The sequence below is a fragment of the Tasmannia lanceolata genome, unplaced genomic scaffold, assembly GCF_043159265.1.
Source record: "Tasmannia lanceolata isolate RefF3 unplaced genomic scaffold, GAP_Taslan_0.1 ptg000018l, whole genome shotgun sequence".
Lineage (NCBI taxonomy): Eukaryota > Viridiplantae > Streptophyta > Magnoliopsida > Canellales > Winteraceae > Tasmannia > Tasmannia lanceolata.
Window position 1 is genome coordinate 27388931 of NW_027518695.1, and position 72089 is coordinate 27461019.

The following is a 72089-nucleotide window of genomic DNA, read 5'->3' on the forward strand; positions in this document are numbered from 1 at the left end:
ATTAGAGTGTTTTTCTTTTTATGAGACATGCTCTGTCTCAATAGAAGAGTTTTTTTTTTTTTAGGAGACCACATTGGTCTCATTAGAGGGTTAACCCATAGGAGACTACCTCAAGTTTCATAAGTTGCACTCCTACTTTAGAAAACTAACTAAGTCTTTTAGACCCCTATTCCTATTTATCATTGCAAGGACAATGTTAAGGTTACTTGGAGCCCACCTCTTTGTCTAGTAGACTTGCCTAGTCTATCTCTTCTTCTTGTAGTAGTTATGTTTTGATTTATTTGCACCCCCTCTTGTAGAGTTGCTGGACATATTTTGGTTTATTTGTCCCCCCTCTTATAGAGTTGTTAGACATATTTGGTCTTATTAGTACCCCCATTTAGACATTATTTCCTTATCTCTTTTAGAGACTAGCTCAGTCTTGTTAAAGTTTACCTATTTGAAATTTTTAGCTTTCATAGTGGGACGTTTGTTTGTTTGCTTGGGATCTTATCCATTTTCATTTACCTTAGGATACTAGTTTACTCGTTTTGGGATCATTTGACCTTCACTTTTAGTGAGTTTACTTGTTTAGGGTTTGGCCCTTGTGTGTTGTTTTGTTTGAGGGAAAATATTTTGAAAACTAAAAAACACTTGAAACATTTGGAAAATTAAAAAAAAACATTAGAAACTTTAAAATCCAAAAACATTATAAATTTGAAACATCAAAAACATTAAAACAATTTAAAATTCAAAAACATTAACAATTTGAAATTCAAAAACATCAGAAATTGAAAATTTTAAAAATATTTGAAAACTTAAAGTTTAGGAGAGTAGTTAGGAAAGTTTGTTTCTGATCTACGTTGGCTTTATCCTCTCCCACGAGGTACGTAGGCAGCTTGGGATTCTCATCCCAAGTTCAGTCAAACCTTTCAAAATAAATATTTCAAACTTTGTAAATAAATCATTTAAACTTTTCAAAAAAATAAAAATATTTCAAAGCTTTCTCGATAAACATTGTTTTCAAAAAGCTCTTCCTCTAGAGTTAGGAGTTTGTCTTAGATCGAGTGTTTTGGTTGTTGTGTGTTTGTGTTAGAGTTATGAATTTGTCCTAGCTAGGAACGCCTCCGTCCGGTCAGTTGGCGATCTACATCGCCGACTGATGACTAGAATAGGATGCGTTAGTCTGCCCATTGTTTTCCTTAGGACATACAACTTAGTTACACATAAAATATAGGAACTATTTGCATTAGCTTAGGGTTAAAAACCTTGCATTTAATTATGGCATATAGGGAGTCTTAAAATTCATAATTCACTTAAATTTAAATAATCGCTCATGAAGCTTTAAAAATCAGTCTGGTCTTTTAGGTTGAGTCTAGTGGTTTAGATGTCTTAGGCATCATAGTTTAGAATAGGTGCGAAGAACTACGTTGCCTTGATTCTCGTGGAGGCGGGGTCACGTAGGCGGCTTTGGATGAATACCAGACCATCCAAAGAATCGAGCGAAAACGTTTAGAGTTTTAGGGTTTGTTAGTATTTTAGGATTTGAGTCTGTTATTCATCATTGTTTCATTGCATAAGATCATGCTAGTGTGGTTACCTCTTTCTTTTGATTATCTTTATTTCTTGCACAACTTCACATGTTTAGATATAGTGTATTTACTCTTTTTACTGCTTTCCTTATTACGCCTCACATGTTTAGATATAGTGTGCTTACTCTTTTTACTGCTTATCACATGCTTAGCTGTAGCATTTATTTACTTGCTTATCTCCTTTATCTGTTTAGTTATAGTTGTTTACTGCTTTTCTTGCTTATTATCTCTCATCATATCTGCAGACCTTATACCTTTAGCTATAGCATGCATGTGTTTGTCCACCAGAACTTAGACACCCATTAGGCATGTCACTCATAACCTAGCAATGCTTATGTGACACTTATCTTTTATTATTTTGTGTGTGCTTGTTATTTCTATCCCCGGGTCATGCATGTTTAGGTAGACGTTCTCTTGGGGATATTTGTTCCCATTTTACATGATTTTTGCCCAAAACTCTTCAAAGTTAATAAATGAATGGCATAAGAGACTAAGTGCTCGTACTTGGGCGGATTGAGATGCTCTTCAGACCTTCCTCATCCGTAATCAGGCACGGACCCATATATATTTGGTTATCCATTGCACAGAGGATTTGCTTTTATGGGTTCCAGTGCTGACTTCCCTAGATGGCGATTATGAGTTATTTTAGGTATGTTTTGGTTTGGGAATTTATCCTTGGATCAAGAGGTATCTCATACATTTATCACCACTCGTGCTACGCTATAAGAGTGGCACCATTTTCGAGAGTTCCTTAGTAGAGCTCTCCATCATGTGGAGATCCAAAGGACCGACGGGGGACCGTTTCCTCTCGTCGCTTCCTCAGGATCGGGGTCCACAGACTGGACTAATGATTAAAGCTTATTGAAGATGATTGGTTAGATTGAAGTTGATTGTGAATTTTAGGACTCCATCTAGGATGCTATTCCTATATACTCCTAAACTAAATACAGGTACAATCTTGGACTAATGGAGGTGGGCCCTATTCTTAAGTGTGACTAGGCTTATCATAAAGAAGAAGATAGACTATCTAGTGAAACCTATTCTAGGGTTCAGTTGACGTTGGGTACAACTGATCCGACTGATCCACTCCTAACTTCTAGGACTCTCCTATGATTAATAGACGTCTTGGACAGATTTCTACTGCAAAAAGTTTTTGTTTTAAAAGGTTTGACTGAACTTGAGAGAACCCAAGTTGCCTACGTACCCTTTGGAAAGGGATTAAGCCAACGTAGTTCGAAACAGCATTTTCAAAAAATATTTTTAGTGTTTTTAAAGTTTTTTATTATTTTTATATTTTTTATTGCTTTTTTATCCCTTTTGATTAAAAAAAAGGGTTTTGGCTCAGGAGGTCGCCGTCCGTCAACGCCTGAACCTAAAAAGATGCGTTCCCAAAATCGATGAGATCTCGAAATGCAAAGAGAATCCCGAGGAACATGTGGAAAATGGAACCCGACGAAAGGAAAACCTCCTAGGCCCTATAAGCAAGAAATGACCCTGAGGAAGATGGAATCCCTAACCTTGTGAAGATCCTAAGACATAAGAAGGGTCGGGAGAAGAAGGAATGACCCTAAAAGGAAGAAAACTCCTAACCCTGTGGAGCCCTAGGATGGAAAAGAGGGTCAAAACTCTATTGATATTTGCAATGCCAATCAGACCATCAAAACTCCATTAATATTTGCAATGCTGCATTTTCAGGAGGGACCCAAATTCAAATTGTCTCTTCCTACTTTGATGGGCTCTTCAGAGATCGTTTGGGAACTACAGTAGACTTTAAATGCTAGCTAAATGATGAAAAATAGTATGAATTTATATCATTATTATGCATGGCGGTGGTGATATCAGTAACTCATGAAAAATGAAATAGATGGTGCGCTGGGTACTAATAGAGAGCCATCAATATGACAAATCAAAGAAATGATAGGCTAACCAGACTAGTGCAATGCATGACTATTATCATTTAATTCATAAACTTGTTGAGAGAACCTATCTAATTCATAGACCTGTTGAGGCATGAGTTGCTAAAGACAAAATCCAGGACATGAAAGGAGATAACATGGGTCATCCAAGATAACTAAATAATAGTTTCAATTTTGGATCAAGAACTGAGTAGCTAAGAAAATATGAATATCACAAATGGATGAACTCATTTAGAGCAAATTCTTACAGCACAAGGTTTAGGAAAATGTGAACTAGGCCTACGAGTAAAATGTAAGGAATGGCAAAAAATCATATCACAAACAAGCAACACCACACGATTCTCCCAAAATTTTCTGAGTTAAATAATCGAATCCTGCCCCAAAACCGTCCATCACACAACTGAATTATGAAAATCATGAAGAAGTATTCGTGCATTCATCAGCTAAGCCATAGAAAAATTTATAAGTAACAACAACATGTGACTCTAAAAGAAAAACCCATCACACCCGATCGGATATAAAATAATAATAATAAAACCTATGAAACAACCATTTACTTGAGTAAAAAAAAAACACATGGATTTGAGTTTGGATCAACTTACAGTAAGGAGATATTACTATCCTCTTCTTGGATCCGAGCTGCGGATTTGATGATGAGAGGCGGAAGGCAACGAGCGGCGCAGAGGCGGCAATGGTGGGAGATCCTCCTTCCTTTCTTCTGCTTCAAGACAACTCTCAGAGAACCCAAAACTCAGCACCCTTATCTTCTTCTAGCTTTTTCTCCAAACCCTCTCTCTGCTTCTGCTCTACTCACTCTTTTAAGAATCTTTGGAACCCTAATCAAGCAAGCTTTTCTTCCCTAATCTTTTCTTCCAATCTTAGCATTTCTTCTTTCCAGCTTTGTATAAGAGAATTCTTTCTACCTCTGTATTTTAGCAACGGGATGGACGGTGGATGTGGCTGCGAATCTCTATTCTCCCACCTATTCAAGATCGTGGGTGATTGAGTTATTCACGGGATATGAGAGCTGAAATTTGGGTCTGTTGAAAAGGGGTTAAGGATATGGGTTTTGCTGGACCTAAATTGAAGATGGTGGCTGATGTAGTGGTGGAATCAAATGGATGCTCTAGGTAATGGAAGGAGATGAAGAGGGTTTTGATGTGAGCTTGGACTGTAGTGTGGAGAAGATGAGGTTGAGCAGAGAAGATGAGATGGTGGTAGAAGATGGATCTATGGCTGATTGGAGGTTGAAAAGGGTGGTGGTTGAGATGCCATGTAGGTGAAAAAGGGTAGCAAAAGAGATGATGGTGGTCGGATCTTGAGGAGGTGGAGATCGGCACCGGCGAGAACGTCTAGGAGGGAGACCCAGATCCGCTCCCTTCTGTCTCCCCCCCTGCCTCTATTTCTCTGCTAATGAAAAGCAAAGAACCCCCATTTCCAATGCCCTAATTTGTGGGTTTTTATGAGGAGAAATGATATGCTTGACCCCCTTTTTGTTTCTTGGACCGCCCCTATGGTGTACTTATAGCTACTCTTTTAATCTACAAAGTGGTGGTCTGGGAAAAAGAAAGGGTGAACAGAAAAAGGGGAATGATATATTTGCTCCTCTTTCTCTCCCTGGACAGCCCCATTTGTGTATTTTTCCTTTGTTTTTTGGTTTATAAGGGGGTGATTCGGGTAAGGAAGAAAGGGGGGAAAACATCTTTTTGATTTCATTTTTCTAGGGAAATGATATTGACACCACTGTGGTTTGATAGTGGCACCATCACTTTGTCTTTTTCTTCATGCTTTGTGAACAATTGATGATGTCGGCGCGTCCATGTTTTGATTATGGCACAAACTCAGCTCGTCTTTTGTCCGATTTTAACTTGAAAAGCATTTGATTGCGGTTTAAACACTAAAAGACAAGGTAAATCAGTGAAAGTATCGAAGTAGGGTCGCACCAATATCATTAGAACTCGAGGATTCGGATAACCGGGTGCTAATATCACCTCTCAGTGTATTCTTCTTGTAACTTTTTTGATATTCTGTAAAAGTGAAGGAACATACTGGGGCAACTAAACGAGGGCCTCAATAGGGGTTTGGGACCGTTCAGGCTTCGAGAGATTTTGAAAATTATTTACAAATGAGGATTTTTCAGGTTATTTCACACTCGGGGCTCAATTCTTCAGGAATTTTGAGATTTTATTCGACTTCAAGAATTTTATTCGATTTTGTAGTTTCAGGGTCGGATCAAAATGGGGTGTCTACAAAACCACACTGTTTGATCTACTCCTCGAATGGTTTCGATCGTTCTGAACGCCGTGAACCTCGCAAGTTGACCCGATGGATTCTTTTTGTTTGCTTGGACTCTTGTAGATGTGAATAACTCTTATTCACCTCTTTAAGGTCTGATCTAATCAGTACCTTTGTTGTAGAGAATAGAGAAATTGATTGGAAGCCTTTCTCTTTGAACTTTTTCAATAGGAAGAGAGATTGAGAGAGAGATATGGGAAACAATTTTCCAAAGGGGGGAAGAGGGGACGAATTTTGGAGTATTACTTCTTCAAAATTTCATTCAGCCCTCTCTCCTTTATAGAAACTAGAGTTTTTGTTTGAAAAATCCTTGTTTCTCTCTCCCGATTTCTATCCAATTGATAAACGAACTTGAATTGAGACTCCTCAAGCCATTGGGACTCTCCCAAACGTCCAAAGCTATGTGGGGACACCTAAGATATGTGGGAGAACGTGTATGAAGTCTCTCTCCAGCCCTTGTTACATTATCTTAGAAGAATTGGTGTTAGGAAACAAATTGCTTGCTTTGTAGATCCTACAATTTAGCAATTCTTATCCAACAAGGAGTTTGAGTGCAACTCAAACTCCTAGAGCAATTGAAACTCTTTTTTCTAGCTCTCCAACTGATTAGTGTGGTGGGCCACACAAACCTTATCCAAATGTGTAGTCCGATCCCAATTCCCAATTCCATTCCAATTCTACAACTTTTGCAAAACCGGTTTGGGAATAATTATCCTCATTTGGATTACACATTATTATGCCTATTATTAATCAAATTAATAATACATAATAATGTATAATAATTAAATAATTAATTAACAAATTAATTAATTAATAACTCACATCCAATGGGAGTTATTTCGGCTCCAATTTGTCTTCGAAAAATTCTCTTATTATCTCTTGTTACTTACTTAACAATGACATGTATATATACATTTATCATATATATAGGGGGCGCGGTATCTGAGCTCAAGCTCAGATAATCTATCTGAGCTAGCCACTATAAATACAGCATCTACCATGTTATTTGACTCATCCAACCCATTAATTCCATAGCATCTGACATAGATAGGGAGTTCCAAAGAAACCATCTCCATACAATAATCCTAACTGTTCGATTTGTACATGCACAAAATAGACCCATTTTCTAGCCATCCATTTTAAACCTCCACAAATCAACACTTACCATGATCCTATAGATGTGATTTCTTAGGGACACCCTATCTATGTTAGGTCCTATAAAACCAATATCTAACATAAACCAAACAACATAGGCACCCACCCTATTTAGAGTCTCTAGCTCAGAAACCATTTACCTATATATATACTTAATTAATATCCACATTAATCTAATGGATCATATCCGTCCGTACAATTATATAAAATGCAGAACCCTGATCCATTTGGATGTTATCGGGTCATTTGAGTAATGAGTTAGATCATCGCCGGGATCCGACGGTCGATCCTGTAGAACCCTATAATGGGCCCCATTGCGATCTCGCTCTGTAGTTAAACTACACTCGCATTAGGTCAGTGACCTCCATCGATACGTAACCCCGAAGATGACCGTCCGATCATCTTACCCCTAATCACATCATGTATGTGCAAGTCCTTTCTTCGTAACTACATCTACTGAGTTGAGTCATACGGGAGGTGGACACCATTTACCCCCTTGGCCCACTTTTGGTATACCATTTTGGTCAAGCGGAGTTTGGCCCTCCAAATGCATTTGAAAAATCTTTTGAAAAATTTTTAATGTTTCATAAAACTTTCCGATAAACATTTTATCAAATCTGTCTGGCCAGGCTATTTAATAAGCCTACCACTCTAACAAAATTGTAGATGTCAATCTCTAAATTTTACGATGAAGAATCCCTTGTTGAGTATCATTATTGGTCTCGAGGGTTTGCTTTAGGATATAGCTTTATCCGAATGTGACTCTAAAATAGAATCACTATAAGATAGACTAAGATCCTAGAACGGGCCGACAGACCAATAAGATCCCTCTGGTCTAAGGACATGTGAAGGGTCCTGACTGGAAGAACAACTTTATACTTTCTCTTGTCCACAAGTTGTTCTTTGTTTGATCCGGTTTGGTTACGCGATCTAATCGTCGCACTCACTCTTCTTGCTTAGGGTCCACTACCCAGATGACCGAGATAAGTCACCTTACGACACGTGCATGTAGGCAAGACTGGTGCTAGTTGTCTACAGAAAGATATGTCCAGTCTCTTTCCCAACTATGAACTATTAAGGCTTACATAGAACCGAGATGCCATATCTCCTTGCTCCCTTGGATTTGTGAATCATTTTAGCATGTCATTTCTACTATGCTACCTAAGGATGAACATGTGTCAATAAACAAGCACATCACACACATCCATTAATATAATGACCCATTCATGTCATGAATTAAACCTTTATTGATTAATAAATGTCATTCTACTGGCTTTTCAGAATATATACTCAAACAAAATGTGTGTTCAAGAATTTTTTTTCCTTTTCAAGATTTTTTTTAATTTGTTTAGCTAAAAATAACTTGTGCTTTTGTTCCTAACCGGAAACAATTTCTTTATGTTTCATGAAAATGACCAAAATACCCCTATAATGAAAATGACAAAAGTTCCTCTCATGCATATTATTTTGGTTGCTTTTGAGATGTTTTGGTGTCAATTTTGTTCCTTAGAATGTTCATTAATATGTGTTTTAGATAAACTATTAGCATGAATGGCACTGTTGTGGACCTTCCAAATGTGGGGCACAAACATAATGGACCCTCAATTAATGCATGTTGAAAGACCGCAAAAATAATTTGGGACTTACATGAAGCCTTCGAAACACCTATTGTGGGATCCACACATGGTACACCCCACAGCTAATGTGGGGCCCAAAAATAATGGACTCTCAATTAAAGTAGGTTCTATAAGTGACTGGCCATATATGTAATATGAGCCCCAAATAAGGCTTTACAAACACTTATTGTGGGGCCATGTATGGTACACCTCACACCTAATGAGGGACCCCAAAATAATAAACCCTCAACCAAAGTGCTCCCACATGTGTTGCATATTTAAATAAAACCTAAATTAAGTAGCTGCATTTAGAGTAAAACATCACAAATGAACAAGGTAGAGCTTATACTGATGGACACAGTTTTGTATTTTATCGGCAATCATGACTGCCGCTAAAAGATAACTATATGCATTGGCTGTGTTAATCGAATCGGGAGGAGTAAGAACTAGGATGATTCGAGGGGTGTGTAGCGGGTACTTCGGAAGGCCAATGGTGGTTTGTAGTGATAGCAACCTGATGGAGACATCAAAATAAAATCTTTAGGTGGCTGGGAAATAAGCCAATGTGGAGATTGTTGGGAAAGTTGCCTTATTTCCCACCCATATGGATTGCTTGGGTGGGAAGGCAAAAGGAAAATAGGAAAATCTATTTTTAGGTTTTGAGAAAACCTAGTTACAAAAGAAGGCTATTCGTTTTTTCTTTTACGTATGGTTGTAAGAGGCTTGGGCGAGAGGATCTTTGCATGTCTGCCGCAAGAGGTGTGTCAGCTACATCCTGAGAGAGAGAGAGAGAGAGAGAGAGAGAGAGAGAGAGAGAGAGAGAGAGAGAGAGGGAAGTAGAAAGTGAGTCTCTTCTTTGGGTTTCTTCTTGGATTCCTCTTGGGGTTTCTTCTCGGGTTTTCTCTTGGGGTTTTTCTCGGGTTGTTTCTTATTTACGGTCTTGGGTTGAGGAGCAAGGAAATGGTTGCAGGTTTGTGGGTTTTGGGTTTAATCCATTGTAATCCTCGTATATTGTTTTTCTCATGGTGGAAGATCGTGTTTCTTGCCCTTGGATGTAGGCTTGGCCGAACCACGTAAAATTTTGGTGTTCATCTTGTGGCTTGTGCTTATTTATCTTTTTGTTTATTTATTCACGATCGGATCCTGACGGATTTTCTCAACATAAATGACTAGAAACGCAAATTTTAAGAGAGTTAATGAAGAAATATAAATGAAAACACTAGAAATAAAAGGACAAGGCATTGTGATCGCCAGGAAAAAAAATTCCTTGTTATAGTGCAGGAAGGAACCACACACGGCTACATCTATTCCAATAGTAGAAGATTAAAAAAAAAAGCGGTGGCCCAGTGCAATAGGCTCCCTCCATTGCGGGGTGTAGCGAGGGCTAGATCTACGGAGCCTTACCCCTGCTTTCCAGAGAGGCTGTTTCCGTGACTCAAACCCGTGACTACCTATCAAATAGTAGGAGATAACATTATAGTAATTCTGCATTTATTAAAAAGATTTCAAAGAGACTAAATGGAATTTTTACCAAAGATTTTTTGGTAAAATTTAGGCTGTGAAACAACCAACTACTCCAAAAGCTTAAGTTGTTAGAGTTGGTGTTATTTAATCATTTATACTTGAACACTCGCCTTCACGTGTGAGCCCTATTTTTTTGGAGCCCTATTTTTTTGGGTTGGCCGTACCGCCGCACACATGGCACATGTGGCCCCTCTTTTGGGTTGTACGCACATGTGGATTTTTAATCTCTAGGAGTTATTGGGTTTTGAACAAGGACTTGCTGTGAGGTAATGGCTTTGATACCATGTGAAACAACCAATAGGCAAACTCCCGAGTAGTTAGTGGTGATTAATCTCAAGGAGTTCTTTAATCATTGATTGTTTCACATATAGGCAAAGTCCTGATCAGATAGTGGCGATTTTCTAACCAAATGTCGATAGAGATTCGCTTGATCTCATATGAAGGGAACTAAAGAAAATGCACATCTGAATGCAAATGCGTGAATTCTTTTATATATAAATTAACCCACCACCTTAGGACTTTAGATACACCATCAATTTGATTAAAGACTCTAATATGAGCTTCATAACTAATCTTGAGAATGGAAATGAAGAAAAGAATAAGGGAGGTGAATATCCTTCTTTTATTGTTCTTTTATTGTTGATCTTCACCATTGTTGCTTGAAGAAGAGTCTTTAGTTTTCTTTTATCCTTAGATGGTGTGGAGGAAGAGATGAATTAAGCTAATGTAAACCAGGGAGGGTGTGGCTCTTTGGCGTAAAGTCATGGGTATGCTCCCCAGTGACGAGCGTTCGAATCCCCCCTTGTTCAACTGATGCGCGTGGTCTACCGGGTGCCTGCGTGCATCCCTAAGGACTAGTCCCGCCCCATGAAGTGGGGTGGGGATACCCTATGGCATCAAAAAAAAAATTAAGCTAATGTTTGGCTACCATGAATTTTTTTTCCTAGAATATTTGCTTACCCAATGTTGAGGAAGATGGGAGGGGGATAGACACGAGAGGGACTGAGTGAGAAGAGGTTAACACATGCCTGAAAACAAGAAAACAAAAAACTCCACCCAGAATATGATTGATGCTTTCCTTGTTTTCTAGCCACTTCTCACCCTCTACTCATCCATTCCTCTAACTCTCTCCTTCCACCTGTCCTACCCCTTCCTTACCACGTGAGAAATTAATCAATAATCAAAAAAATTTCATGTTTAGTAAGCATGGTCTCAAGGATAACTATTTGATCCGGGTGGATCTTGGAAAGAATACTAGCATCAATTAGCTTAAGAGGACTTAACGCGTGTTCGACAATAAAGAGGCATTGCCATCTTTCTTTGTAAGGAAAACACTCCTAAAACGGAACTACGTGCCGAAACTATAGACCAAGATGAAAAAGACATAATTTGGTCATTTTCATCTGGTTTTTTGCATCTTATGGAGATTCGTGCCCTCTGGCTTTCCCTCCTGCGCTTGTCACAATAAAGTGTCCAAAGTTATTTTACAAAGGGAAATGTTATCAGCACTACTGTATTTTGATGATCCCACTCCTCGCTTTATTAAATGTAAGGTATGGCCCGTACCATAGGATGATCCAAACCGTCCATTAGATGGGTCACAACCTAAATAGGTTGTGCCCCAAAAATCATTTCCATAGGTTGATCCTAACCCGTAGAGGGACTGAATATTAGAAGGTTGATCCTAACCCTCTATAGATCGGAGGATTAGGATCAACCTATGGAAATAATCTTTTGGGGCACACCCTATCCAGCCTGTGGGCCATCTAATGGACGGTTTGGATCATCCTATGGTGCAGGCCATTTCCCCGGTTTTGCCAACGAGTTATGGAGCAATGGAGACATCATTTTACACCTTTTTTTAAGCATGCTTTGATACTTCTACATATGTTTTGAGACTTTTTTGTTAAAGTATAAAAGATAAAGTAACGCCTTTCTCTAACAGCTTAAGCTTTTGGAGGAGTTGGTTACTTAACATGGTATCAGAGCCAAAGGTCTCGAGTTCAAACCTCCCGGATAGCAAAAATCCACATGCGATGGTTAGCCCAAAGTGGGACCACATGTGCCACGTGTTTGCCAAGTGGGCCACACGTGCAGGGGAGTGTTAAAGTATAAAAGATAAAATAACACCTTAAGCTTTTGGAGAAGTTGGTTAGTTAACATTTTTAAACAAAAAATTAAGGTGCAAAATGATGTTTCCAATGCTTCTCAAGTGCCCTACTCGTTAGCAAAACCCTTCCCCTTAATTTGAGTAGAAATAGGTCTCCTCGTTGGAACGTAAGATTGTTGTCTTGTTTATTAATATCCCCTTAATTTACAGGAGAGGCACATGATCAGATGACTTCTTTCTTTGTTTTTCATCTTCGGTAAAGTAAAAAAAAAAAAAAAAAACTCGAGGGGTTAAAATAAAAAATGGTGAGGGCTATTGAATTGAATCGTAGTTGCTTTGCAAACCACAACTCAAAACTGCTGCAAATTAATCCCCCCAAGTTGTGGTCCACTATTTGAAGTGTGATTTCATAGTCATAGATCATGACATTCTGGAGGGCAGTTTTGATTAGTAGACCTAAGCCGAGAGAGAGAGAGAGAGAGAGTTGCTTATTCATTTAAGCGGAGAGCTACGTACGTTTTTTGTCTTTTGATTGCCATGAAGAAAACGTGGGCCATTTGGTTATTGCCAATTGACAGTAGTTTTCTGCACCGCGTGACTTGGATTCAGTCTGTTCCAATCAATTTTGGATCAAGTGGTAACGGAGCATACGCCATCGAAACTCGATTTTGGATCACTATTTTGAATCTTTTTAGATATATGTTCTACTAGTATTTGGGGTAGATTTTTTCTAATGAGCGAGGTTAATGTGAAAAGTGGTGATGGTGAGGGAAGAGTTTTACACCCTTTGATAAGGAGTTGTTTACGTGTTAAGGTAGGTTTGTGATGATTTTGACAACTTTTCTACTAGGTAATCTATTATATGCATGAAGATAATCAATGATATGGCGGTCAAAGTGAAAAATGGTGATGTTAAGAGGAGACTTTTATCCCACCTTATCAAAATCTGGTGAGAGCTAGGGTTTCCAATTTTGCAAGTATAAGGGAGAGATAATGATGAGAGGGAACTTTAACTTTACGTCTCTCACTAATAAGGAAAGAGACAGATGACAGGAGAGATGGGAAGGATTTAAGAGATACATTGGTGGGATTGTGGCTGGCATTATCAATTAAAGGACGTGGATTTTGATTGTTTTGGAAGTCATATGGAAGAATTTGGGATAATGGAGCAGATAATTGCAGATTTAAGACGTGGATTTTGATTGAGATAATGGATGGAGCAGATACAGGAGAATTAGGACCAGGGCTGTTTGGTTTCACCAAATATTGAGAAAATCAAAGTACATATTTTCCTTTTGGGTGATGATAAATTCGCACCCACTGTCGGATAATTCACACCCCTTGTAACGTGATTTTGACGTCCAAAAACATTAAAAGTCTGCCACAATTCATGTTAAAGGGGTGCGAATTTATCATCACCCTTCCTTTTCCAAGCATTCTTTGGTTGTCATTTACTATTCACGTATCATTCCTTGTCGGCTGTGAATTTTCGAAATGTAAGTCTTTTTTAAGTGTTTGACTTTCCTCTCCAACGAAGAAGAAAATGTAAGTAAAGAAATAAGAATTCATATGCCATTTCTTCTACGCCTATGTGACCCATATCCAATCCAAAGTGAATTGGGAGAAAAATAATTTTGTAACATTGGCCTTTTGGAGGCACTTGCTTATGTGGACATTATAGATAAACCTCAACCTTCAGTAATATTGTCAAAATTGCACTCTCTATAATAACAGAGTAAATCTTTTAAAAAAGACGCAAAAGAAAAAAGGAAAATCAAAAGAAGCATACGATTCAGATTATAAACAAAATTATAACATTGCTTAGGGATCTAGAAGATAGTGGCAAAACGACATCTAATTGCATCCTCGTGGAAATATTATCTCTTAAACGTATCGACATTAGAATTAAAGATTCCATCCCGAAAAGTTTTTTCTTGGTTTACTGGAAAAAACCTACTGGCAATTTTTAGAAGTTGAACGTTGATGGCACATCTAGAGGAAATCTTGGTATTGTTGGAGGAAGGGGTATTATTAGTAACAATAATAGTAGGGTAATGTTCGCTCTCTCTAATTTTATTTTATTTTTTTTGAAATAGCGATTTGTATTAAATGAAAATGGAGCACCCGAGAAGGGGCAACCCACAGAACAAAAACAAGAAATAAGAAACATGAAAAAAGAAGACAAGAGACAACAAAAATTACAAAATTATACTACGGGGGAAGATGATCGAACTAGAGAATACTCTGCCCTCCAATTCCTTGCTTGGCTAACACATCCGCCTTTTCGTTTGCCGACCTCCAAACGTGTTTAAAGACAATAGCCGAACCTGCAACAAAATCCTCAATTTCATCAAATAACGCCAAAAATCTTCAAGGAGGAGCTACTCCACCCTTCAACCACCGAATGACATTCAATGAATCCCCCTCAAACAATAATATGGTCCAAGACTTCCCTACTCAACTTCTTGATCCCAAAATAAGCCGCTTTGACTTCCGCCTCCAAAGAATCACACACACCAATAGGGCCAAAAAAAGGCCCAAAGTATCTTACCAAACTCATCACGACAAAGTCCCCCCACCCCCGCTGGACCCGGGTTACCAAAACAAGCACCATCAAAGTTGATTTTCAACATTACTAGTATCGGAGGCTCCCATCTTTGGACTGTGTTAATTTTCCTCTCACTACTAGAGCACACTTCCCTCCAACCTTCCCAAAGATCAAAGGCCGATACAAAACGAAAGGATGGAAGACATCTAAGCCACGATATGACCAATGCTATAATCCGCATGTACAAATAATAAGGTGCTTTGGCCAAACACTCAAACACCCTAGAGTTTCTTTCCTTCCAAACCACCCACCACGTAGCTAGCAAACACACATTCCACAATAATTTTCCTTTCTCTTTCCACAGCACAAACCCCCATATACTCAAAAAATTCTGAATAGTTCTTGAGAAGACTCAAGTGATTCCAAACCTCAGAAAGATACATCTCTATATGATTCTCGTGAAAGAACAGTACAGGAACAAATGATCCACAGATTCCCCATCATTAAGACAAAGAGGGCAGTGATCAATTAGCAACATCCTACGGTTTCTCAAGAAGTTAATAGGTTGTATCTTTTGACGACAAACGGCCTAACCGAAGATACTAACCCGAAGTGGGCAATGAAAATTCCATACCTTTGCTGAAAATGCAGGAACAGAAGGAGGTATCAAACCATTATAGAAAGATTTGACAGAAAAAATGCCGGATGATTCCACTGAAATTAGAGAAAAAATGCTCTCTCTAATTTCTATGATGTAGACACTAACATATTGGAATGGATTTTATGGGACAATCTAATACAAGCACATCTTAATATTATTTTCAGATGTTTGGGAAAAAATTTCTTTACAAGAAAAATTATTCAAATGCTTAGGAAATTTTTCAGATGCATGATTTGGAAAACAATATAATTGTGGTTACTGCAGAGGGATATTTTATCAGAAGTTTAAGATCCCACTAAGTAAAAATTGAATAGGATTTGTTAAAAAATGAATGCTAAACTCAAGGGCGCCCTCCATTGGCTGAATCATAGTTGCCTGAAACTCCTTGGCCGGGTGTGAAACCCGTTTCTCCTAAAACGTGTTTCTCGTGGATGGGAAACTCGTTTCCCCTAAAATGTGGGAAACATGTTTTGGAAACGTTTCTGAAATATGATAAAAAAATTAGAGAAATGTTTCCGAAATACATAGGAACACATGAGAAACTTATGTAAATCATATGTCAAATGTACGATAAACATATGCAACACTCGTAGAAAACACACGTGAAAAGTGTAAGAAACATATGCGGAACTTACGAAAATCATTTTAGAAAAAACACATCAAAAATTGTGGAATATATATTAAAAAAGAAAACAATAGCATATATTGTGAAAAAAATAAAAAAAATAAAAATTCAAATAGAAGTTTGAAATTAACAAAATTTAAATCTACAAAACCACATATTTTGTGTTTTCATTGTGTTTCATATGTGTTTTTTCTATCATTTCTGAAACGCTTCTAATGTGTTTCCTAAGACGTTTCTCGTACGATTTTCTATTGGTTTCTCATTTCTCGTTTCCCCTAATATTTTTTTCAAGCGTTTCATATTTTCAATTCACATTTTGTTTCCCAAATTCGTTTCCCACCCTGGTAACTATGGGCTGAATGTCACCAAAGTACATTAATAATGACGTCCAGCCAACAAGGGCGCCCTTTCCCTTGTTTTTTGCAAGGGCGGCCCTGAGTTTAGCATTCCTCTGTTTAAATTATCTTTATTTCATTTCCTAACTTTTTTGAAAAAGATCTTGCATTCAAACAGGGCTCAAGGCTCCATTTCTTTTGTAGCAAATTAAGCAAAAAGCAAATTTTACGCTCATTAAATTTGTTTTACACCTCTTTTACATCAAAAGAAACAAAATAAAAGGACATGTGACCTTCCACGGCCGACTGATAAATCGAGGGGGCATATTTAAAAATGGAAAACACTTCCAAAACGGGGTTTCGTCTAGAAAATAGAGACGAAAGTAGAATTGGCCAATCATTTGAACACTTCCACCCTCATTTTCACAACATGGGGTTTGGTCTTTATTTTCAAAACGAAATCTCGTTTTGTTTTTAAGAAGTGGTCTAGGAAGTCCTCCTAAAATCATGGGGAGATGATAAATTCGCACCCCTGTAGGATAATTCGCCCCCTGTAAAGGAGGATATGCGGCACTTGGCAGACTTTAAGCTGTTTGACGTCAAAATGACGTCAATATGGGTGCGAATTATCCTACAGCAGGTGCGAATTATCCCACACGTATCTACCGTGCATTAACGAGCCGCCGCACTCGGACATGAAGCGAACAACGTCACATTGCCACGTAAAGATATTTCGCGCTTACGTGGCAAACGCGGGAAGATTTTCCGCGCCGAACCTTCGTTAATTTCAAACCTAAGCATATTGATAAATACACCCCTTTTCTCAATAAAGTTTCTCAATCAGCAAAGGATTCTGTTATTTGACTACCGTCCTTTTCGGGCCTCCCTTCCTTCACCAAACAAAATAAATAAAACTCTCTCTCTCTCTCTATAAATAATACAAGCCCTAGATCTTTCCTTCACAACTTTCGAGAAAGAAAAAGCTCTCTTCAAAGGTCTGAGATTTCTCTTTCTTACTCTCTTGCTTTCTCTTAATTCTACAAAGATTTTGAAATCTTGAGTGCTTTTTCCAATTTAGTGGAAATTTTTGTTTTCATCTTGAGATCTTTCGAGCTCTCTCGAATCAGATGGATTTCTAGTTTTCTACTACAATGAGTTAGTTTTTCTGAGCTCTCGCATCAGATTTTGCAATTTTTCTTGAAAATCTTTTCGAGTTTTTTCTTTTCTTTGAAAACAGAAAACGGTGAGCATCGATGAGATACGTTTGGATCTTTGGCCTGCTTCTTGCTAACGTGCGCCTTTTTCCATGTCTGGAATGAGATTTCTATTCAGAAAATTAGAGTTTTCCGAGCTCTCGCATCAGATTTTGTGGTTTTTCTTGAAAAATCTTTCCGAGTGTTTTTCTTTTTCTCAGAAAAGTGAGGATCGATGCGATACGTTTGGATCTTTGGCCCGCCACTTGCTAACGTGTGCCTTTGGAAGGAGATTTTTATTAGATTTTTTTTTTCTCTGTGTTACCTTTTAAGAAAATGACAAAATCGAAAATAAAAGCAAAATAAACTGCTGGTTTTTTTAGTTTCTCTTGAATTTTATCCTTTTCAAGAAATTATTATTGGTCATAGATTATAAATAAAATTTGCTAGTCTGACATGCAACAGACCAGCCGCGAAAAGCCTTTTGCGATGGACCATAGCAAATCATAAGAAATAAGAAATATCTATATTTATTGTAAACAAGAATCTCCTTTCTTTTTTTCTTTTCTTTTTTAATGGACTCAAGAATCCAAGATCGGAATCTCCTTTCGGTTCTAGGGTTTTCCCAAAAAAATAAAAAATAAAACAATTCATTTTCTTTTATTGAGGAATTCTAGACTGAAGGGAGCCCTTGCAAAAAAAGAGGTGAAAGGGCTCCCCCATTGGCTGCACATCACCATCATGATGGTGATGTGCAGCCAATGGGGGAGCCCTTTCACCTCTTTTTTTGCAAGGGCTCCCTTCAGTTTAGACTTCCTCTATAATATGAAGCCTTGATTTTCTCTACACGTTTTTGATGACTTCAATGATCATCTCAATTTCAAACAGAGAAGAAGAATTCGGGATTTTACTCTTTATTCAAATTAGACTTTTATCTTATCCTTAAAAATCAAATTCTCGCCAAATTATTAAAATATCTGAATTTTTATTATTTTAGGTATATAGTACTATAGTAGTAGTACAACCTAGGGTTTTGCTAGGCAATTTCATGGAAAGCCATTTTGCGGTTGACTTTTGCAGGAGAGGAGAACAATAATTGAATGATACAAAACCTTTTAAAAAATGGCTTTCCTCGAAATTGCTTAGCAAATCCTTCTTTCTACAACTTTTTTTAGGGAAATGATTTTTTCGCCCCATTATAGGATAATGCGCCTCCTTGTAACGTGAATTGTGGGCAGGCTTTAAAGCTTTCTGACGTTATACAGTGGAGCGCATTATCCTACAGCGGGGGTGAAAAAATCAGCTCCACCATTTTAGATGTGAGAGGATTGGCATTTTTTTGTTCTCGCATTTTTCATTTCGTATCATGAGAAATTGAAGTAGAAGAGTACAATAAGATTTGGCTGTCCAGCACCTCTTTCTTACCTAGCAAGTTCCCACCGCCGTTTGCTTACTCTCTCTCTCTCTCTCTCTCTCTCTACACATAGGGTTTTTCTAAGGTTTTCTCATGAAATTATCGCAGGATGGAGTGCCATTATCAGCCTTATTTCGATCCAGAATACGAATCCCTCATTGAACGCATATACCCACCTCGGTAACTCTCTCTCTCTCTTTCTCTCTCTCTCTCTCTAGAAGTTTAATTGGATTTTTGCATATGATTTTTTTTTTTTTTGAATTTTGTTTCTTATGATGGGTTTTTGCAGGGTTTGCATTGACAACGACACACGTGAAGACTGCACTCTTGTGAAGGTGAACTTTCCTTATTACCTTTCCTATGTAGAGTCCTTTGTTTCCTTCTCTTTATTTTTCAAAGTGTTTGATTAGGGTAAAAGGAGATTTGATTTTATAAGTCAAAATAGCTGGCAAGTGCTTCTTTTTTCAACACCTTAAACCCATCTCATTCGGAAGAAGGCTTCCGTAAGCGGCTAAAAATTCTGGAAAAAAAAAAAGAAAGTTTAAATTAAAATTATAAATTATAAATTGGATGAAACTGCTTTTCCTTCTTTCACATCTTAAACCCATCTCTGAGAGACTAAAACTTTTGGGAAAAAAAGAAAGGAAGATGAAATGATAGTTTGGTCTTATTAGGAGTTAGAGGGTGTAAGCAGTAAGAAATCTTTTTTTAAAATATTCATTTGGGTTGTTTGGAAATAGAATATTTTATTGTGGGAATTAAAGCAGGGACGTAGCCAGGAATTTGCTTAGGAGCAAACCATGGTGATTATACAATAATAAGTAAATAAAAACACTAAAAGATCACAGAAAGTACAATCTTGGATTGGACCCTAGTCCATCCATGCAAAACCATCATAATTGGGAAGACATGTTTGATATTGGGATTCATCTGTTTCTTCTGAATTTTTCTGGTTGGGTCAGCTAGAAAAGAGCCAATATCTCCTTTGAAAACCTATAATCTTTGACTGATATAGGGGCACATGGTGTTGGATTAAACCTGCATATGTAATGCAAGTAGAAGAAAAGGTTACTGGGTTTTACTGGTTTAGGCTCTGTAGCATCAGATATCTGTCTCTCTGAAAAGTATGATGTCTACCCAACCAAACTAAGTCTAGAAAGTGAAACAGCCCTTATTGTTTTCCATGTACAGTCCACTGTTTTGCAGACTTGGTTTATGTACCCTCCGTTTGCTTATCAGTCAACCATCAGTCTGCCTTATATTTGATAAAGCCATCAAATCCTCCCCTTAGTAGCCCCGTACTCCACATTTATGTAGGCCACCTTCATGGTCTGTTAGAGAACTGCTTGATTGGAAAACTTGATATTGGCACCCCTCTGTAATTTAATGTCTATCATCTGCTATTCACTTATAACTAACAACCAACAGCCAACGGCCATGCTGAGGTCCCCTGCAACGAATGGGCCATCGTTGCATGTCATAGGTAGACCCACGGACCAACATCACCACATCAGAGTTTTGGCAGGTATAGAATCTCTCTTAAGAGTTGAGTTTGCTAGTATCAAAACTCGTTGAGTTGATTCTAAACTCAGGCAGTGTCGACTCAACTCGGTAAACGAGTTGATCGTTCAACAATTGGGGCCAGACAATTATGTGTGGAATCTCCTTATGCTTATTGAAAAATGTGAATTTTTTTCAAGTCACACTTCACTCGTTCGAGTGGATTCAACTCACCCACTTTCAACTCTTAAGCTTTCCTGTGAAACTTCGTGGTGGGTCAGACTTTAGGGGTCCAACTCAGGCTAGGTTGAGGCCAACCTGCGGACCCAAAACCTCAACACTGGGTCGGCCCATTAAATAATCTGATAAAATCTGATAAAATTCTTGGAAATAATCTGATAAAATCACCTATTAAATATTGGATAAACAGACATCTGATAAAATCCTTGGAAATAATCTTGTCTTTACAATTGATCTGAACATTTAAATGGCCTGATGCTTGATATATCAACATACTCTGAACATGTTCATAATGATTAATTAGTAGAATCATACAAGAGCTAAAAGGCTCGTCCCATATAAGATGTTCTTGTTTTTATTCATTCAGGTTGATAGCAAGAACAAGCATGGGATTCTGCTGGAAATGGTGCAAGTTCTAACAGATCTCGATCTCGTAATCTCCAAATCTTACATCTCATCGGACGGTAGATGGTTAATGGACGGTGAGAGATTCTTCTCATTTACATTTCTTCACCTAACGTAGAGTTTCTGATACACATGCATCTTACCTCACCTATCTTGGTATCCTCTGCAGTGTTCCACGTGACAGACCAGCTTGGGAACAAAATAACTGACGAGCCTCTCATTAATTACATACAACAGGTTTGACTCTGTCCTCTTCCTTTTTGACCTCCCTTCCCATTGGATTTGTTTTCATTGCTTAATGATGTTTTCTGAAAAGGATCTCCTGCACAATAAAGAGGGTCTTCGAAAGTATTAAAATAGTAGAAAGTAGTGTTCTTATTAAAAACAGTAGGTGCCCTTTTCATGCCGCAAATGCTTTGTTTTTTAGGTTAAATTGGTCAATTCTCAATAGATTAAAAGTATGCCGTTGTAAGCTGGGACTCGGCTGTTTTGGCAGCTTGTTTCCCTTTTATTTCATTCCTTTCTTGTGAGAAAAAAGAAGAAGATTATGAAAATCAGCTTTCGTCATGTTTAAAGATCCGAACCCACTCTACAATAAAGGTTTTATAATAGTGCACATCTTTTCCTCTGATTTGGACCCGGACACTAGTGTCGTGTGTCGTCCACATGGACATAGAGTATCCGACATGATAGCTTCTGAAATACAGAAACAACGATACGGCTAAAACAGAAAGTATATGTAATCATGATTTGTAGACGGAGATTCATATGTCGAGTTTTGACATGGATATGAAGTGTCTGACATTGAAACCCCAAAAAATCTAGAAATGGTGACGCACACATGCATATTAAATTACCGGTTACTATCATAATTTGCAACAATATAAATACGGTATTCGTTTAATAAACTAGTAACTCTTAAAGTTAATCAACTGTAATCTAAAACAAACATGAGATAATCAAATAACTATGCATTTATCATATTTACCGAGAAAGGGATACCGATATGATAATATTGGAGTAAGAGTTTGTTATGGTTTTTGGTTTAGGAGGAGGATAAAACAACAAATATTGATTAAAGAATAGCTTATAATAGGAAAAAGATTTAATAATAAAAGAAGTAAATACAATATTTAATGATAAAACAGAATGTCACACTTGACACATTACAAAAATGTGTCGACATGCCCACATTAAGTTTGACACTTCTAGCAATAAACCCATAACCATATCATTTTCCTCTAAATTATGGAAATGAAAAAAATTTCAAGGAAAAAAGTGTGCACAAGAAATATTTTTCATGCAATCAAAACAGGGCCTTTTAAGTATAAGCTTCGAAACTCCCCCTCTGTCATATTTGCCTCCATTTTACCTTACCCACATTCTTGTCTGATTTTGTTTTACAAACTCAATCAAAACTTCTTTGTTTTTTCCTGAGTTGTGACCATGTTAACCGAATACTCGACCATGTCGATTGGGTATTCCATTGAGCTGCACACAGTCGACTAGAATATGCTTGAGCTACTTTTGACCCGCATCTATGCTTTTGAAACATGGGATGCTAGCATACATCTCAAAAGGCATTTCGCGGATGGCCTGTTGCATGTGAGAGCAGCCACCTCGTGAAAGTAGACAAAATCTGCTGAGAAGTGTGCCTGTGTGGCTGCTCTCAGGCCATCCGCGAAATGCCTTTTGCGATGGACGCTAGGAAATCCCTTATAATAACAGGGGTTCCTTCAATCCATTACTTACTATACATAGTAAGGTTTCGGATTTACTATAAATAGTAATTTTATTTTACTATAAATAGTAAAATGTACAAGTGCTTGCAGTCACTCTGTGCTGGGAGCACCAATGAGGAGGTGGGGCCCCCGAGGCACGTTCCGGCGGAGAACACCACAGTGGAGATGACTGCCACCGATCGTCCGGGCCTCCTATCTGAGATCTCGGCCGTTCTGGCAGGCCTCGACTGCCACATCATGGCCGCAAAGGCATGGACCCACAACAAACGGGCCGCCTTGATCATGTACGTGGTGGACCAGAGGACCGGAGGGCCCATTTCCGACCGGGACCTCCTCTCCCACATGGAAGAGCAGCTCCAGAATATGGTGGGGAAGAAGAGGGTCAGGATTTCAGGGCCCACCAAAGGTCAGACCCACACGGAGCGTCGGCTCCATCAGATGATGTTCGCGGATCGGGATTACGAGATGGACGGCCAGGATGAAGAAGGGAGGAGAAAGAGTGGGGCCCTCACTGTGGAGATTTGTAATGAGAAAGGGTATTCAGTTGTGAGTGTGAAGAGTAGAGATAGGCCTAAGTTGCTTTTTGATACGGTGTGTGCTCTAACTGATATGGACTATGTTGTATTTCATGCTGTCATCAGCTCCCATGGTTCTCTTGCTGTACAGGTACGTTCTCCCTCTTTTGTATTTTTGTTTTTGACAGAAATGCCCTTCGTCTTTTACTAAAATTCTCATTGGGTATGGTTTTGTTGGGCAGGAATATTATCTACGGCACAGGAATGGGTGCACTTTGGATACTGAGAGCGAAAGACGGAGACTGACCCAATGCCTTGTAGCTGCAGTGGAGCGGAGGGTCTCTTATGTCAGTAACTAAACCAATCCCCAACACTACCGTTTTTTAATAATTGCACAAACCCAGCTTGTCTTTTCTTTTTTAATTGGCTTCTGAATTTTAATATATTTTACTCTGCAATAACCTTTGACAGCTGTTTGAATAATAAAAGACAAGCTGAGTTAGTTCAATTATCAAAAAACATATTGTACTTTTCAACTTAAAGATCATATTGAAAAAAATGAACTAATGTGAATGGATGCAAGAAAGAACGGGAGCTAAAAAGGAGGGAAAAAAAAAACTAGCTTTTCATCAGTTAAAAACATATAGACAAGTTCTTGATGTTTGAATTCACAGGGATTGAGACTCGACGTCTGCACCTGCAACAAACTCGGCCTGCTCTCAGACATCATGCGGGTCTTCGGTGAAAATGGGCTATCAGTAGCAAGGGCCGAGATTGCCACACGCGGCGAGAGAGCAGTTGGAGCATTCTATGTCACAGATACATCGGGGAACGATGTAGAACCAGCTACAGTTGAATCACTGAGGAAGGAGATTGGCGCTGCTACCGTTCTAGAGGTGAACAATTCCCACCCTTGGACTCCTCTCAAATCCAAAGGTGGGGGCGAAAATGCTGCTGTGGAAGAACAGCCAAGATTCTCATTGGGCAGTCTGTTATGGTCTCAGCTCGAGAGACTATCCCGCAACTTCGGCTCTATAAGATCCTGAAACACCAAAGAAGAAAACACTTTCTTGTTTGTAGATATTGTGTTATTTATATTGTTTTCTCCATTCTTTGTTTAGTTTTCCTGTCCATTGTTCATATGATGTTATTGTATGTGTGTGAAAATGATCTTGTACATAATATTAAACTGAATTTTCAATACATGATTCTTCCATTCATTCATCATAAGGTGAAAACTCGAGTGATTCAGAAAACATCATGGAGACTTATATACAACATATCAGTAGTTGTGAGGGTAAATGATAAAGAAATAAATCAGAGTACACAGATACAAAGGAGACTGATAGAGAAGGAGAGCCACTACACATCACAGAGCGTCAATCTCGTCGACGCTAAGCCAGTCAGTGGAATCCTTGGTCTCGGTGTCGGAATTTGAATGCCTGGGTTTCTGGTTTCTGGGATTGTCGGAATGGGAATCTCTTTCTGAGTTACGGGAGGAGCTTTTACCGAGCTGGACCCATCCTCTCGAATCTTTCGTTGAAGAGTCGGAAGCATCTGTTACTGTTTTGCTTACATCATCATCATCCTCGAGATCACTGAATGATACATCATCTTCATTACCAAGAGGAATTGAAGCACTGGTCATTTCGGAATGATCCTCGTGCAACCAGTCATCTCCTTCGTCTTCCATCACCTCCTCTGATGATACATTGATTGGTAAATTCTTAGTCTGGTTCGTCGGCCCTTCTTCAACAACAGACTTATCAATGAATCTCATCTCTGTGGTGACTACGGGGTGCTTTATAGTCTCAAAATCTGTTGTAGATACAGAAGCTGACATGGGTTCAAATGGGAAAGTCCTGATCGGTGCAGTTTCGGATGAAATGTATGATGTATTGAGCTGCTCTTGGGGAGCATCTCTTGTGAAGGATGTGCTTCTTCCAGACCTCTCCGGGTCTCGCTTTGTTCTGTCCTGTAACTCCTGCAACAACATAGCTCTGGCTTCCACAATCTGCAAGAAAAATGAGTGTGAAACATTACTGATAAAGACTCATCAACTTTTCCAAAAGAGTTAATTGTTTTACTTTAGTAGATGTTCTAAGGTTTTGTCATAAAGGCTTTGTTTCTTTCAATGTAAATGGGTGTAAAATAAATTTTTGCCCTTTTTTAGTAAAAAAATAGGCATACAATTGTTTTATGTCCATTTTACGTCAAAAGGAACGAGGCCTAAGCAAATCTAATGAACTAACAGCATAATTGTGTCAAGATCCAACCACAGGGTTTCTAAGAATAAAAGATAGACATGATGGGCCCAGAAATGGAGGTGAAGCAAAAATACCAAAACAAATTATAGCTACATCATTAGACTCCACAATCATATATGGAAACAGAGCAGCAATTGGAATTAAGAAGCCGACTCAATGCGAGCCCTACTGGTCCAACCACAATGATGTTAAGATCTTCTCCGGAAAATGGGACTAGTGCGGATGATGGAGAAATGTGATTTGTGCCAAGCCACAGACAGAAAAAATCACCCCCTCTTTCACTAGTTTCCACTTTCCGGAACTGGTGGTGTCACCGCACCCTCAAGAAAATCTGCCTCCTCTTCCCTTCCCATCTTTTGGTTTTCCTGTGCGGCTAATGAAAACACCCATCCGGGTTTGATTCAGCTTCAGAGTATGTTACATGGATTCTACTGAATGAGCGAAGAATCCGTGTCGGACATGTCTCGGATTCCAATACTTTAGGATTCACAAAGATACTTCTAGATCACTTTTAATTGTTTTTTTTTTTTCTAAATACTGCTCTACTACAACGTTACAGTTACTGCATGTTTTAAGTTTAATCCATCTTTATAGTAAGTTCTTTATACAAAAATAATATATTATATTTACTCAACCTACTAAAAATTCTAATATGTTATTAATTATAATTAAAATTTCAGAATTAATTAAAATATTTTGGCGAATCCTGGAATCTTTCTCTGAGGTTTGCTGATTCCGACACTCAAAGCGCGTGTCTGAAAATGACATTCGTAACCGTACCGATGCAACATAGGCTTCATATGATGCAACATAATCATTTATCCATATTCAGGACCTCTTCTAATTTCGGACTTTGCTCCAGCATTCTTACAACACATGCTGCAGCTATCTGCAGCATCTCCACTAGATCTTCCTCAGTGTTCAGATACCTCATCAGCTCGGTGTCGAACACTTTGCTGTCGACTCCTCATGGAAGACGAACTGCGCCCAATGGACCAAGTGCACCACTTTCTTTGCCTCCCAATGTATCTACGGGTGACTTTTAGGTAAGAAGCTAAAGTAGCAACACTCCAACACCACAGACATCTGATGACTGATGCTTTCCGTGTGTCGATCACCTCTAAAGCCTGGTATCCGGATGCCCCAGACAGTGGTATCGTCGTGTTCATCAAGGTGGTTAGGCCAGGATCGGACGTGTGTAAAATCTCTCGCCTTACATTCTGTATGCACAACTCATCCAGCAGGTTTGTGCATGCAGCAGGAATCAAAAACATCAGCCATGGAAGGTAGCACTCTCCTTTCATGCTAGATAAAAAAAATTACCATTAAAGCAGCTCAATTAACTTCAATGATTATGCTCCAGCAATTAAAGCAGTCATAATCCTAAACATAACGTTCAGAGACTAAAAATAATGCCATCATTCCACAATTGAAACAGCAGTGAAGGCAGCGCATTTTAGCCGCAATTAAAGCAGTGCTAAGAAGTGGAAATAAAAGCCTTCTTCCAAATTGACAGAGTGGCACTTTTAATAACCAACAGAGAGCCAAGTGACTTCAAGCGGCGATGCTGGCATTCTTTCTTTTTTTTTAAAGATAAAAAATTCATTAAGACGCCGATAACCAGATTACAAGAACTGGGATAAGGTGTCCTACTCATGCAAATGGCAACTATGCCTTACCCAATCTGTGAGCAATATTTAGTGCAATCCCAGTCCAGAGATATCCAAATACATGATCCTATAACATAGATGTATCCCCACCCTCAAGAGCAGGCCATAAGCGTACCACCTTGGACAGCCACCTAATTTTGATAAACTGGACACCCGCACATACATTCTCGAGATGGGTACACTCTACGATGCAGCAGCATGACAGCATCATATTCATGGCCCATAGACTCAGAGTAGGCAGAGCACGGAGAGGCCAGATATAACCAGCCTGAAATGAATACTGCAACCCTCTCGCTCAAATATTTTACCCTGCAGTCCGAATTCCTGTAATGTCCATCCCAGTATCTATAGGTCGGAGCAAAGAATATGATAATGTGACAACTACAAATACCCCTCCTCTCTTTGCAGGGCCGGGGCTTTTAGACGATAGCAACATGTCCTTGTGAAACCTCTCTGCACTTACTAAGTGCTAGAGTTTACATTCATATTGCAACCATGGAGATACACAATCTAGTCTAATATATAGTCCAGCCACTTCAACGACAAACTGCAGTCCTGAAGATTGCTGTCCTAAGCTGTATCTACAGGGCTTTGGCCAATTAATTCCTGCCGGGCGCTCACATGCTCCCCTTAATTCACCCAATACAGGAATCAGGAACAGAGGGCGAAACCTCCTTTTAAACGTGCAGTAAGCAGAAAATCAAAAACATTGTAGGTCTCCTGAAATGCAGCAGCCCTGACCCCTGGCATGCACAGCCATAACTTCTCTGATCTGCTCCTGTTGCTGTCTGATAAACACATGGTATAGAGACCCTCCGCCATGCTTCAAAGCTCCTAGAGGCACTGCATTGATCCATCCCACGCAACAACCTGACATAGAATTTGGAAAAAACGTAGGACAATCCTATTCCATACTTTCACTATCATCAAGTGCTATCAGCATCTCGTCCCTGTCCACTCTATTTTTGGCCAACTCATTTGCCTCCTCATTTGCCGAACATCTTTCATGTTGGAATCTAGGTGTGATCGACATGACCAATTTTCTCATTTCATCAATGATTGAAGCCATCTTCCACAGCTCAGAGGCTTTATTACATGCCCGAAATATAACGCTGGAAGACTCACCTTCTAAAACCAAATGTTCAATTCCATTTGCTGCAACCCACCTTAGGCCCCACAGCAATGTCTTGGCTTCTGCTTCATTTGCATCACATATCCCATCTGGGCATGAATAAGACACTAATTTTTTACCATTTTCATTTCGGATTAGGCTGCCAAAGCCCGCCCGACCGGGTTACCTTTTGAACATACGTCGAAACTCAGTTTTATCCACCTGCGGGGAGGAGGGGATCATCTCGGTGTGGTTGTCAGTCTTTTCTTTTTTCAGCATTTACCATTTTCCAGTTTCTGAGAATCTCGCCAACATTATAACACAACGCTTCCTTTCCACACCTACTCCAAAAACTGAGGTCGAAACCTTGCATTTTGTCGTTGAAGATAGTGCTTGTTCTGTTCTTCCCATAATGCCATATTATTGCATAAGGTACTAGCCGCCAAACCGCTTGACCCGCTTCTCCAAATGCCCCCCACACCACTACAAAATGATTTTCTTTATAGAATTTGGAAGAGGCCATGGTTTATGTACATTCAAAGGCGGTAGCAGAAAGGACAATGAATCATAAGATGATCCAAGGATTTGTCATTTTGCTTACACAAAATGCACCAACTTGCCATGCACACTTTTCTTCTCTTCAAATGATAACACATGTTGATCTTTCTCCTTGCCACCGACCAAGTAAAAGCCACTACCCTTGGTGGAGACCAGGATTGCCACACCCTAGCACATCGAGAGAATTTCTAGGCAAAATGGCCAACCTGTATAAAAAAATCGAACAGAGAATGAGCAGGAAAAATTCGAAGTCTACACCCTTCAGTCCAAAGAAAGGGGTGAGCAATAACAGGAATGAAGATGCGAAAGTAGGACGATTAAATTCATTTGAGGTTAGCCTAGCCTAATGGACCCAACTCCCTTGACCCCCCCCCCCCCCCCCCCCCCCCTCCATATAATCACTCATTGCGGCTTCCCTTTTCGTTAGCATTGGCTTGCAAATGCTGACATAACAGAGACTCCTAGCCAACGATTTACCGAAAACCTTTACCTACACCCTCTCCCCACCCACCCTAAACCTAAGGATTCATACACTGACATGGACCCACGAATGGACTTCCATGCAGCTAAGCCATTGCTTAAAGGGTTCTTACTCTCACCACTACCCCCCAGACCAGCCAATATTTATCTCCTATAATTTTATGCAGTATTGCATTCTTCTCTTCTCCAAATCTTCACAGCCAATACGCCAGGAGGGTTTTGTCCCTTAATTTGATGTTTCTGATTCATAAGCCACCGTGTTTCTTCAATCTACACACCTTTTTCCAGTTCATCAGGTGCTTCAGCTTTTTCTTCCCTTCCCCCTTTCCCAAAGAAAAGTACACTGGTAGATTAGATAGCACCGTCTTTATCAGTGTCATTCTTTAGCCAAAGAGATATAATGTTTCTTCGAGGACGCTAACTTTCTTTCCATCCTTTCAACAACATGGTCCCATATTGCCACTTTTGGTATCCATACCCAAATGAGAGGCCCGGATAGGTAATTGGTAAATCTTTGTCTTTGCAACCAAGAATTGAGGCATAGTCACTCACCTCCTCAGGTCTCATATTAACCCCTGTCAGGTGCTTTTTGAGAAGTTTATCTTTAGGCCTGACACCATATCAAAGCATTGAAAATTTCTTTTCAAGTTTCTCACATTATCATCTACCTCCAAGAATTGAAGGTGATTCTTGGAAGTTTATCTTTAGGCCTGAGTGTCATTAGCGAACTGAAGCTGATTCACGGGTTGCACGTTTCGACTTCATTCCAAACCCCTCATTAATCCTAATCCTTCCGCCTTTGCTATTGGAACACTTACGGCTTCCACCACCATTAAGAATAGATAAGGTGAAATAGAATCTCCCTTCATTAACCCTCTTGTACTACCAAAAAGCTCACCGGTTTTCTATTCAAGAGGATGGAGAATGAAGCAGTATCTAAGGACTCTCTAATCCAACCTCCCCATTTCTAACTGGATCCCGTCTTTTCTTGTATGAACTCCAGAAACTTCCAATAAACATGGTCATAGGCCCTCTCCAAATCAATATTGCACAAGATTCTCCAATTATCTCTCCCGGTGGTGTCAATGACCTCATTTGTTATGAGGATGCCATCTAATAATTATCCTGAGGATGCCATTGGATTCCCCTTGAAAATTAGAGGTGATGCTCCCCATCACTTCCTTAACCCTTCTAGCTAGTATTTTTGTCAAGATTTTATACATGTGTACCAGGTTGATGGGACGGAAAGCCTTCAGATCGATTGTCCGTTCCTTCTACAGTATGAGAATGGTGAAAGGGGTGTTACTTTCCTTGCTCAATCAGCCTCTCAGATGGAACTCCTCTAAAAAAAAGCAATACCTTCTTGATTACCTCCCAAGTAGCTCTGATAAAATGTCATTGGGAACTGGAGCCTTGTCCTTTGTCAATGATCCCATTAACAAAGACACCCTGCACTGATTCGATGCGAATGATAGGATCAAGGTTGCCTGTCAGCTAATCATTGAGGCAAATGAATATTTTCAATGCCAGCTCATGATCCATTAGGTCAAGGACACGATCACTATTGCCAATGAGCAGCTCGTTGAGCGTAAGAAACAAGTGCATTTTAGCCTAAGCACATCATTGCAGCACTAGCATTACGAAAACCAGCACTGCACATCCCGAGAAGTACATGGCAGATGGCAACAACTTTGTGGGCCATCTAATTTCCTCCCTTTCTTTTCTCATCTCCACTCCCTCTTTTTCTTCATCCTTCCTTTTGTTCTCTCAATTTCAGGACACTTTGGTCATTTCATATAAAACTGTACCAATCTCACCAACAACAACCAAGTAGAATGAAAAGTTCCATTAGAATTAAAATCCCCAAAAATTGGGGCATCAATGAACTTTTAAAGTACCAAAGAAATTCAACAAGCCTCCTTATTTGCATTCAATTGATCAACAAGAATATTTCTATTGAAGTGGCCCCATCCAACCTCCACAAAAAAAGTAAAGAACCAAATCAAAAGATGCATCCACAACATGCACACAAACCTAAGGCTTAGTTAAAGCACCAAGAAGCAGGAGGTGCAGGGATGAAGGGAATAAAAACTAGAAAATTAACAAATTTATTACCCCAGGCATCTAAGAATGGTAAGATTCGAAAGGAGGATGGACAAGATTTTAAAGTAACATAGACCTCCCAGGGTAGAATTTTATGCAACTATAATTTGAGGACAGATATATACTATATCCATAGACTAGAGATTGTGTAAGGAAGCAGATCATATACGATGAGCAAAAATGATATGTGGTAATGCTATAGTGGAGTAAGGAACTTACCTGGGGAGTTGCCAAAAGCTCGGCATCATGCTTATTGAGCCTGGAATGTAGAAGCACGAAATAAATCTTCCAAAAGCATCCTTCACTCATATGACTGGGGCAAAGCTCGATCCTAAGAGCTGCTAATCTTGATGCAAGACGCTCAACTGCCAAAGCATGCTCTTGTTGGGCATCTGACATATCAAAATCTGGGAAAATAAAATTTACAGATGTAAAAACATGAGTTAGAATCTTACACAATTGTCTGAAATTATGACAACAAAAGAATAGCCAAAAAAGGCACAGGATAATTACGCATTAAATTTTCATTAATCAAATAGTTTCTTCCCAGTTGACAATGACATTCCATAACTTCTAAGTTTAATAAAATAGGAACAATTTCCGAAAGTCCAGATTAATGGGCTAGCACGCTTGCTAGGTTGTTAAGTGGACTAATTTCCGACAACACTTTGGCCTACCACTAGGTGTGGGAAGGCCTCACACAAAGGCTTGGGATCTGATAGTTGAAAGGGTGGATTGAAGATTACACACTTGGAAGCGGAACATAGTCTCCCTGGGAAGCAGAATTAATCTTATCAAAGTTGTGTTAGCCAATGTCCCGATCTACCATCTATCCATTTTCAAATGCCCCATGAGCGTGAGGCTTCTCTGGCGTGAGGCTTCTCCGGTGTGATTTCTCTCACCCCCGGTGTTGAGGGCCCAAGCCCTTCAAGATCCTCATCTTCCTTCCTTGAAACCTAGAACCCAAGCCCTTCTTGACCCTTTAGATTGCTTTTGAAATATACCAAATTTCGCTTGAGAAATTACAGAGCGATGCTTATCAATCCACTCAGGGTTGTTGCTTCAAAGAAAAAATACGATTAGAAGTTTTCTTGGGTGAATGTGGAATTTCAGGCGAATCTCCAGTGAGACTCGGGATTGATTTCTGGTGTGCCAGAGGGGGCCCAAGTTCGCAAATCTCCTTTGGTTTTTTCTTGTCTATAGGGCCCAAGCCCTTCCCGTCTCCTCTCAATTTTCTCAGGGCAGCGAAGCTAGTATAAGAATCGAAGGAGAAGATGGACCAGAGAGTACAAAGGCAATAGGTTCTGGGTACTTAGAGGCACATTGGGGGAAAGCATGGAAGGGAGAGATTGTTCAACCAGCCTTTGGAAGTTAATATTAATGTCCTTCCTGGAGATTGGGTTTGCAAGCTATCTTAACTTCAGGAGGGAAAGCTGTAGATTGTGTCATGGTTCAAAATTGTCGATACCACCTAAAGCGAAATGTGCGGTAGGCCAATGGCCGGACTCCGGGAAGATCAAAATTATTGACACTGGAGAGACCCCTGTGATCTCTATTTCTGGAAAGGAGGTGGAGAATAGACGTCAACTTCTTAAAGCCTGTCTTATTGGAAGGATGAAGATGGAGGAATGGGAAATAGAAGATCTTCAGCATTGGGCAAAATGACTGGGATATCCCTTCATTATCCTGGCCTTCTGTCCTAAGCATAAAGAAGTGTCGTTCATGTTCGAATCGCCAGAATCTGCCTCGAAGATTTTAAATATGCGCGGGCGAGCTCTAGTCAATACCTCCTACCTCTATCTTCGTGGAACTTGGGATAACAGTAGGGTGCAAGAGCTATTTGGGTAAAATTTTATGGAATTCCCCTTCATGCCTGGGCAATCTCGACTGTGGAAGGTTTGGGAAAAATCTTTGAACCGGTTCTGGAAACTAAAATGGAAGGAGACCATGGCCTGTGCATGCGGTATGTATCTGCAAAGGTGTTAAGTTATTGAGGTCTTTCGTGCGTCTGAAAATTGAGAATAGTTGGTTTACAATTGGAGTGGAGAGCGAAGGGGGGGAATCTGACAATCAAGAATCACTCAAGCGGAAACTAAGTAACAAGAATAGGTCAGATCCTAATTCTCTGAAAGGTGCAGACCAGCGGGCATCGGAGGGAGGTTCAGGGTTTGGATGATTATCCTGACCTGGAGTCGGGATGCTTCCGATCGGTACAGTACCGGAGCGGGCCCACGGATGATCCAAGGATTTCATTTGGTTCGACGGATATGTCGCTACTTAGCAGAAAGACCTCAACCATTGATTATGGGGTTGGAACAGGTCCATCGAAGACTGGTGATGTGTCCATGTCAGATGCAGTTTCAAATTTCAATATTCAAACCAAGGAGGATGACGGCTATGCTGGTAATTTGGATTGGTATCCGGTGTGTATACGTGGCACTGTACATGGGCTTGATACGAACGAAAATATAGAAAAGACAAAAAAAGGGGCAGACTCTCTTGGAGCCATTGAACCAGAAGATGAAGTCTATTTATGGTCCAGCTGGAGGTGACGTCAGCTTTGTCCACAAATCGGCCTTGTCGTCCTTTAAGGAAGAGGTTACGATACGGACAAGGTTTTAAATCTCAGTTTCGGTTTCGGTCATCGGCGAAACCGAAACGTTTCGGTTTCCGTACGAAATTTCGGACGAAATCTTGAAAAAATTTCACCGAAATTTCGGGTGAAATTTTGTACTTAACCGAAATGTTTCACCGAAATTTCCGAAATTTCACCGAAACGTTTCGTTTCGGCCGAAATTTCTGAAATGTTTCGGCGAAGTTTGGTACTTTTCCAACTCAATGTGAATTTCGTTTCGTTTTCCACCGAAACCGAAATATTTCGGCCGAAATTTAAAACCATGGATACGGAGACCAGAAGTGCCCGATAAGGATCCATTAAGGAGGTGGCATTCTGAAAGACCAATTTTTTTGGAAATTAAGGGGTTTTGGCATCAAGGCAAAACTTGGTAATTTACTGGGTTTCTTTAAGGATAGGTCAGCTGTAGTAATCCCTCAACCAAAGGGCAGATGTGGTCTGAAAGTCAAGGCCCATCTCTCCAGAAGACCTTTTAAGCATCGGAATAATAGAAGAAATCGCCTCAGCTCCCCTGAGCAAAAGCTTGCCTTGAAAAGTCTCTTGCTGAAAAGAAGGGTGCTCATCGGGCCAGAAAATATAGCGAAGGAAAGGGCGTGGATGAACCTGGAAAAGATCAGGCAAAAGGAGTAAACTCAATGTTGGTAGGATGGTGAGAGAAGTAAAACAGTTTGACACAGAAAGTGGAACCTATGTTGATTAACACTGAGAAGGAGGTCTCAGCGGAGGGTTCTGTCTGGCTTTCGGCTGGTGGATGGGAACAGGTGGGTTTCTCAATGTTGTTTAACATGAAGCTCGGGTTTTGGAATGTTAGGAGTCTCGAGGAGGATAAGAAGATTCAAGCAGTTAAGGATCTAGTTCACCACCATAAATTAGATCTTCGTACGATTGTGGAATCAAAGATTATGGGGGTTACCGATAATCTTATTGATAAAGTGTGGGGGAGGAATCATGGAGGGTGGGTAGCAAAAGAGGCTGTGGGGTCAGCAGGGGGAATATTGGTAATTTGGAAGGAGAAACTTTTGGTAATGGAGGAATTCTCAATTGGCAGATTCTCTGTTTTGATAAGGTTCGTCTTGTCAAATTGGGGGAAAAGTTGGTATTGACGGTGGTCTATGGCCCAGTCAGGGCTAGGGAAAGAAATGAATTGTGGGTGGAATTGATGTCCATCCGCAATCAATGGCAGGGTGCTTGGATTGTGGGGGGTGATTTCAATACTATCCGCTTTCCGGGGGAAAAGAAAACACAGGGAAGGATTACGACGAGTATGAGAAAGTTTTCCGATTTCATCATAGAAAATGAATTAATTGATCTTCCTTTGGAAGGTGCAAGGTTCACTTGGTCAAACAACCACGATTGGCTAGTTATGAGCCAGTTGGATCATATCCTGATCTCTTAAGATCGGGAGGAACATTTCCCCATGATTATTCAGTGGGCTTTCTCAAAACCGGTGTCTGACCATAATCCAATCCTCCTAAGGATTGCGGAGTTCTCAGGTGGACCCTGCCCCTTGAAATTTGATCTTGTTTTATGCGAGTTGCCGGAGTTCGAAGACAAGTTAAAGCTCTGGTGGGATGAGATCAAGGTTGAAGGCTGGAAAGGCTTTATTTTGTGTAAAAAATTGAAAGGGATCAAAATAAAAATTAAGGATTGGCAACAAGTGATCGATGGGGAAAATCGAAGAAGAAAGGAGGAAGTTCTTGCTGTATTGGAGTTTCTAGAGGGAAAGGAAGCAGATGGTAGTCTCTCATATTAAGAAAAGATTGAAATTTCGACTAGGCCTGCTGGAAGAGCATGAAGAAATCCTTAGGTTAGAAGAGATTCGATGGAGGCAGAAATCAAGAGCTACTTGGCCCGAAGGTGATAGAAACTCAAAGTTCTTTCACCGGATGGCAAATATAAGGAGAAGAATCAATAATATTAGCTGCTACTAAGATGTTTCAGTTCGCCAGGTTGTCTCTTGCCTGCCCATGGATTCAGCAGCAGTTCGAAAGGTTGTGGAGAACGAGCTAGTGGGAAAGAGCTGGAGATCATGAGAAGCATTTCCACACAAGGAGCCCCTGAGAAAGTCATTGGTTGGGAAGCGAAGCTTCCAGAATGCCGACTACATGGGAACAGATTAAGGATAGGCTGCATCCAGGCAGGAGAGGAGTTGGTGGAAAATGCTGAAGTGATTAAAGACATGATAATTCAGTATTATTCCACTTTGTATTCTAAGACAGTTGAATGGCCGCCAAAAATTGAAGGGTTGTGATTCAGGGTCATCAGCGATGCACAGAGAAGCTTTTGGATAGGGATTTCACGAAAGATGAGGTGGAGCAAGCAATATTCTCGATGTAGAAAGACAAAGCACTTGGCCGGATGGGTTCCCTATGTTTTTTTTTTCAAAAAATATTGGAGCATTGTGAAGGGAGAAGTGATGGCTTTTATTTCTGAGTTTCAGAAAGGGGAATTATTAGTGAAGCAGTAAAAGCGACGTTCATAGCTCTCATTCCAGAGAATGAAGGAATCATTGGAGTTAAAGATTTTCAGCCGATTAGCCTAATTCACAATGTCTCAAAGATCATCTCAAAGGTCCTCGCAAGGAGGCTAAAGAGTACCATGGGTGACATCATATCACAATTTCAAGGAGCTTTTGTAGGCTCTAAGCAGATTCTGAACAGTGTGTTGATTGCTAATGAGATAGTGGATTCTGTAAAAAAAATGGGGGGCACGGGTCTGGTGCTTAAAATTGATATTGAAAAGGCGTACGATCACATTGGGAATGAGGTATTAGATGACATACAACATCAGATGGTATTTGGGAACAAAAGGAGGAAATGGACCAATGCAGTGGTGTCATCCAACATCTTCTCAACCCTAATTAATGGATCAGCAATAGGATTCTTCAAAAGCTCAAGGGGTCTACGCCAGGGCGACCTTTATCCCCGTATTTGTTCATAATGGTGGTAGAAACCTTGAGCCTTATCAAAGGCAAAGAATATGGGGATGATCCGAGGAATGAAAGCGGGTTCAAACGGGGAAGAAATACTCATCTACAGTTTGCGAATGACACTTTGGTGTTCATCGAAAAGGAGGAATGCGTAGTTGCTAATGTGAGGCGTATCTTTAGGTGGTTTGAATTGATATCAGGCTTGAAAAATAATTTTAATAAAGAGCACGATGTTTGGGATTAATGCGGACCAATATGAGGTGAAGAAGTTTGCTTCGGTGATAGGTTGTGAAGCTAATATACTGCCTATCTCCTACCTTGGATTACCTCCGGGGTTCGAAATTCCTTCGGCAGCTCAATGAGATCCGGTCATAGAGAGAATTGAACGTAAGCTAGCAACTTGGAAAAAAAAGTACATCTCGTTGGGAGGTAGGATTGCGCTGATTAAAGCAGCATTAGCAAACATGCCAGTATACTTCATGTCACCATTCAAAATCCCAATGAAGGTGGCTTTAAGAATTGAAAAGCTCCAGCGGGATCTCCTATGGGAGGGAAATGGTGAAGCAAAGAAGTTAAAACATTTGATGAACTGGAAGAGGGTTTCTAAATTGAAGAATGGAGATTTGGGAATAGGTAAGATCAAAGCCCGTAATATGTCTCTATTGGGTAAATGGTTATGACGTTACAGGAATGAAAAAACTGCACTTTGGCACAAAGTTATAGTTAAGAAATACGGAATGGAGTGGGGAGAATGGAATGCTAAAGATCCGGGGTCGGGTAAGGGATCAGGGCCTGGAAATCGATTTGCTCGGTGAAAAAGGATTTTGAGGCCTTTTTCGTTATAAGGTTGGGAAAGGGAAGGAGGTCAGATTTTGACTGGATCTATGGAGTGGCGATAAACTGCCGAGTGAGGATACCCGAGATTGTTTAGGATAGCATTGAATCCTAGTGCATCTGTAGCGGAGTACCTGGTGAGAAACAATGACATGGGGAGAGGTTTATTGGACCTAAGGTTGAGAAGGGACCTTAAAGACGAGGAAATCTTGGATTTTCTGGTGCTCCTATCACAACTAAATTCAATGTATTGCTCAAATTTTAAAGAGGATGAGAGAACCTAGAACCTAGAGCCGGATGGAGAATTCTCAACGAAGTCTTTTTTTGCTTCAATTAATAAAGCCCGGGCTTCTAGAAGTAGAGTGTGGAAATCCATGGCACCGCCAAGAGTGGTGGCTCTTTTGTGGAGAGTTGTTCACAGGAAAACTAATACTTGTGACCAACTAAATAAAAGAAAGCTCAATTTGGCTAGTAGATGTGTCTTGTGTATGAATTCGGAAGAGAATTTGGATCATCTGATGTTGCATTGCCCTTTCTCCTTTCAATTATGGGCAAAGGCAGTGCAGGTATTTGAGATATCATGAGTTTTTCCAAGATCTATCAGCGAAATCTTATTAAATTGGTGCTCAGGTCCATTTGGGGATACAGGTAGGTTGCTTTGGAAGACCATCCCATATCCCATCGTTTGGAACATATGGAAAGAACGTATAGACGTATTTTTTCGAGGAGAAGAGTAAGAGTGCAAGTAGGGTGGCATCGGATATAAGAGTGGAAATTATTTCCTAGGTAAAAGCAAAAAAAGAAAATCCCTTACGGATTAGGGGATATTCTGCGCAATTGGTGGGCGATTTTATGGGAAAGAACTATCCAGAATAAACCTCAGCCTAAGTGGAAGCCTCCGCCTCTGGGATCGGTTAAACTAAATTTTGATGGAAGCTCGAAAAGCAATCCAGGAAAAGCTAGGATTGGTGGACTGATTAGGGATGACAAGGAATCAATAATAATGTCTTTTTCGGGGCCAACAGGAGAATGTGATTGGAATGAAGCTGAAGTTAAAGCCATGCTTTTTGGTCTTCGCTGGGCTTATGAGCACGATATGGGGCCGCTAATTGTGGAAGGGGACTCAGCTAATGCAGTAGCTTGGGTCAAATCTCATGGAAAGTGAATTTCAGAGGTAAATTCTTTGACAAAATTGGATTAGGTGGCTCAGCTATTGGGGATATTAGAGTCCCTCTACATTAAAAAGGCTGATACGAATAAAATTGTTTGGATCTGGAACTCCTCCGCTCCGTCAAATTATTTTACTATCCAATTGTTCACAACTACGACGTCGCTTCCAGCTAGTGTGGAATATTCCTGCTCTGCCCCAAGGTTAGTGTGTTTGGCTGGACTGCCAGGTCCCCTTTTTTCACTACCAAAGCCTTACAAACAACAAACATTCATAGAACATGTCAAGCAACAATTCAACCATACTCAGATCTAAAGGAGAACAACCATCAAGAATGTAGAAGTACCAGCTTGAATAAACCCAGGGTATTCCAGAAGCGACAGAAAATGATAAATATCTGGCAATTCCTACATTTATACCCTCGACATGGGGTAGAGAAATAATTTCAGATGATTGATATATTCGTACCCACGACATGGGGCAAAGTAATCATTAAATTTTCATTCTCCATTTAACACATATCATTCTCAAATCAAAAGATAGAAACCAGGGTTAACTCAACAGAGAAATATCCAACAAGTATATGGAAATATCAAATTCGAGAAATCTACAGATGCTCCAAAAACAAAAGAGAACAACAATAAGAAAACATGCAATCAAGTGATTCATCCATTTATACCCACGACATGGGGTAAAGAAATCATTTGATTTCTGCTATTTATTTAACAGATATGACCTTATAAATCATTCACAACAAAAATTAACTCCAAATTAGAGCCAAATATCAAGTCAAAATCAAACCCATGAACTGAGATTATTTTTTTTTTTTGAGTGAAAATAAACATCCATGCACATTTCAACAATAGAAGGGGTTAGAGATGCTATTTTGGACAAAACTTATTTTTGCTCTGAATTTGTATCCGAATAGCGAGGCAATAGACTTCGCTCCTGATTATCCACATCATGAAGATTTAGCCAGTTGATTATGCCTGACGTCTTGTATGACATTCCTAAGGACACTTGACTTGTGATTCTTTTTGTTTTCAAAATGTCTACTGTTACGCTCCTTCCAAATTCTGTATATTGCAGAGGCAAAAGCGATTTGAAGGGCAATCGCAGCTTGATTTTTTCCAGGCCAGTCAAATCTAATCCAATTTTCTTCTTCTTGCAGAGAGTTCTGGGGTCTTCTTCGACTATTGAATCTCCATAAAATGTATCTCCAGATCCAACTTGAATACTGTAGACACCTCATTTTGACCGGGCCCTAAAATCTCCAAAGTAGAGTCGAGGTATCGAAGTTGAAGAAATTCCTGGGGAGTTAGACCCAAGCACGAAGAAAATTCAAAATTTTGTCAACCTGTTGTGCTCATTGACAAGTGTAAAGTTCCCAAAGGATGGTTAATGTTTCAAGGAAGGTGCTCGTAAAATTTTAGGTAAATCGGACGAGAAATCACAAATAGGACAAGCCAAGTGAGTGCAATTATTAAGACGTAGTTGTATAAATATCATTTTCTAAGATAAAGGGGGGTGTTTTAATCAGAGAATGGTGTGCCCCATCCAGCAAAGTGGCTGAAAAGTTTGGTTTTTCTATATAAAGCCAAAAGAAGGCTCAAGAGGGGGGGGGGAGGAGAAAGTTTTCACCATATTCTCCGGCGAGTCGGCCAGAACTCCGGCCGGCCCTACCATCACTGCCATTTGCTTCCTTTTTCTTCTTTACTTAGCTTCTAGCACCATCATCTTCCTCTATTACCATCATCTCCCATTTCTTCACCACCAAAACCCCATATCCATTTATTCCGACAATCTTGCTGGAATCCGACCGATCTTCATTAAATCCGGCATCCTCACCCCAGCTACCTCTTTCATCACCATCATCATCTCTTCATCCTTAGACCTTGGAAACCCTTTTCTTATCGCAAGAAACCTAGACCTACTACTTGTCTTCTCTGCAATTTCCAAACTTAGATCTAGAACACCTTAGTTTAGATCCAACTATTTTTTACCTAGATCCGGAAGCCTTAGAAGTGGATTTCGGTCATCTTCTTATTCGATCTCACCAGCACCAAGATCTACTCTCCAATCATCTCCTTCTTTGTAATCTTTGCAATTCAGGTAACATCTCTAACCCCTTTGTATTGTTGAAAAGTGCATGGATGTTTATTTTCACTCAAAAAAATAATAATAATCTCAGTTCATGGGTTTGATTTTAACTTATTTTTTGCTCTAATTTGGAGTTAAATTTCTGTTGTGAATGGTTTAGAAGGTCATATCTGTTAAATAAATAGCAGAAATCAAATGATTTCCTTACCCCATGTCGTGGGTATAAATGGATGGATCACTTGATTGCATGTTCTCTTATTGTTATTCTCTTTTGTTTCTGGAGCATCCGTAAATTTCTCGAATTTGATATTTCCATATACTTGTTGGATATTTCTCTATTGAGTTAACCCTGGTTTCCATCTTTTGATTTGAGAATGATGTGTTAAATGGAGAATGAAAATTTAATGATTACCCCCATGTCGTGGGTACGAATATATCAATCATCTGAAATTTATTTCTCTACCCCATGTCGAGGGTATAAATGTAGGAATTGCCAGATATTATCATTTTTTGTCGCCTCTGGAATACCCTGGGTTTATTCAAGCAGATATTTCTACATTCTTGATGGTTGATCTCCTTTAGATTGAGTATGGTTGAATTGTTACTTGGCATGTTCTATGAATGTTTGTTGTTTGTAAGGCTTTGGTAGTGAAAAAATGAGACCTGCTCATCATTAACCATTGTGCCCTATGTGTGGAGGCTGGTGAGTCGGTGGACCATATGTTCCTCTGCTGTAGGTTGGCCAGATAAGTTTAGAGTAAAAATCTCAGGAAAATCAAATTGGCTTGGCGCAATCACTTGGGCCAGGACTCCGTGCCCTTATTTCTTCAAAATTTTACCCATTTTCTCTCGTCCAACTGAGCATACACTTCTGACTTTTGCTGCCCGCAAAACATGTTCTTTCCACTAATGCAGAACTCCATTTGCAGCTTGGAAAAATTTCAGATGATGTCTCCAAGCGTGTCTAACCATGAGGTTCCCAAAACTCCATCATAGCCGCCCAAAGGTAAGAGCCCAACGTTGGTGCAAAATTCAGCGCCCTCCATGCATCACCCAATGGAAATTTTTGCAGACAAAGTTACTCCTTACTTGGTGTCCATTAGATACTGTAACCTTTACGGGTATTGTCGTTTCAATCTTGAACCCCGTTCTTTTGACTACTTGAGGATCCACAACATTGTGGGTTCTACCCAAGTCTATGAGAATTGAAACTAGTCTGTGCTTAATATATCCCTTAATGCTCATCGTCCTTGGAGCTAACATTCCCGTAAGAGCATGGATAGATATCTGCATACTTTCATATGCAGCCTCTTGCTCCTCCTCCGGTGTCTTCATTTCTGTCATCAGAACTGTCCACTTCAATCGAGTACAACTGTCTCTTTTTTGCATCAATGCCCCAGCTTGAATTGCTCGTCAAAGTTAATGCCAAGTCCCTTGGATCAATGTTCATCCATCTCTACTAGAGTAAGCCGTTTGATAGGAGTGGGGCCAGCCCTTCATTTGGTTTCAAAACCAGCTTCACAGGTGCAGTTGACTTTCCTTGATCTTGTCTTGCAGCGGTGAACCAACTGCGTTTCGCCCTTTAATGATTGTGCTCGGCTTAGACATTTGCAACACAATCCAAATTTCTTCTTTCTGACCACTAATAAAGCAACTAATGAAGAATTCCCCAGTTAACCCAGTGGTTCTTATTGCTAACTCTTCAAATCTCTCCTGGTATTCCTTGACCGAACTGGTTTGTTTCAATTTTGTCACAGAGCCAGTAAAGTTATTGAGAGCATTGGGGCTAAATCTTGTACGTAAAGCCTCCACAAGCTCTGCCCAACCCACGCTGTTTTGTTTTCTCAAACTACCTAAACCACTACAAAGCTCGACGCTCCAAATGAATAGGCGTGAACAGAACCTTTTACTCTGCCATAATCAAGATGTAATCGAAGAACTGTTCCACCCTATAGATCCATCCCAAGGGATCCTCTCCGTCGAACCTGGGGAACTCCACCCTCCCGAACTTGGTTTGTATCAGTCCCTGACGTCGAGTAGTCCGTTGAGGTGAGCTATGAGTCAATCACTGCTGCTCATGTTGAATCACGAACACTGACTTTGCCAACTAATCATACTTTAGGTTCATTGATGCGATCATATTTTTTATCTCCTCGATACCATCTTCCTGCATTGTGGATTGTCACTAGTCCCGCCTACAATCTTGCTTGAAATCAGGCAACTAGAACTGTGGCTCTGATACCGAATGATAGTCTTGTGGGAGAAGAACAAAGAAAAGCAAAAAAGAAAAAAAGTATCCACACACTGCAACTGAAGTTTACAAAACTGAAATATTCGTGATAACTTTCAAAGAAATCTCATCCCTTATTAAATACAAACTACGTGGATCAATATCGATCCCAACAAACTCGTAGACTAAACAACTCCTAAAGAAGGTCCTATGCATTTGGGATTCTTTATAAAGATAGTCGAAAAAATAAAAGTAGTTGAGACTTCAGAAAAGCACGCAACAAAATCTATGAACTAAGCATTCGAACACAACCATTCAATTCATCAAATCTCATTGTTGTAAACAGTTTACTGATAATAAATAGACAGCCAAGAACATGGTGCCAATACTATTATATCAGCCACGGTAAAAACTATGTTATCGAGTATAAATGCTACCACAGAACATTAAGTATATTAGACGATTACTCCTGTTGTTCTGTCTTTAAACATTTTCATCACCCAAACTTCTCAAATGAAATTTAGTTTAAGGTAGGCAGGCACAAAACTCCGCAATACAATTCTTCTACATATCTGTAGATTCAAGCGTTGGGGGGGGGGGGGGGGGACTTAATCCTATCAATCCTCCCAAAGTATATAAAACACAATTTTTACATTTTTTTTATGATCACGCTCAATCAAGAATGCAAACCCTGTCAAAAAATAAACAGAAAAAAGAAGCGTATTGATAATGGCACTACCATGTTTTGATAAATGCACAAAGTCACCCTGTCTTTTCTTATTTAATTGCCTGGCGAGAGATTTTTTGGAATTGTAATAACTTTTGAGAGCCTATTAAATAAGAAAAGACAAGGTGACTTAGTGAAATTATCAAAACATCATAGTGCCAATAATTAGTACCCAAAAAATGAAATGCAGAATCTAAATCATATGCCATCAGAATCTTCGTCATCGACAAACAACGGGAAATCCAACGACGTCTCTGGATGCATCGAAATCTTCCTCGCGAGCGCCAAAACCTCATCCGGAACCCCAACAGCATCTCCCAAACCCTCTTCTTCTGATCCAAATGGAAGAAAACTCGACGCGATCTTCGAGATCTCACTAACCACCTTATTAGTCGAAAACCTAGAGATCCCTGTCTTGAATCTATCTCAGATCTCGGCAAAATCACTTCGGATCCCTCCGATTCGTGGCGAATCCGTAATTTTCGGATCCGATTCTTTGGAAACGGAAGAAACAGAGAATCTACCTCTGATTTCGGAAAAATCGCTTCGAATCCAGGCAATTCTCTCCGAATCGGTGATTTCGGGGTCCGATTCCTTGGAAACGGACACATCAGAGCGATTTTGGTCCAAAAAGGAGGGATCATGGGAGGATATTTGTGAGGATGGAGAAGAAGGGAGTGGAGCGAGAAAAGAAGCGACGCCCCAAAGCTGACGAGTTAGGGTTTTGGTGAGTTCGGAAATTTTTGTAGACTAAGTCACTCCTCCTGCAATCTTGCAAGGCCGAGTGCTTCAATGATTGTGCTCAGCTTAAACATTTGCAGCACAATCCCAATTTCTTCTTTCTTACCACTAATAAAGCAACTAATGAAGAATTCCCTAGTTAACCCAGTAGTTCTTGTTGCTAACTCTTCAAATCTCTCCTGGTATTCCTTGACTGAACTGGTTTGTTTCAATTTTGTCAAAGAGCAAAACAAGTCATCGAGAGCATTGGGGCCAAATCTTGTACATAAGGCCTCCACAAGCTCTGCCCAACTCACGCTGTTTTGTTTTCTCAAACCACCTAAACTACTGCAAAGCTCGACACTTAAGATGAATAGACGCGAACGGAACCTTTTACTCTTCCATAATCAAAATGTAATTGAAGAACTGTTCCACCCTATAGATCCATCCCAAGGGATCCTCTCCGACGAACCTGGGGAATTCCACCTTCCCGAACTTGGTTTGTATCAGTCCCTGACGTCAAGTAGTCCGTTGAGGTGAGCTGTGAGTCGATCACTGCTGCTCGTGTTGAACCACGACCACTGAATTTGCCAACTAATCGTACTTTAGATTCATTGATGTGATCATATTTTTAATCTCCTCGATACCATCTTCCTGCACTGTGGATTGTCACTAGTTTGGCAATCTCCACTTCCATCTGCTTGGCATCCTGCCCTCTAGTCCCGTCTACAATCTCGATTGAAATCAGGCAACTAGAACTGTTGCTTTGATAAGAGATGATAGTCTTGTGGGAGAAGAAAACAGAAAATCAAAGAAGAAGAAAAGTACCCAGACTCTACAACTGAAGTTGACAAAACTGAAATATTCATGATAACTTTCAAAGAAATAAAAACTACCTGGATCAATATTGATCGGAACAAACTCGTAGACTAAACAACTCCTAAAGAAGGTCCTGTGCATTTGGGATTCTTCATAAATATAAATCGAGAAAAATAATAGTAGTGGAGAAAAGCACGCAACTAAATCTATGAACGAAGTGTTCGAAAACTACCCACCAATTCATCAAATCCCATTGTTGTAAACAGTTTACTGTTAATAAATGGACAGCCAAGAACAAGTAGTCAATACTATTATATCAGCCACAGTAAACACTATGTTATCTAGTATAAATGCTACCACAGAACATCAATTATATTAGAAGATTACTCCTGTAGTTCTGTCTTTAAACATCTTCATCACCCAAACTTCTCAAATGAAATTTAGTATTAGTGTAGGCAGGCACATAACTCCCCAATACAATTCTTCAACATATCTGTAGATTCAAGCGTTGGGGGAAAAAAAACTAAATCGTATCAATCCTCCCAAAGAATATATAACACGATTTTTACAGTTTTTTTATGATCACTCTCAATCAAGAATGCAAACCCAGTCAAAAATAAACAGACAAAAGAAAAAGAGAAGGAAGTCTACCGATATTGGCACTACCATGTTTTGATAAATGCACAAAGTCACCCTGTCTTTTCTTATTTAATTGCCTGGCGAGAGATTTTTTGGAATTGTAATAACTTTTGAGAGCCTATTAAATAATAAAAGACAGGGTGAATTAGTGCAATTATCAAACCATGGTAGTGCCAATATCAGTAGCCAAAAACTGAAATGCAGAATCTAAATCACATACCATCAGAATCTTCGTCATCAACAAACAACGGGAAATCCAACCACGTCTCTGGATGCATCGAAATGTTCCTCGCAAACGCCAAAACCTCATCCGTAACCCCAACAGCATCTCCCAAACCCTCTTCTTCTGATCCAAATGGAAGAAAACTCGACGCGATCTTCGAGATCTCACTAACCGCCTTATTAGTCGAAAACCTAGAGATCCCGCTCTTAAATCTATCTCCAATCTCTGCAAAATCGCTTCGGATCCCTCCGATCCGTGGCGAATCGGTGATTTTCGGATCCGATTCTTTGGAAACAGACGGATCGGAGAATCTACCTCCGATCTCTGCAAAATCGCTTCGGATCCGTCCGATCCGTGGTGAATCTATGATTTTCGGATCTGATTCTTTAGAAACAGACGGATCGGAGAATCCACCTCCAATCTCGGCAAAATCGCTTCGAATCCGTGCAATTCTAGGCGAATCGGTGATTTCAGGGTCCGATTCGGAGATTTCAGGGTCCGATTCTTTGGAAATGGAGGGATTTAGGGAGGATTTTAGGGGGGAATTGGAAGAGGAGGGAGAAGAAGGGGGTGGAGTGAGAAAAGAAGCGACGCCCCAAAGCTGACGAGTTAGGGTTTTGGTGAGTTCCGAGAGATCTTCTTTAACGCCTCTGTTAGGAGTTTCTGATTCGAAGGGATTCGATGATTCTTCTGAGTTATTGTGTGGTTTTTCTCTGTTTTCATCTTCTTCTTCGTCTTCTTCGTTATCGAGTTTCAGAGAGTTCGCAATAGATCTCGCTAGCCACGACATTGTGAGTGAGAGAGTTTCCAGAGGAATTTTTTTTCTTAGCTTCAATGGAGTTCTGTTTGTAATTAGAGAAAAGTACGGAGTATGGGCACATGTTTAAGGAATTACAGATTTTGGGCACCTTTTAAAACAAGAATGAGACACGAGCTATTCTTCAAAATTGGGTGGGAAAAAGACCTGATACCTTTCTAACATCAACAGAAATCTCCTTTTTCATTACTGCCTATTAAATCGGCACGCTTCACAAGGCTTCTTTTGATTCGTGTAAATGTGTATTTGAACCGACAGAACCTTGGGTTCGTTTCTATCTTGGCCGTCGGAAATAACTAGAGACGGATGGATGCTTGACACGTGTTGAAAAACTTTTTGGAATGCCGGTGCCTCTATACATAGCCGGTTTGGTTTGGATTTGAAATCTTTCTTTGAACCCAGAGTTCCTTGGGTTCTTTTAAATCTTGGTCGTCGCCAATATGCATAGACGGGCGAATCCACGACACGTAGACATAAGTATGGAACGGTGGTTGTCTTCTAATAATATCTCTTCTCTCTATGAGGCCGACGTACTCATTATTTCCGCATACACCTTATTTCTGCCGGCGTACCCCTTGATATTCCGGCGGCGTACTCAATACGTTTCGAACACATATTTGAACCTAGAAAATCCTGCAGCGTACTCGATATTCCGGTGGCATACTCTATAATCCGGCGGCGTACTCTATAATCCGGCAGCGAACTCGATACGTTTGGAACACAAGTTTGAACTCATAAAATCCGACAACGTACTCGATATTCCGGCTGCGTACTCGATACGTTTGGAACACATGTTTGAATCTAGAAAATCCAGCAGCATACTCGATATTCCGGCGGCATACTCTATAATCCGGGGCGTACTCTAGAATTCAGCGGCGTACTTGATATCTTTAAACGGTGGGTGTTCCTTGAATCCGACGGCGTACTTTATATTCTGGCGGTGTACTCTAGAAGCCGACAGCGTTATTAGCCAAAAGAGAAGTGAGAAATAATAAAATATTAATAATGACGACGTTCTAAGCCAAAAGAGACGTGAGAAATAATAAAATATTTAATAATATCGCCGTTCTCAACCAAAAGAGATATGTAAAACAGAATCCTGGAGGATCTGGATGCGCCACGTGGCACCCCTCCTCAAAAAACATAAAATTCTCATATATTTGGGTTGTAGAAAAAATCTCATTGTATCCCACATTTTTAGCAAAATTGTTTATATTACTCAATATCCCACGTATTGTTTCAATTTATTGGAGAAAAAATCTCCATTATGTCCCATGATTTTAGCAAAATTGTTTCTATCTCTCAATATCCTACGTGTATTAGCACAATTTTAGCGAATTAGTTATATTTTGCCCCATGCATCGCACGATTTGTCCACTAGTATTCAATAACGTAGCCTTTTTAGCCCAAAAGATAAGTGAAAAATAATAAAATATGGGAAATGTTATCAACACTACTGTATTTTGATGAGGGCACTCCTCACTTTATTAAAAGTAAGGTATGGTCGGCACCATAGGTTGATCCAAACCGTCCATTAGATGGGCCACAGCCTAAATAGGTTGTGCCCCAAAAATCATTTCCAAAAGTTGATCCTAACCCTCTGATCTGATAGGAGGGTTATGATCAACCTATGGAAATGATTTTTGGGGCACAACCTATTTAGGCTGTGGCCCATCTAATGGACGGTTTGGATCATCCTATGGTGAGGGTCATACCGTACTTTTAATAAAGTGAAGAGTGCCCTAATCAAAATACAGTAGTGCTGATAACATTTTCTTAAAATATTACTTTAAAGATAATGATTACTGTTAGGCCCAAAATTGTTAACAGATGAGGCGGTGACGAAGGAGCTGATCTGGCGGGTCCAAACTGCCGAACTGATTGAGAATTATGTCCTGCACAGAAGTATACGAGGTCAGAAGACCAACCCGGAGTCGTAGCTCCGGACGGGCACTTTGACACTCAAGTCAGTAATGGGCACAAAATTGGGAAAACCAAAGCTAGAGATGATGGCTTCTTTAGGGATTCGATCCTTCACCTTGGCATTTGTGAAGGCTATTTATAGCGAGAGCCCTGGGGCAGTTGAATTACCTACCACAGGACAGGTGTTAGCCCATGTGTGAGCCCAATTTTACCTGCTCTTGGTAGATTACCTGGCTACCCCTGAGGCTGGTGCCAACTTCTTAGTGGGCCTTCCGAGGGCCACGTGTCGACAACTAATTGGAGGTGACTTTTCATACTCAATCAATTACGTTGGGTTGTGAATTTGTCAGGAAGGGCAACGTACGAGGACTCTGTTAATATCAGAAGGGTATTGGGATCTTTTTACCACCCATTTTTGAAGAATCGCCCATGTTTCATTCTTGTTTCAAAAGGTGCACGAAATACGTAATTCCTCGAAACATATGTCCCATTCCGTACTTTTCTCTTTGTAAGTTGGTACGTTTGGATGCGTGGCTTAGTGGGTACCAACTTTGATTGATCTGAACTGTTCATTTGAGTGGCCTCACTTTGGATCTTCTATGGGACAAAAATCACTTCAATCATGTGCAATTTAGGATCAAATAATGTTTATTTTTTTGTCTAATTGATTGCTTGTATAGTTCTATGTACGTTTTGACAGCCCGGACTGTTTGGATTACAAGAAAAGTATTTCTTAGGAAAATATTTTCCTTGGTAATTTTTTTTTTCATTTCCACAATTTAGAGGGAAATTGTATGTTGATGGCTATTTTCGGGAATAAGCTACCACGTTCTGATAATTGCACTAACATAGCTTGTCTTTTCTTTACTAACTGGCTTATGAATGCTAGGTCGGGATGGACAACTTCAACAGGAATTTGGATGGACCCCAGATTGTGCTCATGAAAGATTGAAGCTCACCTCGATTTCAATTTGGGTAAAATATCCAGAGCTTCATCTGAAGTTTTGGACGAAGGTTGGTCTTAGCAAGCTTGCCATTGCAATTAGTATGCCATTATATATGGATACTCCTACAACGGAGGGCTCGAGATTGAACTATGCGAGGGTTTGCATTGAAGTTAATGCTGGAATAGATCTCCCTAAAATCATTCATATAGATACTCCTGGAGGGACGGTTCTGTTGAACCGTTGAATATGATTGGCTTCCTCCATCATGCTCCAACTGCAAAGATTTCAATCACACATCAGCTAGATGTCCCATTGTTCAAAAAGAAAAAGAAATCAAGCAGCAAAGGCAGGAATGGATCCCAAAGAAAAAGGATCAAGTTCATGGAGCAAAGTCTCAAGAAAATTCTAAAAGTGTGGCTGCTGATGTTAGAAAATCTAAGGGTAAGGAAATTCAAGATTATTCAGAGAAAGAAGAGTAGATCCCCGAAGGGGTTAGCATAGAAAATAATTTCTAACATTCTGGCAAGTCTTGAGAGCGGGAGGAGCAGTGTATCAATAATAGGGGGCTCCCTGAAGCCCCAAGTGAGATATATATATATATATATATATATATATATATATATATATATATATATATATATATATATCAGCAACAACACTACCAAAAAATTTGAAGAAGAACAAGAAGACCATGACTCTCTAGCTAAAAAATCTCCATATGTGTACTCCTCCAAAGAGGAGTCGGAAGAGTAAGATGGTGAAGAAGAACACACCCTACAGAAGAAAAAAGAAATCTGACATCAAAGGAAAACTAAACCCCCAAAATTCAAAAATTGAGAAAGAGCATGAGAGCAAGGAAATTTAGCCAGAAGATGAAAGAAGTCTTGGATCATTAGGGGCTTAATCACTGGAGTTTGGCTCTAGAATTCACGTGTATTCTCTCTTCTCTTGCTAGTTTTAAGTTTTGATTTCAAGGGTATCAGGTCCTTGGTTGTTATGTCCACTTCCTTAGCCATTGTTCTAAGGATTGGGGAGTGGTATTGTTTCTTTTATTGCATCATCTTTTTTTATTTAATATCTGGTAGGGGTCCGCCTAACCCTAACTTACCGATAAAAAAGTAGGAATTTGGATGGCTACGGGCAGTCCCAGATTGTTGCAACCAATTGTAGGCCCCAAACTAATTATTGGACTCCAAATTACGTTTAGTATGGCATCCGATAATCAGTTTGGGGTCCACAATCGGTTGGAACAATATGAAACGATTAGGGCCGTAGAGATCTAAGTACGTGACCGGATCCTTCTTGTGGATGACCTAGAGGGGACTTCTAACCACAAACAAAGGGTTAACGCCACCCGGAGTTGGGGACTCCAAGGAAACCCTTCGATACTCAAGTCAACTCTAGAGGTAATGTCACGCCCCAAGACCCCTTCGGGACACGTGGCAGGCGCCGCACGTGCGTTAGGGCAAACCTCGCATGCGTGCAAGGCCGAACTGACAACTGAATCTCATCAGATAACATATCAATGATACATAACATAAATCAATATTCAAAGCAAAATTAAATAACCAAACAGATTCATAAACATATACATCTGAGAGTATGACAAAAGTACACACATACAAGATGAAAAGAAAATACTGATCCTACCTAACCAACTACGAAGCTTCCGGATAGTCAAATCTGCACTGAATCGATCCCTCTCCAGGCTCAGTCACCAAGTCTGAAAATGTTATTTAATCCACATCAGTTCCGCAGAACGAGCGAGTAAATAAAGCACAGATGTAGCATGTCGAATACAAGTTTGAAAATAATAGTTATCAAAGCATTTTAAATCATATCTATCGCTATGCATGGCAAAACTTATATACAAAACATAATATCAAAGTCATAATGTATAACTATAGCTCACACAAAGATGCTCATGAAATAGAAGGCAATAAACTATCGCTACGGATCAGGCAGGTACAAAGGGGATACATGTATACATGGTCAATTATTTTTTTCTACTCCCATTGACAAGACGGCCAACGAATTTATCGGCCTTACTGATATTGTCCAAATTTTCATCAGCTAGATACGAGCAACACCAAGTTTTGAATTCGTAATATAAAATTCTTATATACCCAGGAGTTTCAAAGCACATCTCAAAACATAATATATGTAATCAAAAGCATAGAAAACAATGCAATTTTTTATATAGATAGCATTTTCATGTCACATGCAGGGATAATGATACTAAGTGTGATGAATTACTCACAATAAAAAACTTTTGTTTCTCCCTTATTCTTCTTCTTTTCCCTCTGCTCTGCTCTTTGCATCCCTAAATAATAGTGCTTAGGTAATCAATAGGTATCTAAGTATTTTACACAAAATAAATACAAACCTGATGAGGAAACTCATTTTCCTTCTCAAAAATAAAATAAAATAAAAATTAACACAACCTCCTAGCCGGAGGGCATTTCATAAAAAAATTGGAAACTTCAACTCCATTTTTATCCCTCTTGCACTCAATTCTATGAAAACTTATAAACATAAAAGCTATCCTATATAAATGGAAGAACACTTCTCTAGTTATAAGCTCCAACCAATTCTCACCGGAGATGGCCGGAAAATCTCTTTTTTGATCTGAAATATAAAAGAGGGTTTCAAACTCTGTTGAAAACTAAAACTTAGTATATCTCTTTGTATACTCAAAACTGGGACATCTTATAAGCATAAGAATTATTTCAGATATCATTTAAAAAACTTTATGTTCAAACCTCTGGCCAAATCTTGCTGAAAATAGCCGGAAAAGTAACTTTTCCGATCAGACACTAAAATTCCTATTTTCATGTAAACTGAAATCTTCAAGATTGAATAACTTTTTATCCACTTAGAAATGGACTATGCACCAAACACAAACATTCTTTGATAAATAAGTTCCAATAACTTTCATGTTGACACCTCCAGCCAAATCTGGCTGGAGGTGGCCGAAAAATTATGAAATCACCAATTTAAGTCCCCAAAACAGCAGAAAAGTAAAATGGCCATAACCCGTTCAAATTTTAACCAAATTTCATAAAATTTATATTAAATCACATCTACTCAAGCAGATCTACAACTTTGTAGTTTAAGAAAATTTCCAAAAGTGCCCGAAAAACACACAAGAATTGAAATACATAATTTAAACACGTGAACCTAAAATTACCTTGAATTTCCACATTTCTTCTTCTTCTTCTTGAATCTTTTCTCTTAATCAATCACAAATCTAAAACAAACACCTTATAATTTCTCTGATTTTTCGCATAAATTTTCTTAATTTTCTCTTGATTTTTCTAACATAAAAATGAATTTCTCTTCTCATTTGCCTTATAGCTAGCATGAAAGAGAAGTGACACTTGGATTTCCAAGTGTCACGCTCACAACAATTCCAACCATGCATATAGCTAACGGCAAAAATCCCTTCCATGCTCTCCTTAACTTGTTTTAATTACCTCTGTATCATTTTATTTGAAATTACCAAAATACCCTTATTCTTTTGTCGTAATTACACTCACGTCCCTTGATGAATTTACCAAAATATCCTCCTATACTTCATTAGTTACTAAGTTGCACTTAATTACAATAATCCTGTTTAATGTGCTTAATCACTTTTTGATAGTAATAACTCTATTTCAGGGTATTTCATTCCCCCCTCCTTAAAAAAATTTTGTCCTCAAAATTTCAAAACAACATGTTACTATTATCTAATAAATCACTGAACAAACTAAAAATGTACTGACTAATTATACCTAGCACAACAACACGAGAAGCTGGCATCTCCATACCAGTACTGTTAACTAGGGGTGCAATCAGGTCGCGTTGGGTTGGGTTGAGGCCAACCCGAACCCGGCCCAAGCAACCATTTGGTCAACCCGAGTTCCAACTCGACAAGGTTCAACCCGACTAGACCCAAGGAACCCTTTTTGCCAACCCGAACCTGACCCAACACGACTTCAACCTGACCCAACCCGAGATTTTTATCTTAAAAAATTATTAAAAAAGTCGGGTTCACTCGGGTCGGGTTGCCCAAGCCCTCAACCCGAACCCGACCCGAACTCAACCCGGGTTGAGAAAACCCAACCTCAACCCAAACCCGACCGAACTCAGCCCAACCCGACTTTTTCCTGGATTGAACCCGTCGAGTTCGGGTTGAGCCTGCCCAAGTTGCACCCCTACAGTTAACTCATATACTAACACAAAATAATATACATACCTATCATTTCATTTTAATATTTAATATAGCTAATTTATCTAATATACACAGGTTCACCATCCTGTCCCATACCAGTATAGTGGACTCACATAATTACTGATGCAAACATATAAGTTAACTATATTGTCCCATACCAATACAGTTAACCTACAAACTAAGTCACATACGCTAAATATACGCGAGTTCGATGTACTGTCCCATACCAATACTGCTTACTCATGCACCGATACCTATTATTAGAGCCCAATAATTTATTCTGATTTCTAACCTAGGGCATTCTCGGTCGATTCGAGTTTGTCACCAGTTTCTTTTCGCACAATTTCCTTGTGTGTCATCTAGGTGTCCCCAGTACACACAAATCACTTATGCTTTCATTAAGTTGCTCCTTATCTACATCTAATCCTAATTCCCTCGGATCTTAATTTATGCTCGGATACCATCTTTTTCTGTCACGCCCCGAGACCTTCGGGACATGTGGCAGCTCTAGGGTGAACCTCGCATGCGTGCAATGCCGAACTGACAACTGAATCTCATCAGATCAGATATCAATGGTACAGAATCTAAATCAATATCCAAAGCAAAACTAAATAAACAAACTGATTCATATACATATACATCTGAGAGTCTGACAAAAGTACACATATACAAGATCAAAATAAAATACTAATCCTACCTAACCAACTACGAAGCTTCCGGATTATAAAATCTGCACTAAATCGATCCCTCTCCGGGCTCAGTCACCGAGTCTGAAAAATGTTGTTTAATCCACATCAATTCCGAAGAACGAGCAAGTAAATAAAGCACAGATGTAGCATGTCCAATACAAGTTTGAAAAAGAATAGTTATCAAAGCATTTTAAATCATATCTATCATCGGGCATGGCTAAACATATATACAAAACATAATATCAAAGTCATAATGTATTACTATAGCATACACAAAGATGCTCATGAAACAGAAGGGAATAAACTATCACTGCGGATCACGCAGGTACAAAGTGGATACATGTATACATGATCAATTATTTTTTTTCTACCTCCATTGACAAGAGGGCCAACGAATTTGTATCCCATTAGCAGGCTTACTGATATTGTCCAACTTTTTATGAGCCAGATACGAGCAACACCAAGTGTTGACTTCGTAATCTAAAATTCTTATATAACCAAGAGTTTCAAAGCACATCTCAAAACATAATATATATAATCAAAAGCATGAAAAACAATGCAAGTTTTTACATAGATAACCTTTTCATGTCACATGCAGGGATAATGCTATAAGTGTACTGAATTACTCACCTTCGAAACTTTTGTTTTTCCCTTATTCTTCTTCCTTTTCCTCTGCTCTGTGCTTTGCACCCCTAAATAATAGTGCTTAGGTAATCAATAAGTATCTAAGTATTTTACACAAAACAAACACAAACCTGAGGAGGAAACTCATTTTTCTTCTCAAAAATAAAATAAAATAAAAATCAATACAACCTCCAACCTGGAGGGCATTTCATAAAAAAATCTGAAACTTCAACTCCATTTTTATCCCTCTTGCACTCAATTCTATGAAAATTTATTAACATCAAAGTTATCCTATATAAATGGAAGAACACTTCTCTAGTTATAGGCTCCAGCCAATTCTCACCGGAGATGGCCGGAAAAATTATTTTTCCTATCTGACATATAAAGGAGGGTTTCAAACTCTGTTGAAAACCTAAACTTAGTATATCTCTTTGTATACTCAAAACTGGGACATGTTATAACCATGGTTTTAAATTTCGAACGAAATCCGAAAATTTCGAGAAAATGGCATTTAAAAAAAAAATGTTACAAAATTTCGACCAAATTTCGGAATTTCTAAATTTCAGTCCCAAATTTCGAAGCTTAATACGAAATTTTGGATTTCGCCGAAATTTTGGATTTCGGTGGGGTCCGAAGTAGGTACCGAAACTGAAATTTAAAACCTTGGTTATAACAATAAGAGTTATTTCAAATATCACTTACAAAAACTGTAAGCCCAATGGTTCCCACCTTGGCATTCCCATCTTATTTTGATGATTCCAATACACAAGTGATTTAAGATCACTAATGTGTTTGATTGTCTAAGTTGTAGATCATAATTGCTTAAAGATAAGATTGCTTGGATTGAGGCCAAGAAGCTCTCATTGGACCACATTATGAAGGCCAAAGACATCGAAGATCCAAGACGATTGAAGACTTGAAGAATCGCATTGAAGATCGAAGTCATGATAGAATGTATAAGATCCAATCTTAGTTTAGATTTTAAGAGGCATAAATTAAGTTAATCTCACACACCCAAAATGTATAAGAGATTGTCTTTGTGGTGTTCCAACACTTTGGAACCCTCATAACAATCCCAACTTGGTGTAAAGTTGGAAGCCCAAGAAACAGAATTGAAAATCTGCTGCTGATAGGCTTCTCGGAACTCCGAGATAATTCTCGGAGCTCCGAGCTCGGAACTCTGAGATATTCCTCGGAGCTCCGAGAAATGGTCCAGTAACATTTTTCAATCTTCTGTTTGTATTCCCGGAACTCCAAGAGAAATTCTCGAAACTCCGAGACAACTATAACGGGAAGAAAAATAGCTGCTTGGGATTTTCCCAGAATTACCACTATGCCCCTCAAATTGTCATATTTGGTTTTTCTATATATATGGGCATTCCAAACTTTCCAATTATCAATCCTAACACTCAAAAACTTCATTTGAACATCCAAAGAGTGATTAAAGCTTGTTTATGCCTCTCATTCTCTAAGATTAGGATTTGGATCATTAGGCTCAAATTTGTACATCTTCTACAATTTGTAAACCCTTGTGAGGGATTGTTTTTAGTTCTTTCTTTGTTTATCAAGATTGTATTCGGGCGAGTGTTCGGAGAAGCAGAGCCCACTCTCCGTGGTGAAGATTGCCACCAGGGTTAAAGGCATTCGGAATTGTAATCGGCATTGATCTTCGCCATAGTTAAGAAGATCAAATAGTGAAGCCATCAACGGGTTTGGTTGGTGGAGTGGAATAGGCCTCGCGTTTGAGGACCAAACCACTTTAAATCTCGGGTGCATTCTCTCTTACTCATGCTCTTAATTTGCATTTGCACTTAGGATTTAACTTGTGTGCTTCATCGTCATTCTTGATCTCTTAATATTCTAAATTTGGGTTAAAGTTTTCAAAAGCTTAAAACTTATTAGCAACCTAAATTTTCCCTCCTCTTAAGTTGCCGTACTCGGGACCACCCTTGGAATTTCACTTGGTATCAGAGCCTTGGCTCATAAAATATTTTCTTTTCTAAAAATCTTTAGAATTTTTTTTAAAATTTCAACAAGGGAAAGATCATAAGATCTTTGGCAACTTTCTAATTGTGAAATGGCAGACAAAAAATGGAACCGGACTTCCGGAAGGCCATTCCACAACTAGACCTCCTTTCTTTGATGGGTCCAACTATGGACATTGGAAGACAAGGAAGCGCATCTATCTTCTTTCGATAGATGTGGAGCTTTGGCATATTGTTGAAAATGGATACATTTTGCCTTCCAAGCCATTTGAAGAATGGAATGCTGTAGAGAAAAGGCATGCAAATTTAAATTACAAAGCTATAAATTCTTTGTTTTGCGCCTTATCTACGGAGGAGTTTAATAGTGTAGCTCTTTTTTATTCCGCCAAGATTATTTGGGATACACTTGCCGTTACCTATGAGGGAACATCACAAGTCAAGGATTCCAAAATAAACTTGTTAAAGAGCAAATATGAAATGTTTAGAATGAGTCAAAATGAAAGTATTTCCGATATGTATACCCGATTTTCTAAATTTTTTAATGAATTAGCTAATCTTGGTAAATCTTATCCTACTGATGAGCTTGTGAGTAAGTTACTTAGGTCACTTCCTCCTTATTGGGATCCAAAGGTCACAGCCATCCAACAATCAAAGAATCTCAAGACGCTAACTATGGAGGAGCTTGTAGGATCTCTTATCACTCAAGAGATGCTCCTCACTAGCCGTCAAGAAGAGAAGAAGCTGAAGGAGAAAGGAAGAGAAAGTCGATCTCTAGCTCTAAAGGCCTCCAAGACGGACTCATCATCAAGTGATGCGGATAGCGATGAGGAAGAAGCTTTGAGAAAATTCAAAAGCCTATGGAGAAAGAAACATAAGAAGGATAAAAAGAAGAAGAAAGAAGAAAATAAAGTAGAAGGAGGAATAAGGTGTTACAATTGCAAGAAGATGGGACACAAAAGACCGGATTGTCCACTTCTCAAGTCATCTTCCTCAAAGTACAAGGGTAAGAAGGATTGGAAGAAGAACAAGGCTCTTGTAGCTGGTTGGGATGGTACTAGCACCTCGGGTAAGAGCTCAAGTGAAGGGGAAGATAATAAAGATGACCTTTGCCTCATGGCACTCTCCCATGAAGTTGAGGTAAACTCCCACTCCTCATGTAATTCATCAAGTAGTGATAGTGAAAAAATATCTTATGATGAATTATGCTCAACCTTGCATTCTCAAATTTCAAAAAATAAAGTTCTTAAAAAATCTATTTCTAAATTAGAAAATGAACTTGATTTCTTGAAAAATGAATCATCCTCTTCCATATCTAAATCTCAAGCACAACTTGAAAATTTTAAACTTGAGATTGAAACCCTTAATGCTCTGTTTGGTTGCCGGGTTTTTTTTGTTCCTGGGAGTTATGTGGGAGAAAAAAATACCCTAGGAGATAGGTGGGGAAAAAAAACCTTTGTTTGGTTGCTTGAACTGTTGGGTAGAAAAAATTCTTCTCAAGCTTATTTTTGGTTCCTGAGTTTATTTTTGTTCCTGGGGTTATCTTGGGATGGGATGAAAAGGCAATCATTACAAAAGTGGGATTAAAAAATTCACCCCACAAGTAATCATTACAAGAGTGGGATTAAAATAAACCTAGTGCTAAAAGGCAACCAAACATGGGATGGGACCAAAATTTAACTAACTCTCCCACATAACTCCCAGGAACAAAAAAAACCCGGCAACCAAACAGAGCATAAGGGTTGTTTGGATGAGAAAACTTGTCAACTTCAAAATGTGGCAAGCTTTTCCAAATCTTATGAAGATGACACTAATGATTTTCTGAATCAAATAACCTATCTTCATAATGAAAATGAAAGGTTAAGATTATGTCTCCATGGATTCCTAAATGGTGACAAAATTATTGACATAATCTTAAAGAAAGCTAGTCTTAGACCTAATCATGCAATTTATGATAGGACTAGTCTATCTAACCCCCATGTTAGATGCCATTATTGTGGAATTAATGGTCATTACCAATTCCAATGTGCATCTAAAATTAGGGATTGTGGTGGAACCAAGAAATCTTGGGTTCCCAAAGCTCCCATATGATTCTCTTCACATGTTCTTAGATTAGGGACTTATGCTTTAAATTGAATTTTTTTTATGATTAATTAAATATCCCCTCTTATGTTGAATAAAAATTCTAAATAGGGAGAGTTTTATGTTTGTCTTTTTCCTTGAAAAAGGGGGAGCTTGAAAATTAAAAATTTTATCCCTTTAATTTTCTTTTACCCCATCTTTTTGATAGATGCTAAAGGGGGAGAGAAATCTAGTGTAAGGAATTTATGCATGCTTTGATTGAAAATCTCTTGTGCTTGTCATCATAAAAAAGGGGAGATTGAAAGCCCAATGGTTCCCACCTTGGCATTCCCATCTTATTTTGATGATTCCAATACACAAGTGATTTAAGATCACTAATGTGTTTGATTGTCTAAGTTGTAGATCATAATTGCTTAAAGATAAGATTGCTTGGATTGAGGCCAAGAAACTCTCATTGGACCACATTATGAAGGCCAAAGACATCGAAGATCCAAGACGATTGAAGACTTGAAGAATCGCATTGAAGATCGAAGTCATGATAGAATGTATAAGATCCAATCTTAGTTTAGATTTTAAGAGGCATAAATTAAGTTAATTTCACACACCCTAAATGTATAAGAGATTGTCTTTGTTGTGTTCCAACACTTTGGAACCCTCATAACAATCCCAACTTGGTGTAAAGTTGGAAGCCCAAGAAACAGAATTGAAAATCTGCTGCTGATAGGCTTCTCGGAGCTCCGACCTCGGAACTCCGAGACATTCCTCGGAGCTCCGAGAAATGGTCCAGTAACATTTTTCAATCTTCTGTTTGTATTCCCAAAACTCTGAGAGAAATTCTCGGAATTCCGAGAAATATTCTCAGAACTCCGAGAAATATTCTCGGAACTCCGAGACAACTATAACGGGAAGAAAAATAGCCGTTTGGGATTTTCCCAGAATTACCACTATGCCCCTCAAACGGTCATATTTGGTTTTTCTATATATATGGGCACTCCAAACTTCCCAATTATCAATCCTAACACTCAAAAACTTCATTTGAACATCCAAAGAGTGATTAAAGCTTGTTTATGCCTCTCATCCTCTAAGATTAGGATTTGGATCATTAGGCTCAAATTTGTACATCTTCTACAATTTGTAAACCCTTGTAAGGGATTGTTTTTAGTTCTTTCTTTCTTTATCAAGATTGTATTCGGGCGAGATCGGAGAAGCAGAGCCCACTCTCCGTGGTGAAGATTGCCACCGGGGTTAAAGGCATTCGGAATTGTAATCGGCATTGATCTTCGCCGTAGTTAAGAAGATCAAATAGTGAAGCCATCAACGGGTTTGGTTGGTGGAGTGGAGTAGGCCTCGCGTTTGAGGACCGAACCACTTTAAATCTCGGGTGCATTCTCTCTTACTCATGCTCTTAATTTGCATTTGCACTTAGGATTCAACTTGTGTGCTTCATTGTCATTCTTGATCTCTTAATATTCTAAATTGGGGTTAAAATTTTCAAAAGCTTAAAACTTATTAGCAACCTAAATTTTCCCTCCTCTTAAGTTGCCGTACTCGGGACCAACCTTGGAATTTCACTTTGTATCACTTTCATGTTCAAACCTCTGTAGACACCCCATTTTGACTAAGCCCTAAACCTTCCCGGCTCGTGCCAAATCCATCCGAATCTCAGCATTGGGGTTCCAAACTTCACCCTAGGCTGGATTCGGGTCTCTTTTAACCCCCTGCAAAAGTTCATCATGATCTGAGCGCGTTTGCTCAGCAAACGGGTTGAATCAGTGTGTGTAGTGCAAATGAGGGGAAGGCCCACTAGGTTTTCATTTTACCCTAAAAACCTTGTATTTTAAGGAAAATTCAAGTTATCCAATGGCCCTAAGTACCTATGAATACATTTTTAGAAGCCTTAGGACCTCAGAAATGTCCTGGCAAAATTTCAGAAAAATCCGACGAAAAAATTCGAAAAAAGACAAGCAGAGTTTGTGCAGTTATCAAGCGTGGGGGGTGCATTATCCAAATGGGGTCGCGCATTTGTGCGCTTATCAATTTTAGTGCAAATATCAAATCTCAATTTTTGCCTATAAATACCAAGCTAGCCTTCTTCGTTTAAAGGAAAAAAATAAAAAAATCAGAGAGAGAAAGAAAGAAAATCCCTAAACCCTAAATCCTTCTTCTCCATCTTTCCGACCAGCCGTGCACCTTCCTCACCTCCGGCATCTTCTTCTCCGGCATTTTCTTCTCCGGCAGCAACCTAGCTCCGGCCGGCCTCCGTCAAAGCTCTGGCTCTATTCTCCTCGATCTCTAGACCTAGCTTGAGTTTATTCTTTTAGTTCTAAACTTACTTGTTAGAATTTGAGATCTATCTTCGTTTTTGAAATTACTAGTTAGATCCAAGCGATTTTTTCTTCTTTTCATGCTCTTTCTCTGTTTTTTCTGTATTTTGAGAGGAATTATCAAGATCTGTTTCGATCGCTTCGATCTCATCCTCAGATCTGTAAAAAAGAAAAAATATAGAATATCAGAGAGAGAAAGAGAATAAATCTGAGCATTGAAATCCTTAACCGTCGCGGTTTTCTTTTTTCCGATCATCTTCTCCAATAGATCTGGCAAGGTTCCGGTCATTTTCCGATTTAATTCCGCCTTCTTCTCCGGCAGATCTCCGGCAAACTCTAACCTAGCTTTCATTTGTTCGATCACCATAAGCCTTTTCTCACTTTTTTTTTAACAGATCTAATTGATCCTTACTGTTAAAAGCCCTAACTTGTCCCTTGTCTCTCTTCTTCGGCCATTCTTGCCGGAGCACCGGTGAAACTCCGGTCAAAACATTTTCTTCTCTATCTTCCATCCTCAGCCATATATCTCCTCTTGCTTTCATCTAAGGAGTCATAGATCTGCTACTCTTTTGTTTTTGAACCATAATTTCTTTCAAAATTAGGAAGCTCTAATTGCAAGTGATTTTTCTTCAATTGGAACGTGCAACAGAAATTCAAGCTTAAAGGATCATTATTACGTTTTGAGATTTGTGGGAGAATTTGAAAGGCTATGGATCGAAGCTATAAGCTCAGGAGTTTATATTGAAGGATATTTTGGTGCTAAAAGGACTCAGGTAAGTCTTTTGTTCGGAAAAATTGATTTTTTTTTAAAATTATGTAGATGCTCCTATTATATTCTAGTTCAAGAATGGGTGAAATTTTTTTTTTTACCTTAAGATTGTAAACTCCTGTGCATTGATTACATGTAGAAGTTATTTTATATGGATCGAAGGAGGGCATATGAATGGATTGTGTTTGTTCTTTGAATTGAACATGAGTAACAGTAATAAAAAAAAAAGAGGCTTTGTTTGTTGACATTGAAGCATTGAATCGAATTTGAGTAATACTTGTTCATTGCTTGATTTTCAATTTAGTCATCTATATACTATTAAAAAGGCAAGATTCATACAATATTTTCAGATAGTTGTCCTCACTGTGATTTCACACTAATTTGATGTCTGCTCTATTTCAGATTGGTCCTGTACTAGGTTTGACATTATGATAAATTGTTTATTAAGATATGTTGTTTTTATCTTGTATGAGATATCAGTACAATACGGAGTTTTATTTTTTGTTTCTTTTTTACATTGGATCTCACATTTTGCATTACAATGGACTAATTTTTGCATTGGTTATACATCATATTTAGTGTCAATACTGTGTTGAGCCATTTTTTATACTATGCAGTTAATTTCTACATTATAAAGACTTAATTTTGCACTATACAATTCATGGACTAAAGGTTTGTAGAATTGGTTTATCTAGTGGTGGATAGGTTTATCTTCTGTGTGCTTATAAAAATGAGGATATCTAGTTCAATTCATGTCTTGTGTGCACATCTATTTGTAGTACGGTCATTATTTTTTGAGCACATCTATTTGCACTCCAACTCATTTGTCTTTTCAAGCTGTAGCAGGAGCTTACTGTCAATTGTAATGTTATTCTTTGCATGCTCTTTGGTTGCCAAGGTAAAAATTGTTTTGTAAAAAAAATATATGCATGTCGAAGAGAACTAATGCTAGCTAGGCTGTAACTTATTATATCCCATGTTTAGATTAGTTCTGTAAATTAATAAGTTCATTAAAAATTTAATATCATGAACGTCAATAACCTTCCCTATATTATTTCATTTCCCATGTTTTCAAAATCATATTTTTGGTTAGTGATTCATAACCATTTTTAGGGCGATGAAGGCGCTAGCCCAAGCCCATCTTTTAGGGAGACCTGCTTGGTCCGTGTAGTATCCCTCTTCCTTTTGTCTTTTTAAAGATAACCTCAAGTCATTAGATCTTTCCATTCATCGCCAGGGCGATGAAGGTGCTAGCCCAAGCCCATCTCTAGAGGACTTGCACAGTCCAAATAGCATTCTATTTTCTCAAAAGACTTGCCTAGTCTTTTAGATCCAAATCTTTGGAGACAGGCATTGTCTCATTAATGAATCAACCTGAGTTAACCTCTAGAAGACTACCTCTAGTCTCATAGGTCTTAAACCCTCCTTTTTGTGCATCATTTGGTTTTGGGAGAACATCCTACTCGGCTTGGCAACATACCCCTTACCCTTATGGGTATTGGGTTGCACATTTGTTGCACCCTAGGGCTAGGTAGCTGTCCGGCCCGGCTGGGTGTTTTACCTTTGCCAAATATGCACAAGGTCTCTTTTTCCTTGTTAGTATTTTTCTCTATCCTACCTCTGTGTCTAAGAGACTTACCTAGTCTCATTTTCTTGCTAAACCTCCTCTTTGTGCATCATTTGGTTTTGGGAGAACATCCTACTCGGCTTGGCAACATACCCCTTACCCTTATGGGTATTGGGTTGCACATTTGTTGCACCCTAGGGCTAGGTAGCTGTCCGGCCCGGCTGGATATTTTACCTTTGCTAAATATGCGCAAGGTCTCTTTTTCCTTGTTACTTGTGAGTTTTATCTTAGCTTGATAGTCTCACTAGCACCCTTCTTTATCTCTTTTTCTTTTAGGAGACAGGCTTTGTCTCATTAGCACCTCCTTCTTAGAATCATATTTTCAGAGTCAGTCCTTAGCCTAGGAGTCTGTCCTTAGCTAGAGAGTCTGTTTTTCTTTCAGGAGTCAGTCCTATCATCATAGGGGTTAGGATTTTATCCAACCTCTCATCAAATCTTGTGTTTTTCTATCCGCTCTTGTAAGGTATAGGATGCTGTCCAACCCTTGCAGAGTTGTTATTCTGTTCATTTCCCTCCGCAAAGCATAGGATGCTGTCCAACCTTTGCGGGATATCAGGAGTCTGTCTTCCCCTTATGATGATAGGATTTGTCCCCTTTGAGTCAAAAATACTTAAAAACAACAAAAATATCTATAAAAAAAACTAAAAATCTCAAAAAATCTTGAGTCATTAGGAGTAGTTAGGAAATCTGTTCCGAACTACATTGGCTTGATCCTCTTCCACGAGGTACGTAGTGCAGCTTGGGATCCACATCCCAAGTCCAGCCAAACCTTTAAAAACAAGCATTTTAAATCTTTCAAAATTACAAAAATCTTTCAAAATATTGTTTTTTTTTGAAAGGATCTTCCTCTAGAGTTAGGAGGTTGTCCTAGTTAGAGAGTTTTTGAGTCGGGAGTTGCTCCCTCGTTCGTTGTTTGTTTGTTGTGTGTTTTATTTGTTTGTGTTAGAGTTAGGAGTGAGTCCTAGCTAAGAGTTTTACGCCTCCGTCCGGTCAGTTGGCGATCCACATCGCCAATTGATGACTAGGTCTAAGATGCGATAGATCCTACTGTTTTTCTTAGGATATACAGCCTAGCTACACATAGATTATAGGAACCACCTGCATTAGCTTAGGGCTAACCTACATTTAGTTAGGGCATATAGGGTGTCCTAAAATCTACAATCCATTGGAATTTAAATAATCACACAAGAAGCTTTAAGAACTAGTCCGGTCTTTTAGATCGAGTCTAGGATAGAGGTCTAGATGTCTTAGGCATCATAGCTTAGAATAGGTGCGAAGAACTATGTTGCCTTGATTCTCGTGGAGGCGGGGATACGTAGGCTTCTTTGGATGAACATCAGATCATCTAAAGACTCGGGCCTAGGTATAGATTAGAGTCTTAGGGTTGTATGGTATCGAGTCATTTTCTATGTTTTGCAGTGTTTTCTTACTTTATTGCGCAGACCTTATACTTTTTTGGTGTGTCATGCATGTGTTTGTTCATTAGAACTTAGACACCAATTTAGGTTTGACATTCATAACCTAGTTATTCTCAGGTGACACTTTTATTTCTTTTATGTGTATTTATTATTCCTCCGAGACATGCATGATTAGATAGACGTCTTCTCGGAGATTTGTGTTCCCATTTCATATGATTCTCGTCCAAAACTCTTCAAAATTATTAAGTAAATGGCATAAGAGACCAGGTGTTTGCACTTGGGCGGATGAGGTGCTCTTTAGACCTTCCGAATTCGTAACCAGGCACGAACCTTATTTTATATCTCTGGTTATCCGTTGCAACAGAGCATAGTATGGGATCCGGGGCCCATTTGCCTTTTTCCTTGGATGGCGACTCTTCTTTGTTTAAGGTACGCCTCGAATCTGGGCTAGTCCCCGAATCGAGAGGTATCTCACCTTTGTATCGCCACTCATGCTGTGAGAGGCATTTTCTTTCGAGAGTTCCTTGGTAGAGCTCTCCATTCACGTGGATGATCCATAGAGACCTTAGCGCGTGGGGCTCGTCCCTCACCGCCGCGCCTCTCTCGGATCGGGGTCCACAACCTCCGGCCAAATCTTGGCGGAGATGGCCAGAAAAGTAACTTTTCCGATCAGACATTGAAATCCCTATTTTCATTTAAACTGAAATCTTCAAGATTAAATAACTTTTTAACCACTTAGAAATGTACTTTGCACCATACACAAATGTTGTTTAATAAATAACTTCCAACAACTTTCATGTTGACACCTCCGACCAGATCTGGGTGGAGGTGGCCGAAAAATGAAGAAATCAGAAATTTAAGTCCCCAAAACAGCAGAAAAGTAAAATAGCCATAACTCTTTCAAATCTTAATGAAATTTCAAAAAAATTATATTAAATCATATATACTCATGCCGATCTACAACTTTGTAGTTGAAGAAATTTTCCAAAAGTAGCGGAAAAAACACACAGGAATTGAAAATACATAATTTAAACACTTAAACCTAAAATTACCTTGAATTTCCACTTTTCTTGTTCTTCTTCTTGAATATTTTCTCTTAAAATCACAAATCTAAAACAAACACCTTATAATTTATCTGATTTTTCGCATAATTTTTTTTTAAATTTTTTTCTTAATTTTTGTAACATAAAAATGAATCTCTTCTCATTTGCCTTAGATAAAGCTAGCCTGAAAGATAAGTGACACTTGGATTTCCATGTGTCACTCTCACAATAATCACATTCATGCATATAGCTAATGGCCAAAATGCCCATTCATGCTCTCCTTAACATTTCTTAATTACCCTTGTATCCGTTTCAAGTGAAATTACCCAAATATCCTCCCATACTTCATTAGTTACTAAGTTGCATTTAATCACACTAATCATCTGTAATGTACTTAATCACGTTTTGATAGTAATAACTCTAGTTCAGGGTATTTCAAGTAACAGATGGAACCAAACACAAAACAAGGATTTCCTATGTGTACCTTGGCCTCTCTTGCTCTGAGTGTGGGTTTCCCATTTTTATAGATGTAGTTTCCTTGTAGGACGGGCCTGCTTGTGCAGCCACTGCGAGGGTTGGCATTGGTGCCTTTGCCTCCAATCGGTCCAGCTTTTGCAAGAACATCGCTAATGAAGGGACAGTGCAAAAGGGTGTCATGATTGGCACTAGTGTTGCTTTGTCCCAAGAGTTCTCTGATGTGCTCTTGATTGGTAGTGGAGCAGCGCATGAAGCGTGTGGGTTTCATGTTGGGAGTAGTTGAGCTAGCAAAGGAGATTATCATAGCTGCGGACTGTAGACGCCCCATTTTGACCGGACCCTAATTCTCAAAATCGAATAAAATTTCGAAGCCCAATCTCAAATTTTCTGCAAGACCGAGCCCTGAGTGTGAAAGAACTTGAAAAATACCTATTTGCAGACAATTGTTGAAGTCTTTGTGGAGCCCGAAAGATTCTGAACCCAATCAATATTCACTGTTCAATTACCTCTGATACCACTCCTCATGTCTCAAAGATTTGAAAATTTTGAGAATACCCTTGAAGTTTTGGTATTGACACCCATTTTATTTGCACCCCTAAGCTTCAAATACTTGATTATAACCATGCTTTGATCTTTCCTCTAATACACTATGTCTGTTAGTGTGTAAGAGGTTCCCAAAAGGACCATTGTTATACCTAGAGTATCCCTGCAAAATTTTGCGGAAAACAGGCGAATAATGGCAGAAAAGACGAGCTAAGTTTGTGTGGATATCAAATATGTGTGCGTTGATGTTAATTGCTTGTGCAAAACTAAAGACAAGCCGAATAGTGCAATTATCAAAGCATGGTTGAGCAGATATCTTCTTCTTCTTTTGGCCTAGACCACCCCTTTTGTTGCAAAAAAATATTCAAAAAGATACATATGAGAGGGCTGTTTAGAGAAGATATAAGAGCTGCTAAAATATCATTTTCCCTATTACCCTTGCTACTGCCCGGACTACCCCTGTAGTGTTAAAGAGTAGTCACAGTACATCTAAAGGTGGTTGTACAGGGAAGAAAAGAGGTCAAATGTATAATTTTCCTAGCCATTCATTTCTGCCTGGACACCTTTTTTGCAAAAGAGTAGTCATATAATGCACTAGAAGGGTGGCTGTCCAATGAGGAAGAGGGGGTTAAATATACATTTTTAGGGCTCATTTTCACCCAACCCTCATGGAGTGAAAGTAGTCCCAAATTACCTTAGCAAGGGCTATCCATGCAATGCAAGGGGGGAGGATGAAAGTGTCATTTTCTTTCATATGGCCATCCGGTTAAAGTACAAAGAGGAGCTAGGGTGAATATGTCATTTGCTTATAAAAGTGGCCGTTGAGTTAGAGAAGAGGGGGTGAATCAGTTATTTTAGGTGTGCTAATATCAATGTTATTTGCAACAAAAACAGGGCACAAATACTTTAGGGAAATGTTATCAGCACTATTGTATTTTGATGAGGGCACTCCTCACTTTATTTAAAGTACGGTATGGCCCTCACTATAGGATGATCCAAACCGTCCAATAGATGGGCCACAGCCTAAATTTGTTGTGCCCCAAAAATCATTTCCATAGGTTGAACGTAACCCTCCCATCTGAATGTTAGAGGGTTGATTCTAACCCTCTATAGATCGGAGGGTTAGGATCAACCCATGGAAATAATTTTTGGGGCATAACCTATTTAGGCTGTGGCCCATCTAATGGACGGTTTGGATCATACTATGGTGCGGGCCATACTGTACTTTTAATAAAGTGAGGAGTGCCCTCATCAAAATACAGTAGTGCTGATAACATTTCCCATACTTTATCCTTTGTTTACCCCAAGACAGCCCCTGTTGGATAAAAAGTAGCCATGAATTACACTAGAGGTGGCTGTCTAGAAAAGAGAGGGGGGGGTGCAAGTTTATCATTTCCCTATAAAATAAGAGTCGAGGGTTTCATTTGAGAGGGAGGCTCTCATTTTCGTCAACACAGAGAGAAGGAGAGAAGAAGAGAAAAACGAAGAAGTGAAAACCCTAACATTTTTCTTTCTTCTCCGGTGGGATTCTGAGCCCCGAAATTCAGATCCGAGATTTGGAAGAGAGGAGTGAGAGAGAGAGAGAGAGAGAGAGAGAGAGAGAGAGAGAGAGAGAGAGAGAGGCCTTCGGTCTCCTTCTCCGGCGAGATCGTCGGAGATCCGACCATCATCTCCGGTCGGCCACACCTTGAACCGGCATTTCCGGCCACCACGAGTCCAATCTCTTGCACAAAAATCAAAAAAGAGAAGAGAAAAAGGGGATCAGCAACTCATCTTTATCTCTGAACATTTTTTTTTCCGGTGAGATCCTTGGCTCCTTGCAATCCGACCCCATTGATTCCTGCGGTTTTTGCCAGAATCCGACTACTTTGAGCAAACAAACCCTATTTCAGCCATCCCCCATTAGATCTGGCGATTTCTTCACAGATCTTCCTCTTCCTCATTTTCTCTGGTGGATCTTGCCGGAATCCGGCAGATCTCCATAAATTCCGGCCAATTCCCACTTACAACTCTCTCCTTTATTAGATCCGAGATTTACGGCCCATTCTCGCTGTCATTTTCTTGTTTTCAATCTTCATCGTCTTCTCCACAAGGTCTGGAACTCATCACCTTTGCAAATTGCTGAGATTTGATCTTCCGGAGCTGATTGTTGTCCTCTGCAATTTCAACAAATCTGTCAATCAGCATCAGCTCCTTCCATTTGCAGGTTCGTTCATATGGTTTTCAAGTTTTTTTTAATGCTAGAAAGGAGAGGAGTTAGATTTATGGAAGAATATCCAGCTCAATAGCACCAATAGATAACGCCTTTGTCTATTTGTGTTAATGCCTTTGTCTATTTGTGTTAATGCCTTGGTTCTTCAATAATCCCCACAAGTCTAATTCATCTCCTCTGATTTCACAAGAATCGACACCTCCTGTTTCAAATCATAATATCTTATCACTTTGAATCAAGGTATTCTTTTAGGGTATTTGTTTAAGCTGGATGGATGCTCATGTTATACATTTGCTGTTTGGTGAATGAAGTGGAATTCAATTATTAAAATAGAATGCTTGGAGATATTGATATTACTATTACCTGGTTTTGATAATAGCATGAAATCAACTTGTTGTGTTGATAGTTGCATTGAATTAATTTGTCTTGCCTTCTCTTATGAATGCTCACTAGAATGGGGGAAATGATAACAGCTTCTGTTAGTTCCCATCTCTTTTTAATTGCTCGAGATAAATGAGTTAGTGAAATTATCACAATAACATAGTATTCCTGGCTTTAATCTTTTGTGCTTTCGATATTAATACCATCATTTCCTGGTAATTACACAGATCTGTCTTGTTCCTTCAATTTTCACTGCTATTTTGATTTTCATAGTCTCTTAAGTCTTGTAAGAGTCTAGTAGGGGTGTTGCAATTCCATCCAAAACACAAGATGAGTTAGGGTAATTATCAGTACATGGTAGTGTCAATATCAATGGCGATGAAGGCGCTAGCTCAAGCCCATCCTTTAGAGGGACTTACTTGATCATGGTAGTACCCTCTCAATTCCTTCCCCTTCCTTAAGTAGGGATTTCCTAGCCCTTTAGGTACCTTTGAAATTTATGTCCCTTATTCATTGCATGGGCAATGAAAGAGTTATCTAGAGCCCTTTTAGGGACAAGCTATGTCTTGATAGAAAAGTCATACCTTTTAAGAGACAGGGTTTGTCTCTTTTGCTCTACTCATCACATCTTTTTAGGGAGACATGCTTTGTCTCATTAGATGATCATTTTCATTTTGGGAGACTCGCTTCGGGGACTAGTCCGGATCCCAGAGAGGCGGGGGACGAGCCCCCAAAAGTCTCTAGATCATCCACGTGAAGAAGAGCTCTACTAATGAATTCTCAAAAGAATGCCCCTCACAGCATGAGTGGCGGTCGGATTCGAGATGTACCTTAAACAAAGAAGAGTATCCATCCAAGGAAGTCGGCCCTGAATCCCATGCTATGCTAGTGTGCTTTCCTCTGACATTGTTGAGTGATTACTTTCTTTAGGTGATTCACATACTTATCTGTAGCATTTGCACACTTTTCTTATTTAGATTATTGTTTATTCATATGCTTAGTTGTAGTATTTACCTGTTTACTTATCTTGTCATATGCTTAACTGTAGCTCTTTACTACTTTTGCCATCATCTACTAACGTTTGCTCACTGTGTAGGTTGATCTCTTTAGCTATAGTTGTGCATGCGTATGATTGCCGCTTATTTAGATGTGTTGAGTTAGGATTAGATGGGATGTATAGAGACTGGTAACAGGGTTATCTGCTATCAGATCGATACTAGTCTTCTACGTCTCTTTATGAGACGATGGATTCTAGTATTCATTCTAATGACAGATGATACTAGTACCAACTCTCTTTAGGCATGGATGTTAGATATGTTGCATGGAGACAAGTAGCAGGATTATCTAATATTGGATTGACTTTAGTCTTCTCTGCCTCCCTGAGAGACGGCAGATTCTAGTGTTAATTCCAATGTTAGATAACACTGATATCGACCCTCA

General features: G+C 39.3%; 2 protein-coding genes and 1 long non-coding RNA gene across 4 annotated transcripts; 1 reads left to right on the top strand and 2 right to left on the bottom strand.

Moving 5' to 3' along the window:
* The first annotated feature begins 17273 nt into the window (after nucleotides 1-17273).
* LOC143851845 (ACT domain-containing protein ACR1-like) lies at nucleotides 17274-24589 on the top strand. 2 transcript variants are annotated; one of them, XM_077361344.1, is made up of 8 exons: nucleotides 17274-17351; nucleotides 19072-19143; nucleotides 19253-19298; nucleotides 21071-21185; nucleotides 21278-21345; nucleotides 22941-23516; nucleotides 23608-23712; nucleotides 24040-24589. In XM_077361344.1, exons 2-8 carry the CDS (start codon nucleotides 19073-19075, stop codon nucleotides 24409-24411), a joined length of 1353 nt encoding a protein of 450 aa, XP_077217459.1. In that variant the 5' UTR covers nucleotides 17274-17351; nucleotide 19072; the 3' UTR covers nucleotides 24412-24589. The 2 variants fall into 2 exon arrangements, with proteins under 2 accessions (XP_077217459.1, XP_077217457.1); XM_077361342.1 differs by lacking the exon at nucleotides 17274-17351 and adding an exon at nucleotides 18661-18868.
* On the bottom strand, nucleotides 24523-47424 carry LOC143851844 (uncharacterized). The gene is made up of 3 exons (XM_077361341.1): nucleotides 46576-47424; nucleotides 31774-31961; nucleotides 24523-25379 (listed from the first exon to the last, which is right to left on the bottom strand). The coding sequence occupies exons 1-3, from the start codon at nucleotides 47366-47368 to the stop codon at nucleotides 24735-24737; spliced, it is 1626 nt and encodes a 541-aa protein (XP_077217456.1). The 5' UTR covers nucleotides 47369-47424; the 3' UTR covers nucleotides 24523-24734.
* Nucleotides 47425-49243: 1819 nt separating this feature from the next.
* Nucleotides 49244-53580, bottom strand: LOC143852024 (uncharacterized). Its single transcript, XR_013236612.1, has 3 exons — nucleotides 53456-53580; nucleotides 51916-51988; nucleotides 49244-50539 (listed from the first exon to the last, which is right to left on the bottom strand). It is a non-coding gene; the product is annotated as an uncharacterized LOC143852024 (long non-coding RNA).
* Between the last annotated feature and the right edge of the window lie 18509 nt (nucleotides 53581-72089).

Bases quoted from the DNA above. Each gene is read 5' to 3' on its own strand.
- LOC143851844 (XM_077361341.1), bottom strand. From the start codon at position 47,368: ATGTCGTGGCTAGCGAGATCTATTGCGAACTCTCTGAAACTCGATAAC. The intron at 31,962-46,575 runs GTATGTGATTTA...TTATTTTCCCAG, and splicing joins TGATGACGAAGATTCTGATG to ATTTTGATATGTCAGATGCC. The intron at 25,380-31,773 runs GTAAGTTCCTTA...TTTTTCTTGCAG, and splicing joins AGCTTTTGGCAACTCCCCAG to ATTGTGGAAGCCAGAGCTAT.
- LOC143851845 (XM_077361342.1), top strand. The intron at 19,299-21,070 runs GTGAACTTTCCT...TTATTCATTCAG, and splicing joins AAGACTGCACTCTTGTGAAG to GTTGATAGCAAGAACAAGCA. The intron at 21,346-22,940 runs GTTTGACTCTGT...AAGTGCTTGCAG, and splicing joins TCATTAATTACATACAACAG to TCACTCTGTGCTGGGAGCAC.